The sequence below is a fragment of the Dromiciops gliroides genome, chromosome 2 (genome assembly GCF_019393635.1).
Source record: "Dromiciops gliroides isolate mDroGli1 chromosome 2, mDroGli1.pri, whole genome shotgun sequence".
NCBI lineage: Eukaryota > Metazoa > Chordata > Mammalia > Microbiotheria > Microbiotheriidae > Dromiciops > Dromiciops gliroides.
In genome coordinates this window covers 638,554,040-638,612,320 of record NC_057862.1, presented here as the reverse complement: position 1 = coordinate 638,612,320, position 58,281 = coordinate 638,554,040, and the positions used below count along the sequence as shown (strand labels likewise).

The window sequence follows — 58,281 nt, the reverse complement described above, 5'->3', positions numbered from 1 at the left end:
GGATTCAGGAGGACCTAAGTTCAAATCTAACCTCAGACACTTGACACTTACTAACACTTAACCTCATTGCCCTGCAAAAAAAAAAAAAAAAAAAAGAAAAAGAAAGAAAGAAAGAAAGAAAAAGAAAAAAAAATTTGCCATATCTACCTGATAGGGTTGTGTTGAGCAAAGTGCTTATAAAACCACAAGGTACAGAAAACATAAGTCCTCTCTTTTTTCTCAGACTTTGCTCCCTGGTGTCAGCCCATCCTGACCTCCCAGAGGTCTCCTACTTCAAACAATAGCCAGGACCTGATCCCCCTTCCCCCACTTACTTCAACCCTGATTTGGCCCAGGAAAAAGATGACAGGGATGGGGGAATGATCACTCCTTGAAGGTCATCTTACCTTGTTAAAAGGATTAGACTTGGTCTACTTGGTCTCAGAGGAACAATGGGTGGAAGTTGCAGGGAAGATTTTGGCTAGCTATAAGGAAAAAAATCTAACAATTAGAATTTCCTCAAAGTAGATAATGAGTTTCACATCTCTGGAGGTATTCAAGGGGTGAGTGAATCAGTCAAGAAACATTTATTAAGTATCTACTATGTGTCTGTCAGGCACTGTGCTAAGTCCTGGAGATCCAAAGAAAGGCAAAAGACAGTCCTGGAGGGGGCAACCAGATGGCGAAGTAGATAAAGCACCAACCCAGGATTCAGGAGGACCTGAGTTCAAATCCGGCCTCAGACACTTGACACTAGCTGTGTGACCCTGGGCAAGTCACTTAACCCCCATTGCCCTACAACCCCCCCCCCAAAAAAAAAGACAGTCGGAGCCCTGGGTGTAATTGATGAGCCAATATGTAAACAACTAGGTACAAACAAGCAATAGACAGGATAAATAGGTAATAATCAATAGAAGGAAGGCACTGGAATTAAGGATTGGGAAAGCTTTCCTGTAGGAGGCAGGATTTTCTCTGGACTTGGAAGGATGCCTAAGATCATGTATCTGTGGTGCGGTAGATGGATTTTTGTTCACTTGTGCCTTGAACTTTAAGTATTTCAAAGGTTCCTTCTAAGTAAGCCTTTGGAGTCTATGATTCTGATCTGAATCCTTTTGTATCTCAGCTCCTACAACCTCGACAACTCCCTTTAACCTCAGTACCACCCTGACTCACCCCATCACCTTAGTCCTTTGCTGAACCACCCCTCCCCCACAGCCTCAGCCCCAGGCTCCTCCCCCCCATCCCTATCCTTCACTGCCCTTTCCATGCTTCAGTTTACCCTGATCTACTCAGATTTCCAATCCTGCTACAGACCCTTACTAGTTGTGTGACCTTGGAGAAGTCACTTAACCTCTGTTTGCCTCAGTTTCCTCATCTGTAAAAATGTCATAACATTGTAGGGGGGTTTGCAAACCTTAATGCATTGTATAAATGTTACCTATTACCTTCTACCTTCTACCTTTACCTAAACCCAACCCCCTCTTAGCCATGATTCAGTCCCTGAACCTGAATGACACCTTAATTCAGGCATAACCCTGAACCCCTCCTTATGCCAATTTTCCAACATTCAGCCTTACTCTAACCCTCCCATGACGTAAACTTCTCTTATTTCATGCTGGTCCCCTTATCTCCACTTCCCCTTACTTCATCAAAGTCCTGGCTCTCACTTATCACCACTTCCTCTTCTTTCATCTTTGTCCTGCACGTCTCTTCCCTCCTTCCCTGACCCTCCCCCTCTTAATGCAGTCCCATCTCCCCATCTCGTCTTTGCTCAGCCTTGCCCTGCCTCTCTTTCCCCAGAAGCCCCCTTGCCTTAATGATATGACAACTCATTGGATCCTTAAATTTAGCCCTAACCTGACCCCCATTTAACCTCAGATCCTTCTTATTCCCAGTTCTTTCCTGATCACCTTCAGCACAGCTCTGACCCCGCCCCCTTACTAAACCCTAAGAATGGGGCCTAATCTTTAAAAAATGATTTAATATTTTATTTTACCCTGATTACATGTAAAAACAATTTTAAACCTTCATTTTTTAAAATGTTCAGTTCCAAATTCTCTCATTCTTTCCCTTCCCTGCCCTCATTGAGAAGGCAAGCAATTCGATATAGGTTATATGTGTATGTGTGTAGTCATGCAAAACATATTCCCATCTTAGTCATTTTATGAACAAAAACACAGACCAAAAAAACACACCTAGAAAAGTAAAAAATATGCTTCAATCTGCATTCAGACTATCAGTTCTTCCTCTGCAGGTGGATAGCATTTTTCATCATAAATTCTTCAGAACTGTCTTGGATCATTGTATTGCTAAGAAGAGTTAAGTGGATCACAGTTGATCATCATACAACATTGCTGTTAATGTGTACAATGTTCTCCTGGTTCTGCTCATTTAGTTCATGTAAGTCTTCCCAGGTTTTTCTGAGAACATCCCACTCATCATTTCTTATAGCACAATAGTATTCCATGACAATCTTATACCACAACTTGTTCAGTCATTTCCCAATTGATGAAGTGTCTAAATCATGTACCCATTTTTGATCTTATCTTGTTATATGGGCACAACCCTTATCTCAACCACTACTGTGACTCTCCACTTTATCTCAACTTCCTTTCACGTCAGTGGGTATCCTCTTTAGAGCTCAAACTTTGATCTTGAAAGAGGTTAAATGGGGTGAAGTTGGAATAGATATGGTCTGTACTCCAAAGAGATAAGAAACAAAAAGGAAAAGTATCTATATGTACAATAATATTTATACCAGCCCTTTCAGTGGCAGCAAATAATTGGAAATAGAGAAGACGTTCATCAATTGGGGAGTGACTAAACAATTGTGGCAAGTAATTGTGATGGTTTCTATCTGCTCTAGCCACCACAGAATATTTGGGAAGGAAGGATATAAGGTACACTGGGAAAGTTACATCCTGAGAGGGCATGGGGAAGATCCTGAGGGGAATCCACATCTCAATGAAGAGGAAAGCTTTTTGCCCTAGTTTTGTTCTTGGATCTCAAACAGTGAAAGAAGCCCCACTGTCAGTATCCATCCACCATTTTCCCCTCCAAAAGATAAATCCAAGCCTGGGGCTTCCAGTTCTAATTAGCTCTGGGAAAAGAGGGTCCCCTTATTAGAAGTTTTCTGATTCCAGTTATGTGAGGGCAGGACTCAATATGTCCCCTGCCACATCTCCATCCCTACTATTCCTTCTGTAAAAGGAGTTGGTCTTCTGGAAGGACTTATATGAACTGATGCTGAGTAAGATGAGTAGAACCAAGAGAACATTGTACACAGTATCAACAACATTATGTGTTGATCAACTGTGATAGACTTGACTCTTCTCAGCAATACAATGGTCCAAGACAGTTCCAAAGGACTCATGATGGAAAATGCTCTCCAAATCCAGAAAAAAAAACCCAAAACTATGGAATCTAGATGCAGATTGAACCATACTCTCTCTATTTTTTTTTTTTGTGGGGCAATGAGGGTTAAGTGACTTGCCTAGGGTCACACAGCTAGTAAGTATCAGGTATCTGAAGCCAAATTTGAACTCAGGTCTTCCTGAATCCAGGGCCGGTACTTTATCCACTGTGCCACCTAGCTGCCCTGTTTTTGTTTTTTGAGGTTTTTCCTTTTTGCTTTGATTCTTCTTGCACAGCATGACTAATGCAGAAATATGTTTAATGTGATTGTACATATATAACCTATATCCAATTGCTTGCTGTCTTGGGGAAGGGGGAGGGAGGGAGAAAAAATTAAAACTAGAAATCTTATAAAAACAAATATTGCAAACTATTTCTACATGTAACTGGAAAATAAGAAAATACTTTTATGGGGGGAAAAAGAAAAGAAAAACAAAAGGAGTTGGTCTTTCCCCAACTTAATCACAACAAAAAGGCAAAAAGGTCAGGAAAGACTTGTTAGAAAAACCGGGCCAGGGCAGGTGATCCCTTTAGGAGGAATGAATGAGTTTCCTGAGTAAAACAGAAAGGAAGAAACACTGGGGGATGAAGAATGAGAGGCCATGGGGCCTCTAGGTGGCTCAGTGGATAAAGCACCGGCCCTGGATTCAGGAGTACCTGACTTCAAACCCCACCTCAGACACTTAACACTTACTAGCTGTGTGACCCTGGGCAAGTCACTTAACCTCAATTGCCTTACCAAAAACCAAAACAAAACCAAAACAAACAAAAAAAAAAGAATGATAGGCCACACTTCCAGGTGCCTTTAGTAAATTCAGTGAGTGTAGAAGGCTGACTTAAAGAGGAACCCATCTCTAGAGGAGGGCTAGTAGCAGCAGCAAGGGACTAGAGAAAAGGAAGCTTTGCCAAACCGCATTGAGCAAGGAGGTGGAAAGATAGGCAGAGGCAACCACCACAAAGGGTACGACGAGGACCCTGGGAGCCAGACCACTTGAGCTCCAGGTATGTTGGGACAGTCACTGCCCCCTCAAGCGGAAATATGATAGCTTCATTCTCCCCTTGATCTCCTCATGGGATCCTGAAGTCTTTATACTCTGGGCACAGGGAAAAATCTATTTCTCTTTCTTTGTTTCAAAGGCTTACTTTTAAATGAACAGTATGAACTATAAAATTTGCTAGTTAGGGTGTACTTGATGATCAAATGAGATCATTTGTAAAGCATTTAGCACAGTGCCTCACCCCATAGCAAGCAGATATAAATGTTGGCTGTTTATTATTGTTATCATCGTTGTTGTTGTTGCACAAGTCAAAAGGGGAGGGAGTGGTTCAGATGAAGAGGGACAATACCATATGAGAATAGGAATTAACAAAGTGTTATCTCTATTTGTAGAGAAATGAGGACAGATGTCAGCTTGGCCTTCTGTTTCCCCACAATCTCATGGGTAGCACATGGATGGCGGTTCAGACTTCAGAGATGCAGCAGGATGTGCCTGGAACTATTCAGGGCTCAGATTTATAGCAGCTGTAGACAAAGCTGACTTGAGTGGGAGTGGGAGACTACCCTCTCACCCGTACTACAAGTGCTAGAGTGGTATAGCCCACAGGAATGAGGATATTCTTTGAATTGACTAATAAAGACTGAGCAAAGAGGGGCAGGGAGTTAGGGAGCTTAATTCTAACTATACCATAGTAAGCAAGAGGATGGGGGGGGGGGTGAGGAAAGGGGGAATGCCCAGTTTCTGGCCTGGATACATGCACCTTGGGGGTGGGGGCCTAGAGCTGGACCGATCAAACTGGGCTTCATTGGATCAAAAATTGGGAGGCAATTGAGAGAAAAATAGCAGCAGAGAAGAGATCGAAATCAGTCTAACACTGATGTGTTTTCTCAGAAGTACTGGCTGAGGGCTCAGAGCTGACAAAAGGTCAAGAACATTCTAGATCCCTTGATTATACTTCCCATACTGAAGGAGTGTTTATACTGAGAAACCCATCAAGAAATGAGGTCAATAGCAGGATGAGAGCCAAATAGAAGTGGTTGAACATCCCTCATCATTATACTACCACATTATTGTTATACCTATCATCTTGGGACAGTGCCAAGTTTAGAATCAACAGTCGGAGAAGATGGGTTTGAAGCACATTTCTGACATTAGCAGGGGCAGCTGGGTGATTTGGGTAATTCAGATCTGGCCTTGATACTTCCTAGCTGTGTGACCCTGTTAAGGTCATTTAACCCTCTTTGCCTCAGTTTCCTCATCTGTAAAATGTGTAGGAGAAGGAAATGGCAAACCACTCCAGTATCTTTGCCAAGAAAATGAAGAGTCAGACACAAGTGAACAACAAATCTGACATTACCTAACCATTTGACCATTGGTAGATCATTTCACCACTGTGAATCTATTTCCTCATCTATAAAATGGATTTGATCTCCTGGGCCCACCTACCTTTCCAGGCTTCTCATACATTCTCCCCTCTATGTATTCTACAATCGAGTGGCATTGCCTCCTCACCCCGCCTTACTTTTCCTTGCACAAGACACTCATCTCCTAATTCCATGTATTTTTTCACTGACTATTGTTTATGCTTTGAATCTTCTTCCTTCTCTTTTCCCTCTCTTGGCTTCTCTGACTTTGTTGACATCCGAACTAAAACCCTACCTTCTGCAAGAAGACTTTCCTGATCCCCCTTAATGCTGGTGTTTTCCCTCTGAGATTATTTCCAATTAATTCTGCCTATATCTTATTTGTACATAATTGTTCACATATTATCTACCCCATTAGTCTGTGAGCTCCATGAAAGCAAGGGCTGCTTTTTGCCATTTTTGCTTTGAATCCCCAGCATTTGGCATAATGCCTGGCACATAGTAGGTACTCAATAACCATTTGTTGGCTTGAGTTGTACTAACTACCTCACAAGGCTGATGTGGGCAAGTTGATTTGTAAACCTCAAAGTGTTATAAAATGCAACAGGAAGAGAAGAGTAATGCATAATAAATCTGGAAAGGTAAGATGGGGTCCAGTTGTGAAGTACTTTAAATGCCAAATAGTTTGTATTTTATCTTACAGACAGTAGGGAGCCAAGGGCGGTCATTGAGTAGGGGAGTAGTGAGTTACACAGTCTAGGAAAATCACTTTAGTAGGTGCATGGAGTATGGATTAGAGAGGGAAGAAATAAGGCAGGGAAACCAATCAAGAGGTGACAGTGGCATGAGCTAGAGTTGTGGTCATGTGAGAAGAGAAGGGGATAGTTGTAAGACATTTTGTGGATGGAGGAACAACAGAAGTTGGGAACTGACTGGACGTGTGGGGTGAGGGAACATGGGGAGTCTAGGCTAATGTCAAGGTTTTAAATCTGATGCTTTTTTTTTTTGGTCAAGGTTTTAAATCTGAGAGACTAGAAAGATGAGGTGACCTCAACAGATATAAGCAGGTTTAAAAGAGGCATGGGTTTAGGGGTAAAGACAATAAATTATGTTTTGGACATGTTGAGTCTGAGATGTCTCTAGAACATCCAATTTGTTTTTTTAAATAGTATTTTATTTTTTCCCCAATTACATGTAAAGATAGTTTTCACCATTCTTTTCTGTAAGATTTTGAGTTTCAAATTTTTCTCCCTCCCTTCTCTCCCCTCTCCTGAAGCCAACAAGCAATCTGATATAGGTTATACAGTATAATCATGTTAAACATGTTTCCACATTAGTCTTGTTGTAAGAGAAGAATCAGAACAAAAAGGAAAACCCACAAGAAGGAAACAACAACAAAAGTGAAAATAGTATGCTTCCATCTGCATTCAGACTCCATAGTTCTTTTTCTGGATGTGGAACATTTCCCATCATGAGTCTTTTGGAATTGATCATTACACAATGTTGCTGTTACTGCGTAAAATGTTCTCTTGGTAGAACATCCAATTTGGTGTGTTTTTTTGTTGTTTTTTTTGGTGAGGCAATTGGGGTTAAGTGACTTGCCCAGGGTCACACAGCTAGTAAGTGTCAAGTGTCTGAGGCTGGATTTGAACTAAGGTCCTCCTGACTCCAGGGCCAGTGCTCTAGCCACTATATCACCTAGTTGCCCCTAGAACATCCAGTTTGAAATGTCCAATAGGCAATTGGTGATTTGGGTCTAGAGCTCAGGAAAGAGAAGAGAGCTAGATAAAAAAATCTGGGGATCATTTGCATAGACATAAGCCTTTGAGAGCTGAAGAGGTCACCAAGGGAGAAAATATAGAAAGAAAAGAGCCCAGGACAGATACTTAGGGTACTCTCATAGGTGGGGGCAGCAAAGGAGACTGTTGTTCGGTCATTTTTTTTTCAATTGTCTGCCTCTTCATGACCCCATTTGAAGTTTTCTTGGCAAAGATACCAGAGTGGTTTGCCATTTCCTTCTCCAGCTCAAATGAGGAAACTGAGGCAAACAGAGTTAAATGACTTTTCTAGCTAGTAAGTGTCTGAGGCTGGATTTGAACTCAGGAAGATGGCTCTTCCTGCCTCCAGGCCTGAAGCTCTATCCACCTCCTCAAATAGAAGAGAACCAATAGAGATTGATGTCATGGGAGGACTTCCAATATTTATTTGCTTTCAATCCAATTCTTTGAATTAGCTGAGCTGGAAGCAAGTTTGGGGATTGTGTCGGCCTTTGCTATAGCCAGGGAATTTATCTGTTTTCCTCTTTCCCTATTCCCTTGTCCTTGGTTTAATTAATTTCACCTTTGCTGTACATTTTATTCCCATTAATGAAACCTGATTTGTTTGTGGAAAAGAGGCTGTCAATCCCCTTTCTTATTGGCCTGGGAGAAATAACTAAAAAAGACAGTTCAGAGGGGAGGAAACTTGGGACCTAGAGATCCCTCATTATTTTCTGAACCCCAATATTACGGCGAGCCACCCAATTAACTCTCCCCATATTAAATTTGGCCCCTACACATGAAAACCCAGAAAAGGGAGTGTATACAGTAGGAGAGAGTGATCAGTGATGTCAGATGATATACAAAAGTCCAGAAGGATTAAGGATTCAGAAAGTACCACCAGATTTGTCAATTAAGAGATTGTCAGTAACTGGAAAGAACTGCTTCAGTTGAGTGATGAGGTCGGAGACCACATTACAAAGGGTAGACAGCTTTGTCTCAGTTTCAGCCGTGAAAGGGAAGAGAGATGTAGGATGACAACTTGAGGGGGCCTTCTTTTGAGAAGGGTTCATGGAAAAGGAATGACTTTGTCAAGAAGGGCCAAAGGAGAAGGGGGGAGGCAGTGATGTTGGGTTTGAAGTGAGAAGAGGAAGTTCATAGTTAATGGCCTCTGTCTTCTGTTTTGTTTTGTTGGGGGTTTTTTGCAGGCAATGGGGGTTAAGTGACTTGCCCAGGGTCACACAGCTAGTAAGTGTCAAGTGTGTGAGGCCGGATTTGAACTCAGGTCCTCCTGAATCCAGGGCCTGTGCTTTAACCACTGCGCCATCTAGCTGCCCCGCCTCTGTCTTCTTAGGAAAGAATGAGGCAAGGTCAGCTGATAATGTGGGGTGAGGGGGAGTGCTAAAAGGCTTGAGGATAGAAAGAAGGTTTGGCATATCTCCTATAGGAAATAGTAAACAGATCTCCTTGCTTTAACAGGTACTCAGGTGAGATGAGACAATTTTTAGTGAAATCTGGTCAGCTCAATTTTATGACTTCCTCTAGCTCCATTCAGAAACAAATGAGCAACAGGGCACTTACTAGCTGTGTGACCCTGGGCAAGTCACTTAACCCTCATTGACCCGCAAAAACAACAACAACAACAAAAAAGAACAGAAACAAATGAGCAGATTAAGCCAAGGCTAGAGCTTGGCAAGGGATAATAGGATAAGGGATCAAGGGAGGTAAGAGCAGGTATCCTCTTTCTCCTTCAATCTTCCCTTGAGCTTGATTCTCTGAGAAAAGGGGAGTTTTCCTCTAAGGACCAGCCCCTTTATAACGGAAAGTAGAAAAGGTTTCTGGGGTAAGGGTGGAAAACTAGTTTCCCCCGTCTCCTGCTGAGGTTGTGGGCAGGGAGGATTAAAGGCAGTGTCCCCTGCACCAAGTCAAAGTGTCTGAGTCTGCTGAGAAAGAAATAGGTGGTTCGTTGTGTTTTTGCCCATCTCCTCCCAGTGGGAAAGGACCCAGCTCTTCTGTCACCACTGTGCACTTTGCTTGGGTTCTCACCATCTGGCAACTTGAAAGAAGAGAAATCCAACCAACTTATGAAAGGGTCCAAGGGATCTCAGGATGTCCAGGTACTACCCAAACTGGACTTTACCAATTATGGATGGAATCAGCCGTTCTTTGACCCTGGCCTCTTGTTGGGATCTGGAAGAACTACCCAGAGATCTGGAAGAATCTCTCTCCATATCTCCCTCTATTCTCTGTCTCTGTCTCTGCCTCTGTCTCATTCTGTCTCTCCCCATAGGCTGCCAGGTTGGTAAAGTCACATTCTTTCACCATCTACTCCCTTATAAGTTCAGTGTCATTCAGTGAAGCCATCCTCAACCACTCAAGCCCCCAGAAATTTCTCTTCCTTTTCGATGCCTATTGATTATCTTGTCTATTATCATCCACGGCACTTTCAGGAAAAGAAATATAAATGGTTCAAGAGAGGGAGAGAGAGTATCAGTGAGGTCTAGTGGCATCGGGTATTGTACTCATTTCTTTACTGCCTGTGTGACTTAGGGCATAACCCTTTTTCTGCCTATGCCTCAGTTTTCTTATTTGTAAAATGACAAGGCTAGACTAGATGATTTTTAAGGTCCTTTTCATCTCCAAGTCCTATTATCCCAGAATCTGAAGGGACCTCAGAGGCCAGCTAGTGTTCAGCCTGGACAACAGCCCTGACAAGTGGGCATTCAGTCTCTGAAAGAAGACCTTTGGTGACTGTGATGTTCAAAAAGTTTGAGAGGCATAGTTTCTGTGTAGTTAATCCTTTTACTAATAATGCTAGTATATTCTTTGTTTGTTGGTTTTGTTTTTTGTGGGGCAATGAGGGTTAAGTGACTTGCCCAGGGTCACACAGCTAGTAAGTGTCAAGCGTCTGAGGCTGGATTTGAACTAAGGTCCTCCTGAATCCAGGGCTGGTGCTTTATCCACTGTGCCACCTAGCTGTCCAATGCTAGTATATTATTAATAAAAGAGATGGTCATTTGGCCACATCTCTTGGACCCAGGTCAAATCAGGATGGTGGGTTCGGAATTTATATGCTCTTGGAAGAGTGGATGTCCTGAGGGTGGCAACCAACTCTGATTGGTTAATGATTAATGAGAGATGATGAATATTATAATGAGAGGTGGGTCTATTCTAATGAGGAGCTAGGGGTCATGACTTTGAACCTGTCCTTCACTTCCAAATCACCCCCCCCACCCCTGCCAAATCTACACAAAGGATCTATATCTCCTACTGAAGCCTAACTAGAACACAGTGGGCCAGACTTTCACTTTAAATTCCTTGTAAATTTGGATGGAGTAGCAATACCCAGACTGAGGAGAATATTAATCTTATCTATCATTGATAGTTCTGTACTTCAGAGGCTGAACCTTGAAACGAGGACTTTAGAAAAAAGGGGAAAATCATTGGTTTTTAATAATCATTTCTCTCATGATGGAAAACTCCCTTCTCTTCTCTTGTTTTGTTTTGTTTTGTTTTTCTCTTCTCAATGAAGAAGCCCATCCCTTTGGGACCTCTTTCATTGTTAGAAAGTTCTTTCTAAATATATATACACACTTGTGGTTTTTATTTATATATATATATATATATATGTATGTATATGTATATAGGTACATACACATTGTGAGAATATTATTAATATTACAGGGCCCCCCTGCTGTGTGATCATGAGACAGTGTGTGAGAATAGGCCCCCTGTTGTGTGAGCATGTGACCACCCTCAACCAATCAGCTTGAAGTAGTGTGAGTCAGTGGGTTTTGTCAGTTGCTTTTGGGAGTTGGTGGGGGGAACCTCGTGGGGTTGGCAGCTGAGCTAGGAGTGGTTGAAGTAGTTAGGGGTTTTCCTATCCTTTCAGAGATACTTGTTGTCTCTTTAACCTCTAATATATTTTAATAAATGTTTAATACCTAACCTGTTAAACTGTTGTCCTAGTTAGCTCTCCCCACAAGGGGACAGGTAAGGTGACCACACACACTGAGTTTGACCCGGCACAGTTTTGTCGAGGCAGCCAGGAGCTGAACCTGTCATCTTCTGATCCTCACGTTGGGTAAGGAATCTTCATGTGCCCTCCCTTTCAGTTTTCAAATGGATCTCTTCAACCCCTAAGTACTTTAGTCTGGTTCATCAGACAAGCTGAGGTGTTTAAACTTGGTTGGTTTGAATTCGAATATTCTATTCCTATTCTTATTTTTATTTTACTTTTTTTGTTTTGTGGTGAGGAACGTTTTGAATATCAAGGAGAAAGTTAGAAATAGGGTAACCCAGGACTCTCCATTAGGAAAGCTACTCATGGATTGGGATGAAGGAAAACTTACAGTGAAATCAACCATAACCAGAGGAAAGCTTATCAGACTGTGTTTTATATGGCATAGCTTATTAGAGGAAGAATGGCCTGGACATGGGTCATTTAATCCTCTGCCACTGGCCACCTAAATATTTACTTTATTGGAAAGTCTGGAGTAAATCAAGCAGAAAACTGATACAAGGGGATAGAAGAGAAGGGGGATCCATGCCTGAGTTTGAAACTGAGCCTGTACATATATGTACACACATACATACATAAACATGTTATCTATACCATGATATTTGCTATATACATATATCAAATATGTGTGTACATTTATTAAAATGGGGATTAAAAATAGCACCTACCTTACAGGCTTATTGTGAAGATCAAATGAGGTAAGCTATGTAAATTGCTTTGCCAACCTTAAACCACTAAATGAGTATTAGCTATTTCATATCACATAAAATATTTTATATTTAGTATTAATATCTCATTTTATCTTTATTGATAGGTTTCAGATAGAAGTGGTTCTGGGACAAGTTGCTATCCCACTATTATTCTTTTTTTTTTTTAGTGATGCAATTGGGGTTAAGTGACTTGCCCAGGGTCACACAGCTAGTAAGTGTTAAGTGTCTGAGGCCAGATTTGAACTCAGGTCCTCCTGAATCCAGGGCCAGTGCTCTATCCACTGCGCCATCTAGCTGCCCCTATATTGAATATTCTAAAGACGATTGTGCAGGTGGAAAAAATAATTGCATTTTGTAGTTGAATATAAGCATTAGGATATAAGCTCATCCTCTGCAGGCTCATTGAATGCATTCTTAGTCCAACTCCAGAAGTAGAAAGGACAACAGAGATGATCCACATCTCATCCTGTTCCCAAGTTGGTTGGTCAATAAGCATTTTTTTTTTGACTGGGCAATGAGGGGTAAGTGACTTGTCCAGGGTCACACAGCTAGTAAGTATCAATTGTCTAATTCTGGATTTGAATTCAGGTCCTCCTGAATCCAGGGCCAGTGCTTTATCCACTGCACCACCTAGTTGCCCCTCTATAAGCATTTATTAAACACCTGCTAGGTACCAGGCAATGTGCTAAGGGCTAGAGATCTAAAAAAGGGCAAAAGACAGTGCCTTCCCTCAAGGAGCTTGCAATCTAATGGAACAGTGATTTTCATTCCTTTAGCTGGGTTTTTATAGTTTGAAAGCTTTTCATTCTATGTAACCTGGAGATTATTAATATTTTGTATGGTGACATCTATTAAAAATACTTCTTAAGTTTGAATAAATCAGTGTTATATCCCAGTGATTGTGGATAACGTGACAATGATCTGCCTCCACACAATTTATTGGTTGAGTTGTTGTTGTTCTTGTTCATCTTTTGTTGCTAAAGAGGACCATGACATCAGGGTGATGACATGACTTGCACTGAATTGGATTTAAGTGAGGGAGGGCTGTGCAAAGTCATCAACTTCACTCTGCTCCAGAGTCCAGTGGCAAGCTATAGATCAAGATGACTAGAATCTGAATACAGATTGAACCACATACTATTTCTACTTTTTTGCTGTTTTGGTTTTTTGAGGTTTTTCCCTTTTGTTCTGATTCTTCTTTCACAACATGACTAAAGCAGAAATATGTTTAATGTTACTGTACAAATATAACCTATATCAGATTGCTTTCTGTCTTGGGGAGGGGAGAGGAAAGGGAGAAAGGAAGAAAAATTTGGAACTAAAAATCATATGAAATCAACTGTTGAAAACTATCTTTACTTGTAACTGGAAAATAATAAAATACTTTTATGATTTAAAAAGATGAACAATTTAAAAAATATAATGACCGAGAATTGTTAATAGGAAATGTAATGTTACTTGACCCTCCCTTAATGATGTTAGGGTTGTCAGAATTTCAGAAATGTCTTTAACATTCCTACTCTTAAAATTCCTACTCTGGATTAGGTTGAGCTGAACCACACCCTAGGTTCCTCCCATTCAGGGATTTTATCTTGTAAAGGAACCTAGCATAAATTGGATCTCAGCTTCTCACGTCCTTGCCCCCTTCTCTTCATTACAGGAAGAGCAAAACAGCTAGAATTGTTGTGGGCAGAATCTGGGGTCAAATTGATCTTGAGTTGTCCCAAAAGAATTATAAGACTCAGTGACTCAATTTTCCAAGTTTCATTGCAATACTGTGAGTGATCACAGGGAGAGAACCAGAATAGTGGATAGGTATCTCTCGAATAGTGAAAGAAAAGGCAGTTATATTTATAGTATGGATAAATTGATTATCAGTCATTATAATATTCTGCACCTTTGGGAGGTACAAGGGAGGGCTCATCCTAATTTGGAGTTCCTGGGGTCCTAAGCCAACCCCCAGGGTGGGTACCTTTTTTCTTTTTTTTTCTTTTAATTTTTTTGTGGGGCAATGGGGGTTAAGTGACTTGCCCAAGGTCACACAGCTAGTAAGTATCTGAGGCCAGATTTGAACTCGGGTACTCCTGAATCCAGGGCCGGTACTTTATCCACTGTGCCACCTAGCCACCCCATGGGTACCTTTTTTCAGTGGAGGTGTGTTTTGGGGGTTTACACGTCATAAGGTGAATCTGGGGACAAATTTGGCCTTTTCTGTGCATGTCTTTCTGTTTCCCATGACTAATTTCAAAATATCTTCATTTTTCTTTTATTTCTAGTCTAAGTTTCTATAGCCTGTCAATTTTATCACTGTTATATTCTTAGGCCTTCACAGCCTAGTTTCCTCTGTTCCCATTTATGGGTATGATTACTGTGGGTAAGAGAACCTAGCATCCTGACCTGTAAGTTATCCATTAACTGGTGTCTAACTCCCTTTTGGAGCTAATATCTGAATTAAAGCTTGGGTCTAAGGTTTTTCTATTAACCCTTTTTTCACCTCCTATATCAGAATGAAGGGATTTTTCTTGCCAAAGGTCAGTAGGGTCACATGATCAGGCCTTGCTACCTCATACAATCTCCTTCCTCTCCCCTCCTAAAAGTATAAAAAGTCATGGGTCTCTGCCTGGGAGATCCACTGTGCTCTGTATTTATGGGACATCTCTCTTGCTACTCTGTTGTCTCAATTAAAGATGCTTTATTTCTCAACTCATGAATTTGAATTATTTCAGGTTTTGACAGAGATAATTTCCTACTTCCATGGGCTGGGGTGTCCTGAACCCACCTAGGGAGAGGCAGCTGTTATATTTTCAGTGTGTGAATTATACCTAGGGAATGGGCAAACCACAGATTGGGACCTGATTTATTGCTTTGCCATGTATTGACTTAGAAAACCACAAATTAATATTATCTATGTTGTATTGAATTAATTTTTTTTTAAACATTTACATTTTGTTAAACAATTACCTTTTAATCCGGTTTGGTCTAGGAGTTTTGCTATCTGGCCCATGGCCTGTGAGTTTGACACTTCTGGGTAAGAAAGTGATAAAGAAAATCTTAATGCAGATTAAATTTAAAAGTACAGGGGGGGCAGCTAGGTAGTGCAGTGGATAGAGCACCCGCCCTGGAGTCAGGAGTACCTGAGTTCAAATCTGGCCTCAGACACTTAACACACACTTACTAGCTGTGTGACCCTGGGCAAGTCACTTAACCCCAATTGCCTCACTAAAAACAAACAAACAAATTTAAAAGTACATAGTGTGTGTAATTTTTTTCTAGAGAACTGATTGTTAAACATTTACCAGCACACTCCTATGCTAGAGTCTTCCTGTCTCCTGTGAAGTGTGACTTGGATCCCTGTAGGCATTCTGGGTTGAGCTCCAGAACCAAGTTTGGGCTTATTGTTCTTGTCTTGACATATGTATCCATGTGTCTGACTTATCTTGCAGGGCAGCTAGGTGGCGCCATAGTGCATATAGCACTGCACCTGGAGTTAGGAAGACTCATCTTCCCGAGTTCAAATCCAGCCTCAGACACTTACTAGCTATGTGACCCCTGGGCAAGTCACTTTACCTTGTTTGCCTCAGTTTCCTTATCTGGAAAATGAGCTGGAGAAGGAAATAGCAAATCACTCTAGTATCTTTTCCAAGAAAACCCAAGAAACCTAGAATGTGTTTCATCTATTAAGAGCACTGGGAGGGGGCAGCTAGGTGGTGCAGTGGATAAAGCAGTGGCCCTGAATTCAGGAGAACCTGAGTTCAAATCTGATCTCAGACACTCGACATTTACTAGCTGTATGACCCTGGGAAAGTCATTTAACCCTCATTGCCCTGCCCCCTCCCCCCAAACAAAAGAGCACTGGGAGACTGGAGTCTAGCTAGTTACTAAGACTGTTATATCTGGATCAAGCTGCCAGGTAACACTGCAGGTGGACTCCGGCTGCCCCTTCTCTCTCACTAGATACCGTGGCTACCTCTTAGAGCCAAAGTCCAAATTCAGGTTTATCTAGTTTGGAGCATAAAATATAAATCCTTGTGATAATTTGTACCTTATGATTCACTTGGCTCATGCCCTCATTTTAAGTCTAATCTCCTCCCTTCCTTTGTGTGACCTAAAAGGACTAATGATTCACATGTAGATTAAATGTACAGTTTAGTGCTGTACAGATGGGTGAGAACAGTAAATTCTGAGAAGTGGCCACACGTATTCAGATTTACTCTATTTGAAGTTCTAATGATGTTGTAAAAATTTTTCTATAGCTCAGGCTAGTTGGCTAGGCATCTGAAAGCTGCTAGCTGTCTGCCTATCTATAGGCCATTAGTTGTCTAAGCCAGTCTGCTTCTCCCAGACTGATAAGAAAAAGCCTCTTTCAGTTTAATTATAAAAACAGGGTTTATTGATAAGAATAAATTTAGTGCTAAGGATAGAGTAAGTAAAATATACAACCCGTATGTAACCTCAGCTGCATCCCCCTGCATCTCTCTCCTGTGGGTGTGACATCTCCTCCCTCATCTCTCACCTCCTTTCTCTGTAGTGTCTCCTCCCCCCAGGTTATCAAACTCTTCTCTCTCACATGAACCTCAAGGCTGGCCACCCACGCACACCAAGCTAATTTGCTGGCACCCCCAGGAGGAGCCCAAGGCTGGCACAGAGCACTGAGCAGCTGGGCCTGGAGCCAGGGGCTGGGCAGAGGGAGCTGGGGATTTCCAGGGCATATCCCCTCAGGGTGGAGGGAGCTGGGGCTTTCTGCAGCTGTCCAGCCTGACAGGCCACCCCCAAAGGCTCTGAGGCTGACAGGGCCTCTTAGCTCTGCTGCTGAAGCTGAGGGGGAGGGGCACTAGCCCAGCTCACACAGAAAAACCCTGAGGGCCTAAGGCTTTCTAATCTTAGCCAAAGGCAGGGTCCCCAAATGACAATAAATTCTTACAATGTTAATGTGCTCATTGGTTCCAAACCTAATAAAATAAGTAATGTGAATTCAAATCTTACAAACATTTTACAATGCAACTGTTGTTTGCATGAATCAGGATCTAGATGCATATCTACTGAAAGAAAAAAATGGAACAGTTGGGTTTGGACTCAAGTCTCTTCCCTCCTAGTAAAATCCCAAGTCTCAATCCCCCTGCCTGTGCCTCTGTCCCTGGTGTTTCTTCAGATGTTCCCATAGACCATATTGGGGGAGGGATCCCACCTGAAGCATTCTCAGACTTAAAGGTGTAAAGAATTAATTGTTATTTGGGGTTTTTATGACCCCATCTTTTGGATGGAATTTTTAAAAAAACCTGCACTGGCCTCTGGGCTCTACAAACGGTGTGGTGCTCCACCCACTGGTTGTAGCTGTCGCCATGGTGCTGGCACCTCACGTCATCACCACTCACCAACACCTACATGGGCCTGGCAAAATTATAATGATTGGAAGCCCAGTGAGGGCAATCATGTGACTGTCAGAGTGGCCAGCCAATTGGCTCAGGGCTGTGTGTGGTCAGCCTGGGGTCTGCTGGGAAGAAGAGAGGGTTTTTTTAGCCATTCTGGCTTGAAGCTGGAAGGCAACAGGATGCTGCTGTGTGTTCTCAGCTGATTCCTGGGCAGTGGTGTTCAGGTTGTATAATTTCCCTTTCCCTATTTTATTTCCTTTCCCTTGATCCTACTGATCCTGTTTGTGGTTTTTAAAGTTTGTTCTTGTTAAATAAATCCTGCTCTGTTTTGAGGGAGGCTGTCTGTCTCCTTCCTTGCCCCAATATTGCGGCGAGCCACTTAGCTAACACTCCCCAATTAAAAATTGGTCACCACAAAGGGAAGAAGTTTGTATAACTCTTGGCTCACCACAATTCCCTCACTGCATGTCAGGTGCAAACATCCATTCCTAGTCCTTTAGGAATCATTCATGTCCTGGCTCACATGAGTCAGCAGGTTGGCCAACCGAGGTTCCATTATTAGGAGAAGTTGTCACTTAGTGTTTTGCTCCCAGAGGGCTCCCCACCACCCCAATCATCTAAATTAAGGAACCATGTGATGAGTTCGTGCTGCAACTTCACTTTCCATAAAGCATTTCCTTCTGGCACATTCCGTAAACCAAGTGGAAATTGCATCAAAGCTACCGTCTTCCCCTATAAGGCAAGCTCAGACCTCAGGTTCATTCCTCCTGCTCATTAATCCTCTTTCTTAAAACTATAACACAACATTATATAGTCATAAGCATTTACCTTATGCTCAAAGTGTCAGGCAATTCATCACCCAGCTCTGCATTTCCTATCTTTGTCTTATACTTAATAGAGCCAGAAAAAAAATTGCAGAGGTAGTGGGGGAAACAAGCTATTTCAAACAGGGTTTTCATTTATAAAATGAGGAGGTTGAATTTCACAGCCTCTAAGGTAGAAAGAGTAGAGAGCCTAGGACAGAACCTTGGAGAGCACTCACAGGAGGAGTGAGGTGGATGGAGAGTCAGCAAATGAGACTGAGGAAGAGTGGGCAGAGAGGTAGGAGAAGAACCCAGAGACAGTAAGTTCATGGAAACCCAAAGAGGAGAGAGAAGAGAAGGTAGTCAAAGATGTCAAATGCAAGTAGCTAAGTTGAGTAGGATTTGTTGTCGAGTAGTTTCAGTCGTGTCTGACTCTCTGTGACCCCATTTGGGGTTTTCTTGGCAAAGATACTAGATTGATTTGCCATTTCCTTCTCCAGCTCATTTTACAGATGAGGAAACTGAGGCAAACAAGCTTTCAGTGACTTGCCCAGGGTCAGACAGCTCGTAAGTGTCTGGGGCTGGATTTGAACTCGGGAAGAGGAATCCTGACTCCAGGCCTGGCATTCTATCTATTCTGTCGCCTAGCTGCCCTGAACAGGGTTAGGACTGAAAAAAAAAAGATTAACTTTGGAGAGAGTAATTTTGGTTGAGTAATAATGTCAGAAACCAGACTACAGAGGCCTGCATGAGGAGAGAGAAAGTTGTGATTGCCTTTTACCTACTTGCTTGTTTTGCTCTTTGGTCTTCCTTCTAATGAGATAACATTTATAAAGTGCTTAGCACAGTGGCTGGAACATAGTAGGTGCTCCCTCCTCCTTCTCTTCCCTACTATTCCCTACCTCACCTGTCCCTCCTCCCAACTGGGTTCAGGACGGTTCCCTTGTCCTTGGTCTGTACCAGGAACCCTTGCTGAGAAGTGTCTGTATCTGCTATTCCACTCTGTGACAGGCAGGCTGTAAGAGGGGGAAGGACAGAGGTAACTTAGTGGGGAGGATGGAGGAAGGAAGGGAGGGGGCAGGCGAGAGCCAAAGGGGACTGTATTTTGCCAAGTGGTTTGTGAGTCACTCTCCGGGCTTTAGTTCCGCCCCCTGGTCAGACTACCCAAAGAAGAGGTCGGAGCTCTTAAGGACAGAGGGGAAATATCTGCAAGCCTAGACCAGCTTCTCCGAGTTAGGGAAGAGGGAAGAGACAGTAAGGGTCCCCGTGCCAGCTCGGGACAGCTGGGAGTGGGCAAAGTTTAGGAGAGAGGAACACAAGGTAAGGTCTGCCTCACCTAAATTCCTTCAGGCTGGGGGCATGCATGAAAGCTCGGGTGACAGAGAGAATACTCCAGGTCCATCCATTGGAGACCAGGGTATCTGGGAGCCATGGGTTGTCCTTTAGGTCCAGGAGAGGCTGAGCATTAAGACCGAGAAGTGGACTCCATCTCAGAAGAAGGGTAGTACTCTATGGGATCGCTTGTGGCTCTGGCATAGGGTGGGTCTGATGAGGTATAGTGACAGCTTAGGACCGTATTGCCAAGAACACAATGGACCTGAGCCTGGGAGTCTCTAGCCAGTTAAGAGATGATTGCACCTTGGGAAGGTAACCAGAGCCTTTGTACACACCCAGTTACCAACCTGCCTGGGCACACCACCCCATGGCCCTCCTCAGTCTCTAGCACCAAGGATACTAGCAGTGTTCACAGAGAGTTTGGGCTGGGACAGGCTTTAGTATAACAGGACCCAGGCTGAGTAACCACAGAACTAGAGAAGGCACAAAAAAGGGCTACAAGAGGAGGAGAAAATCTTTCTGAAAGAGAGGGAACAAGAGCCCCAGTGGGGTTTTGTGAGGAAGATCACAAAATCTCCACAACAGAGAAAGCATTGGATTTTAGGTCAGAGGACCTGAGTTCAAATCTTGGCACTGCTGATTACTCACTGGCTGTGTAATCTTGGAGACTGGGCCTCAGTCTCCTCTGTACAATAAGGCTGTTGGGCTAGAAGATTGCCAAGTCTTATGATCTCTCCTTGGAAGCCTTTACAAGAAGGATTGAATGCTCACCTGTGGGTCTGAGGTTAGATCCAGTCCTGTCTACAGGTAAGGGTTAGGTAACCTTTGGAGAACTTTACTAGCTCAAATAACCCGTGGAAGATGGAGAATAGTGGTAAGCATTAGATGGGGAAGGCTATCATAGTTGGGAATTCCTGTTGTAAGGAAACTAGAGAAAGCCATTAGCCCAAAGTCTATTGTCTATGCATCTAGGTCTATCATCTATGTCTATGGTCTCTATGAAGCTGTTCTTTGTTCCCTGAAATTAGAGGCCAAGGATAGTGGGAGCCCTTCCTTCCAGCCCTGCCCCATCCTAGCACCAGCCCTGGTTAGATTCCCCTTCAACAGGGAAAGGAACCAACAAGGAGAAATTCTATTCTCACTAACAAGGAGGAACTAGGTGCTGGGGTGGCATGATGATAATCTTGGGGCATGCAGAGGAATTTGTTGTAGTGAAGGAGAGGAAATCTGGGCATACACACAGTAGATGAGGAAAGCAGATTGTAAAGGATTCAGAGTGTGATGATTAAAATCTAATGTGTGGGGGGCAGCTAGGTGGTACAGTGGATAGAGCACCGGCCCTGGAGTCAGGAGGACTTGAGTTCAAATCCAGACTCAGACACTTGACACTTACTAGCTGTGTGACCCTGGGCAAGTCACTTAACCCCCCCATTGCCCAGCAAAAAGAAAAGTATATTAGAAGTTAGTAAAGAGAGAGTGAGAGAACATATGTCTCTGAAAGAATGAAAAAAACCCTATCTCTGATCTATGCCTAGAAAGAGAGAAAAACCAATGTGTTAGACTGATCAGGTGTCCTCACCAAGTCCTGCACCAAAATGGTGCACTCCTGGGCAGGAAGGAAGGTGGGGCTAAGGGTGGGTGAACCAGCCCAAGTCAGAAAGGCAACAGTCAAGGCTCCTTTGCAGATCAATAGTGGGATCAATGTGGTGAATGGCTGCTGCCCTTCCATCCTGGGCAAGAGAGGGAGAGAAGATCTTAAATAAATAGATAAATAGATAAACAGATAAATAAATAAACAGATAAATAAATAATAAAAGAAATAAACAAACAATAAAATAAATTTAAAAAGTAAGTAAGTAGATTCTGGAACAGATCATTAAAGAGTTGTTTTGCAAGCATCCAGAACAGGGCATGCCAGATTACTCTCCTTCCTTCCTGTCTTCCTTCCTTTTGGATTACTAAACTAGCAAATGAAAGCAATGCTGTAGATAGAATTTACCTAGATCTTTAACAAAGCTTTTGATAAATGTCTTACACTATTTTTTTGGAGAAGATAGAAAGACAGGGAGTTGAAGACAACCTGTAACTTGATAAATTCAGAGCTCCTTGGAGGACTGTACTGAATGGAAGTTTCAGTGTCAGTGGGCAGAGTACAATTGGGACCATCATCTCCCTATTTCTGGAAGCTTTGTTGTTGTTAATTCATTTCATTAGTGTCTTACTCTTATTGATTCCATTTGGGATTTTCTTGGCAGAGATACTGCAGTGGTTTGCCATTTCCTTCTCTAGCTCATTTGACAAATGAGGAAACTGAGGCAAACAGGGTGAAGTTACTTGCCCAGGGTCACACAGCTAGTAAGTGTCTGAGGCTAGATTTGAACTCAGGAAGATGAGTCTTTCAGACTTTAGTCCCAGCACTCTCTGCACTATGGCGCCACCTAATTACCACGTTTGTGGCAACTATGCCTCTTTTTTTTTTTTTTTAGTGAGGCAATTGGGGTTAAGTGACTTGCCCAGGGTCACACAACTAGTAAGTGTTAAGTGTCTGAGGTCGGATTTGAACTCAGGTACTCCTGACTCCAGGGCCGGTGCTCTATCCACTGTGCCATCTAGCTGCCCCAACCATGCCTCTCTTAATGAAGTCTGAGATTGTGTTAGCCCATCTGGCTTCCCCCAAACCTTTCTGTTAAGAGGAGTCCCCCGGGGGTCTGTGCTTGACTCCAGGCTGTTTAGCATTTTCATCAATGACCTGGATAAAGGCCATCAAATATGCAGCTGACACAAAACTGGGAGAAACACCCTCATGACAGCATCAGGCACCACAAGGATCACAACAGGCTAGAGCACTGGGGCTGAATCCAATGAAATGAAATTCAATAAGGGCAAATAAATGTAAAGTCTTATACTTGGGTATAAAAAGTTAATCTCCCAAGTACAAGGTGAGGCAGCCATGTTTAGATGGCAGCTTATCAGAAGAAGATTTGGGGACTTTAGTGAACTACAAGCTAGAATGAGTCAGGAATATGATGTAGCAGTGAAAAAAAGCCATATAATCTTGGACTACATTGAGAGGCATTGCTTCCAGGAATAGGGAGCGGGAAATAGTCTCACTATACTCTGCCCTCAGACTTCATCTGGACTCCAGAAACTTACCAACTGTGTGACTCCCCAAACAAGTCACTCTACCTCTGCCTGACTCAGATTCCTTATCTGTAAAATTGGGATAATAACAAAAAGCATCTACCTCCCAGGATTGTTGTGAGGATAAAAATGAGAATAACTGTAAAAAGCACTTAGCAAAATTAGGGGGAAAAAAAAGCACTTAGCAGAAAGTGGCATCTAGTTGTTGTTTTGTCCTTCATTCTTTTTTTTTTTTTTGGTGAGGTAATTGGGGTTAAGTGACTTGCCTAGGGTCACACAGCTAGTAAGTGTTAAGTGTCTGAGGCCGGATTTGAACTCAGGTCAGCCTGACTCCAGGGCCAGTGCTCTATCCACTGCGCCACCTAGCTGCCCCATTGTCCCTCATTCTTGAAGAGGAACAAGACAGATGTCATGACTTGTAATGAATTGAATTTCAGTGAGGAAGGGCTGTGCAAAGTCACCAGCCTCACTTTCTCCTCCAGAGCCATCTGGGTCCAGTGACAAGATATATTATCAGAACTGAAGATGTCCCTGGATGTTTTAAGTCATTTGGAGTTAAGTGACTTGCCCAGGGTCACACAGCTAGTAAGTGTCTGAAGTGAGATTTGAACTCAGAGCCAGGGCTCTATCTACTGTACTACTTGGCTGCTCCCCCAGCATCTAGTAGGTGCTTTGTAAAAGCTATTATGCTTTGTAAAAGCTATTACTATATTGTAGGGGTGCTAGGTGATACCATAGTGCACAGAGTGCTGGGTCTAGATTCAGGAAGACTCATTTTCTTAAATTCTAAAATCTGGCTTCAGACACTTACTAGTTGTGTGACCCCAGGCAGGCAAGTCACTTTACCCTGTTTGCCTCAGTTTCCTTATGTGTAAAATGAGCTGGAGAAGAAAATGGAAAACTACTCCAGCATCTTGGCCAAAAAAATGCCAAATGGGGTCACGAAGAGTTGGAAACAACTGAAATACCTGAGCAACAACAACAATAATGATTACTGTATCATGTTCATTTCTGGTCACCACTGATAAGCTGGGATGTGCAGAGGAAACGGGATAGGGCTTTGAGTCCGTGTCACATGAGGATCATTGGAAAGAACTGGGCTTGCTTAGGCCGGGTAAGAGAAGGCCCTTGGGCACAAGTATTGGAAGGCCTATGGTACATGGAGAAAGGAATCAACTTGTGCCATTCATCAGAGCCAGGAACAATGCCAGGAAGCTGCCCAGAGGACTCAGGGCCGATGCCAGGAGAGCCCCCTAACAACTAGAGCTTTCTAACAGTGGAAGGTGGTGGAGACTCCCTGCTTGGAGGTCTTCACAAAGAGGCTCAATGACCACTGGTTGTATATCATCATGGGCATTCCTTCTGTATGACTCCTGAGGTCTGTTCTAACTCCTAAATTCTGTGATTCTCTGAATCCATTCATTTGCCTGGAACTGGGTAAGCAGTGCTCTGTTTTAACCTAAACTCTCTTTTCTTCTGGCCCGGGTACTATGAGGAAGGGGGAATGAGGGTCATAGGATCTCGACCTGGAAGGAGTCTTTGACATTCCCTACTGGCCCATTAGTGTCTTTAATATGAACCAGCAGTAACTCAAATGTCTTATTGTCCACCTGCTCTGACAGAGAAACTTGCTATGAAAGGAAAAAAGGAGGGACATTTTGGCAGCAGGATAAAAATACTCCACTAGCTCTGGTTTGACTTCAAGCACCAGTTACTTGACATCTAATAATGTAGGAGAACATCATGTTATTTACAGAGTATGGAAAATAGACTTATAATTGACTAGGTAGGAAAATTTCTTTACCTTAGCCCAAGTAAAGTTGGCTCCCCTCAACCTTTGCCAAGGACAGATTGTAGCAGTTGCCAGATTGCAGCAGATGGCATTTCCTTGAACATGATCAGTGGTTATTGATGTTATTAGCTATTTTAGATTTTCAAACCTGGAATCCAAATTCAGAGCAATGTCAAGTTACATTCCAATGTGTTTTTATCTCAACTAGCAAAATCTCAGAGTGAGTCTCACGATGACTGACTTTACATTAACTTAATACATTAACAGATACCATTTCATAAAGGGTGTGTGTTGGTCTGAGAAAAGAAATACTCTAAGTTTCCTTACTCTGGCTGGGTGCTAGTTTAGCCATTTCACAACTTGCGATCAGTAAGGCTGTGGTAAACAGAGTTGACCATTTCTGCAGCAAAGGCAACCTAGAGAAAGGCATGGGACATAATTTTAACAAGGTATTACTTCTGTTCAAGTGTCAGACATCTCAAAGACACAATAGGAACACAATAACCATAAGAGCAAGACACAAATCCTATAACAAGTTTAGATGATAGCAGTGTAGAGAAATATCTTTCCAAATCATACTTCACAGAAAACCATTCATTCTATCACAAATGGCTTTTAAGCTCACAATCTTTATAATGAAACACATTTGTTTCTCACTCTATTATTCTAGGTAGAGAGCTGGTAGGGTATTATGATTTACTTACTGTGTGACCCTGGGCAAGTCACTTAACTCTGCCTCAGTTTCCTCATCTGTAAAATGAGCTGGAGAAGGAAATGGCAAACCACTCCAGTAACTTTGCCAAGAAAACCCCAAATGGGGTTACAGAGAGTCCAGTAAGACTGAACAACTACAGATATAATTATCTAAAATGGAGCACTGAGAATACTATAATCACAATAGCCAGCATGTATATAATGACTGATACACAGTATGGGGCCGAATTTAATATATGTAGAGTTAATTGGGTGGCTCACCTAAATATTGGGGTCCCGGAGATAATGAGGACCTCTAGGTTTAAAGCTCCCTCCCCTAAGAAACTGCCCTTTTAGATATTTCTCCCAGGCCAATAAGAAAGGAGCCTCACAGCCTCTGTTCCACAGATGTTTTATTAGGGAGAATAAAGTAAACAGCAAAGGTAAAATTAACAAAATCAAAGACAAGGAAATAGGGAAAAGGAAATACAGTTAATCCTCCTAGCTCTAACCTAAGTCTATTCAAAAGAGCAGAGTCACTCACCACCTGGAGCTTGTAGCTTCAATGGAAAGCACAACTTACAACCAAGCTTGAATGACTTGGCTGCTGCTCCTGCTCGTGCCACCACCAGGGAGGAAGAGGGAAGAAGAATGAGAGCTCCCCAGGAGAGACTCAGCCTCCCCTCAGCGAGCATCTCATTTTCCTCCCCCAAAAGAGGAGGTCCTTCAAAAACTGCCTATGGAGAGAGGTTTTCTCCTTCTGACCTCAGTAACATACGTAACTTCAAGGTGGGCCAGGTGTGGCCCCTCCCAAATGAGTCAGCTGAATCCTAATAATTTTACCACAATAGTATGGGGAAGGCATTGTGCCAAGGTCTTCACAATCATTGTATCATTTGGTCCTCCCAACCACTTTACAGGTGAACAAACTGAGATAAAAAGAGTTGAAATAAGGTGTTGAAGATTACCAATGAATCATTTTTTGGCTGCCAAATTGCAATTGCAGTTTGTATTATTATAATCTACCATGATTACTCAAATAGGGGAACTCATCTCACCTGAAATTACTTTTAAAAAAACTCTTAATCAAGGTTCCCCTCTAATTTTACAATCATGAATGATACCATTTAAAAACTCAGGGCTAACTGTTTACTTCTGGGGCAGAGCCAAGATGGTGGAGGAAAGACAGTGAGCTCTCAAACTCATGACAGGATCACTCCAAAAAACATCCAAATAATGCCATAGGACAATTCCTGGAGCAGCAAAATCAACAGAAGAATGTGCTGAAATCATCTTCCAACCAAGGATAGCTTGGAAGGTCAGAAGGAGGGAGCTGCTGTGCTAAGACAGGAGTGGGGCCCAACCCCACAGTCACCCTGACGCATATCCAGTCCCAGGAAGGCCCTGCCAAAGAAAGAGACCCCCAGAACTTCTGAATCAGCTGCAGCACCAGTGTCATCTGGAACTAAGCTCACAGTCTGGTGAGAGGGCTGAGCCCTTGGAAGGGAAGAGACTACAGGGGTTTACGCTGGTGCTGAGATAGAACTTGGGTTTTTCACCCCTGCTGGGAACCAGGAGGCAGGCTTGAGTAGCAGTGGCCCAGGTGGGGGAGGGGCACAGGCTCATCAGAACTGACAGCCACAACACACAAAGCTGGTTGATTAGCAACATCTACAGACCAGGGAACAGGCCAGGCAAGTGAAGAACCTGATCCTCCTTAAATCATACCACCTGGGACCTTCTGAAGCTTGGAATAGTGCAGCCGAGAAACAGTGCCCCACTTTAAGGAGCTAAAAGTCAAGTAAAAGAAAGGCAAGATGAGCATACCATAGAAAGTTTCTTCAGTAACAAGGAAGATTGAGGTGCACACTCAGAGGAAAATGTCAATGTCAGGGCCCCTATATCTAAAGCTTCCAAGAAAAAATATGAATTGGTCTCAAGCCATAGAAACACTCTAAAAGGACTTTGAAGATAAAGTTAGAGAGGTAGAGGAAAAAATGGAAAGAGAAATGAGGGAGATGCAGGAAAGACATGAGAAAAAAGTCAACAGCTTGAAAAGCCAAATTAACCAAATGGAAAAGGAGGTACAAAAGCTCTCTGACAAAAATAATTGCCTAAGAATTAGGACCGAACAAATGGAAGCTAGTGACATTATGAGAAACCAAGACACAATAAAGCAAATCCAAATGAATACAAAAATAGAGAGCAATGTGAAATATCTTCTGGGAAAAACTGCTGACCTGGAAAATAGGTCCAGGAGAGATAATTTGAAAATTATTGGTCTACCTGAAAACCATGATCAAGGAAAGAGCTTAGACATCATCTTCCAAGATATTCTCAGGGAAAATTGCCCTGAAATTCTAGAAGCAGAAGGTAAAATAGAAATTGAAAGAATCCACTGATCACCTTCTGAAACAGATCCCAAAAGGAAAACTCCTAGGACCATTATAACCAAATTCCAGAGCTCTCAGGTCAAGGAGAAAATATTGCAAGCTGCCAAAAAGAAAGAATTCAAGTACTGTGGAGCCCCAGTCAGGATAGCACAAGATCTAGCAGCTTCTACATTAAAGGATCAGAGGGCATGGAATATGATATTGCAGAGGGCAAAGGAAATAGGATTAAAACCAAGAATCACCTACACAGCAAAACTCGGCATAATCTTTCAGTGGAAAAAAATGGAACTTTAATGAAAAAGAAGACTTTCAGATATTTGTGATGAAAAGACCTGAACTGAATGGCAAATTTGACTTTCAAATACAAGATCCTAGAGAACCATAAAAAATTGGATCTGGGGGACATACCTGGGGTCATGCAGTGGGTAATTGTCTTGTGTTTGAGGCCAGGTTTTGGCTGGGATCCCCCTGGATTCAGGGTGGATGCTTTGTCCACTGTGTCACCTAGCTGCCCCATGATGACATCTTTAGGTTAAAATTGAGGGGTGAGGGGAATGCACTGGGGGAGGGGGAAGGGCAGAGGTAGCATGGGGTGAAATCCCACATGAAAGAAACAGGAAAGGGTTTATGGAGTGGGGGAAGAAATGGGGGAGGAGCAGGGCAGTAAATGAATTTTATACTCAAAGACCTTAATCTCATCTGAGTTGCTTCAAGGAGGGATTAACACATACACACTCAATTGGGTGGAGTAATCTAAACTAACCCTGCAGGAAAATAGGAGGGGAAGGGGATAAAGAGAGGGGGGCAAAAGAAGGGAAGGCAGATAGGGGGAGGGGACAGATAGAAGCAAATCCCTTTTAAAGAGGGATAGGGTGAAAGATAATAGAATAAATATCATGGGGAAGGGAATAGGATGGAGGGAAACAATAGTAAAAAAAACTGAGTTTTTACTGAGTTAACAATAGTAATCGTGAAAAAGAGGAAAGGGGGGGAATTGTACAAAAAAATCTTTATAGCAACTCTTTGTGGTGGCTAAGAATTGAGAATCAAGGGAATGTCCATCAACTGAGGAATGACTGAAAGAATTGGAAAAAAGAGCACTTGTGGATTGTACATATATAACCTACATCAGATTGGCTGATGTCTTGTGGAGTGGGGGAGGAAAGGGAGGGAGGGAGAAAAATTTGGAACTCTAAATCTTATGAAAATGAATGTTGAAAACTACCTGTACATGTAATTGGAAAAAATAAAATAAATGTTTGTTGCACTGAGAAAAAAATAAAATAAAAAACAAAAACTCAGGGCTATTAGACACCAGCATTTTAAAACCTAAAGCCTATTATTATCAAGGTGACTTATTTTCAAAGATTCCTGGAGGCATTTTCACATTCCTATAAACCTTTTCTTTATTCTCACTTAAATCACTCAAAGAGCTGAATCTATTCCTTCATGTTCTTAATTTCCTTTTTTTTTTTTTTTTTTTTTTAGTGAGGCAATTGAGGTTAAGTGACTTGCCCAGGGTCACACAGCTAGTAAGTGTTAAGTGTCTGAGGCTGGATTTGAACTCAGGTACTCCTGAATCCAGGGCCGGTGCTCTATCCACTGTGCCACCTAGCTGCCCCCTTCATGTTCTTAATGTAGCATTAGTGTGTTATTTAAGAGGGTGGCCTCACACCACCTGGAGGCTCCTGCCATTTTCTGAGGTAATAACCTTGGGAAGGGGGTTTTTAAGGACTGAGTATTGTCCCTAAAATTGCTAACAGGAAAAGTTCTCAATTCCCTTCTAATTTCCCAATCGTAGCCTAGATTATCCATCTATTTTTCCTGAACTTTTCCTTTGCATTTTCAGAACTTCTCAATTCATTGTTTTTGAAATCAATCTCTTGATCAATAACATTCAATGTCAACTGGCTCATATGGTTAATAAAACAATATTGTGTTTCAGATCTGAGTTATATAATTTTGTCCTAGTTAAATCAGTTGACTGATAAAATTCTGACATAACAGGCCTTTATAGGTTGAAGGAAAATTTGATCAAAAGTGCAAAGTGCTACTACAACCAACAATGCTAGCGAGGCTAACGCTGCATACTAGCTTTTACAACAGACCAACCCCCTTTGGTCTAACATATTCAGCACCTTCCAAATTTAAGTAAAATATTTTATTCAAATAAATTTTTTAAAATATTCATTGTGGCTTCAACAATATGTTAAGTGGCTAGTTTACGGACAACCAGAAAAGGCATTGTTTGCTTGAGTAAAGCACATGATGTAACTTCTGTTTAATAAAAGTTATTCCCCTTGGTTGTTATTACATTTAAAATGATTTTATTACATTAAAAATTGTTTAATATGATTTTAAAATACTTTGCTTTCACACACAAATGTATATAAAATCCCTCTATTTTAAATGTCTACATCTTTAGCTCTTTGTCTCTGGTTTACTTAAGCAACTAAGTGCACAAAACATTCTTGCATTACTTTTTTTTAAAGTATAATAAACACTTTTATTTAAAGTTTTGAGTTCCAAATTCTATCCCTTCCTGAGCAATCAGATTATAGGTTATACATGTGCAATTTTGCAAAACATTTTCAAAAGAAAAAAGAAAGTGAAAAATAGCATACTTCAGTCTGTATTCAATCAGTTCTTTCTTTGGAGGTGGATAGTATGCATCATTATTAGTCCTTTGGGATTGTCTTGGGATCACTGTATTGCTGAGAATAGTTAAGTCATTCACAGTTCTTCATCAAACAATATTGTTGTCATCGTGCACAACGTTCACCTGGTTCAGCTCATACAAGTTCATACAAGTCTTTCCGGGTCTTTCTGAAATCATCCTACTTGCATTACTTTTTTTTCGGTGGGGGGGGGGGGCGGAACGAGGCAATGAGTGTTAAGTGACTTGCCCAGGGTCACACAGCTAGTAAATGTTAAGTGTCTGAGGCTGGATTTGAACTCAGGTCCTCCTGAATCCAGGGCTGGTGCTCTATCTACTGCACAACCTAGCTGCCCCTGCATTACTTAAAAAAAAAAAGTAATAAACATTTTATTTATAGTTTTTGGTTCCAATTTTTATCCCTCCTTCCCTTCCCTCCCCCCTTTCTGAGGCAGTAAGCAATCAGATATAGGTTACACATGTATGATTATGTAAAACATTACCATATTAGTCATTTTGTATAAGAAAACTTGAATAAAGAAAAAAAAAAGAGTGTAAAATAGCATGCTTCAGTCTGTGTTCCATCAATATCAGTTCTTCTTTGGAGGTGGATAGTATGTTTCATCCATACTTTGGGATTATCTTAGATCATTATATTGTTGAGAATAGTTAAGTCTTTCACAGTTCTTCATCAAATAATATTGCTGTCTCTGTGCACAATGTTCTCTTGGTTCTACTCACTTCACTATACATCAGTTCATACAAGTTCCAGGCCTTTCTGAAATCATCCTACTTGCATTACATTTTTTTTTTTGGGGGGGGGGGGCGGGAAATGAGGCAGTGAGGATTGGGTGACTTGCCCAGGGTCACACAGCTGGTAAGTGTGAGGTGTCTGAGGTTGGATTTGAACTCAGGTCCTCCTGAATCCAGGGCCAGTGCCATATAGCTTCCCCCACTTGCATTACTTTTAAATAAGTCCCATGTCTTCCTCTTTAGTTTTTAAGAGCCAGATAAATGTAAGCCACCAACTGTTCCTAAAAATTCACTGATACTCTACTTGTTGGCAGTTTCAATCTCTGATGCTTACGAATAGGCTCAATTCCCCTTTTTTCTCTTCCCTCTTTAAAACAATAAAGAGAGATTAAAAGCTGGTCCACTTTTCATTTTTTAGAATCCAGATAGTTTTCTCTGTAGATTCAATATTCCTCTCATTTCTTTAAAATAATAAATAAAATAAGATAATATTCTGTAATTTTCAAATCAAGAGAGTTGCATTTTTCAGTTCTTAACATTTCTTATACTATGGTTTTACAATAGTAGCACAATTTAAAAAATATTCATTTTTGAACTTCTAAATTGATTGTGTTCAAGGCCAATATAGAGAAATCTTGATCAAAGTATACTTTAAAGGAACAAACAAACAAACTTGTTTTTGAACACAATGTCCTGAGGTTAAATATTGGGTGGAGATGGACTGTATTACTAGGACATGGAATGAAGCTTTTTTTTTTTTTTAGTGAGGCAATTGGGGTTAAGTGACTTGCCCAGAGTCACACAGCTAGTAAGTGTTAAGTGTCTGAGGCCGGATTTGAACCCAGGTACTCCTGACTCCAGGGCCGGTGCTCTATCCACTGCGCCAGCTAGCTGCCTCCGGAATGAAGCTTTCTAACTATACAAGTGCGGATAGACACACACACACACATACACACCCATCCACATGCCCAAAATATGGAATAGATTACTATTTAGAAGAAGGTTGTGAATGTAGCATTTTCTCCTTTTTATGAGCACCCACCTCTTCTTTTTACAATTCTTACCAACAAGACTTTCTTTCAGACTGTAGAAACATCCAATCTGGGTCCTAGGCTGAGATTTTTCTTTTTCCTTATCTTTTCCTTAGACACACTGAGTTGTATCTTTTAACTCATCAATTCCTTTCTCATGCCATCCTGGGCAATTCTTTCTAAACACACACGCATACACACACACAAACACACACATACACACACACAAAACCACAACACTTCCTAATTTCTGGTTCAGACTAGTTAAAAAAGCTAAATAAATAATTGGAGCTTCTGGTGGATCATTTGAATTGAGACCTGCTTAATGCTTAGCATTTTTGTAAAATCTATTTTTTTAAAAGGTAGTTAGCAGGGCAGCTAGGTGGTGCAGTGGATATAGCACATGTCCTGGATTCAGGAGGACCTGAGTTCAAATTCGGCCCCAGACACTAGACATTTACTAGCTGTGTGATCCTGGGCAAGTCATTTAACCCTCATTGCACCCCCCCCCCAAAAAAAAGGTATTTAGGAAGTTCTTCTGGAAATTAAAAAAAAATACTCCTATTTCTGGGATAAACAGCAAAGCCAAAATCTACAAAGTTGAGTTTTAGAACCCAATTAAATATGAATATACGATTTCTAATATTTAAAATCAATTTCACTTAAGCTACTTACACATAAAGATTAAGTTTCACTCACCCTCAAGTCACTCTCCTTGATTTAAATAAACTTCTCTCCTTGGAATCAAGAAGAAAGTTCACAGGGCAGCTAGGTGGCTCAGTGGATAGAGCACCAGCCCTGGAGTCAGGAGGACCTGAGTTCAAATCTGACCTCAGACATTTAACATTTACTAGCTGTGTGACCCTGGGCAAGTCACTTAACCCCAATTGCCTCGCCACCCCCCCCCAAAAAAAAAAAAGAAGAAGAAGAAAGTTCACATTGTCGACTATCTTTGAACCCTTATGGAAGCTGACTTCTAGAGTAAAAAGAACTCCCCAAAACTATAAATAAAATGTTTATTACTTTTTAAAAAAGTAATGCAAGTACCTTTGATCCATTTATCTATTTATATACAGTCTATATATAATCTTTCCTGTACATAATACAGTCTATCTGTAAGCTTTTCTTTTCCTAATACAAATTCTAGTTTTGAGGCATAACATTCACAAACAATCAATTCCTGGCCAGTTGAAGCAGAAGGATGATTATGTTCTATCCTTATGCCTATACTTGTCATGGCCAGAAGAAAAATTGGTTTACTCTATCCCAACACAAAAACACAAAAAATTACAGACCCAGAGATACTGAAGCACAAATAATTAGGCATGAGACTGATAGAGATGTGTAGGTTGTCGCCATGAGTCACTGCTAAGGCAATGAATGTGAGTATTCCTCAATTTAATAGAAGTCTTTGCTTTTTCCTTTATGAATTTTTCCTCTCCTTCTCAGGGAAGGTACCGTTTCAGTTTGGAGAAGTTAAGAATCTTTGATTGGTTCAGTTTCCAACTAAGATATTTGAGTGACTAATAGAAGTGTGGTCTCTGAGAATGCCCTTCTAAGGTTTTTCAGGAGTCCCTCCCGAGGGGCCACATGGTTCACACGCCCTGTCATGGACCTGGTCCACAGTTCATGGATCTGATAAAGGTTCAGGAGCACCTAACAGGAATCCTCTGATGGTTCACAGCATTCAAACCAGTGGCCAGTTTTAGTGCCAGAATGGATAGTCAGTTGATGCTAAGGAAAAATTCATGGGTTGCCCAGAGATGTTGGTACTTTTGTTTTGTTTTGTTTTGTTTTTTTTGCAGGGCAGTGGGGGTTAAGTGACTTGCCCAGGGTCACATAGCTAGTAAGTGTCAAGTGTTCGAGGCCAGATTTGAACTCAGGTCCTCCTGAATCCAGGGCCGGTGCTTATCCACTGCGCCACCTAGCGGCCCCGATGTTGGTGCTTTTGGGACAAGTGAGTTCCTCCTGAGGGGATAAAGGATTCCCCTATCGACCCTTGCTTGCTTTCTGTGCCTGGGTCCGGAGTACCACACTCCCCCATTGTAGGTGCGGCCGTCAATAGGTGGAGCTCTTTGTCCTGGGACTGGGCTTATGAACTAATGGAGGATAGGACTTGGGGCAAAACCCGGAGACCGTCTCTTTTTTATCAGTAATTTAAATATAACGAAGTAAGAATCCCAAGACAAATACCCACATATAAAACACTGGTGATGAAGCTTCAAAAAGAAATTAGTACACACACACACACACACACACACACACACACACACAATCCCTTTTTGGGCCAATTTTGGAACTTCTGTATCTCAGGCTGATTTTGTCCTACGTGTTTTGATAATTCCCTCTTTCTTTTTTTTTTTTTTTTGGTGAGGCAATTAGGGTAAAGTGACTTGCTCAGGGTCACACAGCTAGTGAGTATATTTTCTCTTTCTTAAAAGGGAAGTATGCATTCCCCCTAGCTTGAAAACAGATTCATCTTTGAATAAAGAAGAATTCTTCAAAGTTTAAGAGCCACTCCCCCCTGAGCCTAAGCTGAGGGGCAGCTAGGTGGTGCAGTGGATAATAAAGCACTGGCCCTGGAGTCAAGAGGACTTGAGTTCAAATCTCACCTCAGACACTTACTAACTGTGTGACCCTGGGCAAGTCACCTAACCCCAATTGCTTTAAACATCCAGGGCCATCTCCAGTCATCCTGATAAATATCTTGCCACTGGACTCAGATACCTCTATAGGAGAGAGTGAGGTGGGTGACTCACGTGCACAGCCTTTCCTTTCTTAAATCGAATTCAGTGCAAGTCATGACATCACCCCAATGTCATGGGCCTCTATAATTTTTCTAAGGCTTGACTTCCCTGAAAGGGGATTATCCCTCTTGTCCTAAGCAGAGAGATCCACCCCCTTGAAGAAAAAAAAAAAGATTTCTCAAGGATTTAAGCTCCCAAGAGGAAAGGAAGGAAGAAAGGAAGGAAGAAGGGAGGGAGAGAAGGAAGGAAGGAGAGAAGGAGGGAGGAAGGGAAGGAAGGAGAGAAGGAGGGAGGGAAGGAAGGAAAGAAGGAAGGAAGGAAGGAAGAAAAGGAGGGAAGGAAGGAAGAAGAGGAGGGAAGGAAAGAAGAAAAGGAAGGAAGGTGGGAGAGAGGGAGGGAGGGAAGGAAGGTGGGAGAGAGGGAGGGAAGGAAGGAAGGAAAGAAAATCGCTTCCTATGTGCAAAACACTGGGAATAGAAACAGAAAATTAAGGCAATCCCTTCTCCCAGGGAGCTCACATTCTAACGAGGGAAACAGCACATATAGTTTCAGTTGTACTTCAGATGGGGTAGTCCTTAGGATCCAACAGCAAAGCAGATGGCAATGCTTTGTCATTAGTGTTATTTCCGCTGATACTATCTTAGTGGTTTCTAAGGTTGAGCCACTCAGCAGTGCCAAGGACTCGGGTGGCCAGAACTTCTTTTCTGGGTCTGCAGCACCTAGAGAAGCAGTTGCTGGCTACATTTCCACAAAGATAATGGCTTTGAGGGTTGGACTGGGAGCAGGAATTGTGGTTCAGGGCTCTTAGGGCTTACCTGCCCATTCTGGAGCAGTTGGTCAGCAGTCATTGTTGGCGGTAGCGAGAAAGGTTCCTCCTCTCAGGAATTTCTCCCTTCAATGATGGCTGTGGAGGCTAGACCAGAAGTGGTCTGGACCAGGGATCTGGAAGGTACTGTCATTCCCAAGGCTATTGGATTCAAGGTCCTGGGCTTTTTGGATGCTTTTTAATCTAATTGATGCTTTTTGTTGTTGTTAACATTACAGTTATTTTCCAATATTTCTTCCTAGTAAGCCATTCCCTTGTAACAAAGAAAAAAAGTTAATTAAAGAAAGAACTGATATGGATGGAACAGACTGAAGCATGCTATTTTTCACTTTCATTTTTTTCTTTTAATCAAGTTTTCTTGTACAAAATGACAAATATGGTAAAGCTTTACGTAATCGTACATGTATAACCGTATCTGCTTGCTGCCTCAGGGATGGGGGAAGAGAGGGAGGGAAAGAGGGATAAAAATGGAAACCCCAAACTATAAATAAAAAATGTTTATTACAAAAAATTAAAAAAGACTTCAAAACCAGAGGGGAAAGTGTTGACGATGCTGGATTAGAATTCTGAAGAAAGATTAGGTCCAGATATATACAGATTTGGGAATCATCTGTGTAGAGATAATACTTGAACCTATGGAAACAGATTAGATCATTGAGGGGAGACAAGAAATTCTTAACATTTTTCTGGTGATGGACTCCTTTGGCAATCTGTTGAAATCTATAGGCCCCTTTGGCAGCTAGGTGGTACAGTGGATAAAGCACCGGCACTGGATTCAGGAGGACCTGAGTTCAAATCCAGCCTCTGACACTTGACACTTAGCTGTGTGACCCTGGGCAAGTCACTTAACCCCAATTGACTCACCCCCCCCAAATAAATCTATAGCCCCCTTCTCAGTATGATATTTTAAAATGTGCAGAATAAAATATGTAGAAGTACAAAAGAAACCAATCAAAAACAATTTAAAAAAAATTTCACAGACTCCAGGTTAAGAATCCTTACTTGAGGGAGGCGAGAAGAGGGTCTAGGACAGAAGCCAGGGAAATAGATGCCCATGCTAAGGAAGCAGGAGGTATGTGGTGCTGCAGCAAAGGAGTCAGATAAGTAGGAGAAGAATGAGGAGAGGGCAGTGTCACAGAAATTGATCTTTTAGGATGAACAGATGGATTCAGTCAACTTCTTTTTAATATTTTCAGCTCTCAAAATAGAGCCTGAGGGGCAGCTAGGTGGCGCAGGGGATAGAGCACCGGCCCTGGAGTCAGGAGGACCTGAGTTCAAATCCGGCCTCAGACACTTAACACTTACTAGCTGTGTGACCCTGGGCAAGTCACTTAACCCCAATCGCCTCACCCCCCCCCCAAAAAATAGAGCCTGAAAGTTAAGCTCATTTTTATTGTTGCTGTTCAGCTGTTTCTGACTCTTCATGACCCTATTTGGGGTTTTCTTGGCAAAGACCCTGGAGAGGTTTGCCATTTCCTTCTCCAGCTCATTTTACAGACGAGGAAACTGAGGCAAACTAGGGGAAGTGACTTGCCCAGGGTCACACAGCTAGCAAGTGTTTGAGGTCAGATTTGAACTTAGGCCTTCCTGACTCTAGGCTGGCACTCCATCCACTGGGCCACCCTAGCTGCTCTAGGGGGAACTTGCGGGCAGTCAATCAGTAAGTCATCTTCACTGAGACCTCTCTCATCAGCATTGTGCCTAGTGAAGTTTACTAACCTTGTATACTTGATGTTTGCTAAACTGATTATGATTAATAGTCTTGTATTCCTTACCTAAATGTAGCTGACTCAACCACTGGTGTGTACTTGGAACTTCCTTGTAAGTAGGTGGGTCAGTCAATGGTCAAACATGGAGTCACTTCTGTCTTTTAGGGCCAAGAAATAGATGGGGGGGGGCAGGGAGGGAATAAGTATTTCTATAACACTATGTTCCTGGTACAAATGTCTCATTTGATCCTCACGGCAACCCATGAGGTGGGTGCTATTATTATTCTCATTTTGTAGTTGAAGAAACTGAGGCAGAGGTTAAGTGACTTGCCCAGGAAGTGTCTAAAGCTGGATTTGAACTCAGATCTTCCTGATTCCAGTCCCAGTGTTCTATCCACCTCCCCCGCCCCCCCCCCCACACCTGCCTGCCTCTAAGAGACAATAGGTCAGTCCTCCTAGCTGGGTTTTTGGGAGCCCAATTCATTGATATCCGTTCTTTCTCTCTTTTGTGGATCCAAGTGCTTAGAGATCTAAAATTTCCTTAAGAGGCGCTTTGGCTACATCCTTTTGGTACACTAGCTCATTGTTGTCAATTTCTTTTATGAAATTAACCTATTGTTTCTAGAATTTGACATTTGACCCTTAGCTCCTTTGGTTTTATCACTTAGTCAAGCAACCGCCTTCACAATGTCAATTCACCTCCAGATTTCCTACTTTTTCTCTAGAGTCTAGGAATAGCAGGGAAATAATCCCAGTTAAGCAGTGGCCATGCATACAGCATCCCTGAGAGGCAAGCAATGAAAGCATGACTTCCCATTTTACAGATGTGAAAACTGAGGCAAAGGTGAAGTGAACTGTCCAAGGTCACACAGCTAGTAAATGTCAGAACCGGGATGTGTACCTAGGTCTCCTGACTCCAAATCCAGTACCCTTTTCTAGCCCAGAGCCTTTCTCCACAGTTTCTAGGGTTCTAATAACAGTGGGAGGCTGGGTGGGCTTTGTATACTTCTTGGTCCCATATATTCACCTGGTGAATAGTCAGGCAGCTAAGTGGTGCAGTAGATAGAGAGCTGAACCTGGAGTCAGGAAGACTCATCTTCCTGAGTTCAAATCTGGTCTTAGACACTTACTAGCTGTGTGACTCTGGGCAAGGCATTTTACCTTGTTTGCCTCAGTTTCCTCATCTATAAAATGAGTTGGGGAAGGAAATGGCAAACCGCTCTGGTATCACAGAGAATCAGACGACCTAAAAATGACTCAATATCAAAAATGTTTTTTATATTTATTTCCTGCCAGTTCCCTCCTCCACCCTCCCCTACTCTCAATTTTCTAATGAGTAGCTGGAAGTTGGAAGGACTTATTGTTTGTCTGCCTCCCCATCCCTGACTCATCAACCTCATTGTGTTTCTGGGAACAACTACTTTATGAGAAACCACTCTCATTAAGGTGGTTTCCCAACATGTGTATATTTACAAATAACTCTCTTCCATGATCTTTTCCTGAGTCTCTACCACCCTGTTAGATTTCTGGCAGGTGCCTTGCTGTATTTCCCCAGATGTTTGCTCAACATCTGCCCCCCCTTCCTTTTCCTAAACACAATTGAGGTTCAATTGAACTGTTCCTGACTTTTTACTAAACACTTCATTCTCGTAAGTTCTCCACCTCTCTACCAAGTGAAGGAAAATCACACTTCATCCTCTGTTCTCTGGGACCAAGATTGGCTGTTATATAAATATTATGACCTTGACCACCTTGTAGCATTATTTTCACTTAGATTCTGTTGAGGTCATCCTAAAGATAGGTGTCTTCCTCTCCTTCTCTGAATTCCTAATGTATGTTCCTTTTTATAGTTCAATATGTTTCAGATGGAGAAATTTGAACGGAGGGAAAATGAAATGACTTACCCAAGGTCACACAGATGGAGAAATTTGAACTGAGAAAAAATGAAATGACTTACCCAAGGTCACACAACTAGCTAGTGTGAAAGATGGGATTTGAGGTCTTTTAATTTCAGTTTCAGTGTCCTAATCACATAGCACATTGATGCTGCTGGAAGGAGCAATCGCTACATAGCTAAAAGAGGACATTTTTTTTGTCACATATATTCTTCCCTTTTCTGACATTCTCCTTAATGGATGCTTAATATAATTAAAGGGTTAATTCAAGGACTCACTCTTTTTGTGTCTCAGTGTCCTTCTCTCTGCCTGGCAGGGAGTATGCACCTTAATGAAGTGCTTTTTCATTATTCATTCATTCATTCAATCAATCATTGAAGATACTGTGATAACAAAGGTAAGTCCTCTTCAGAGATTGGCAGAACATAGAGCCAGAAAAGACCCTAGAGATCATCTTGTTCAAACTCCCCCATTTTACAGATGAGGAAACTGAAGTCTCCAAAGGGGAAGTGACTTACCCAAAGTTAACAGTAAGTTAATGGGGGCAACTAGGTGGTGCAGTGGATAAAGCACCAGCCCTGGATTCAGGAGGACCTGAGTTCAAATCGGGCCTCAGACACTTGACACTTACTAGCTGTGTGACCCTGGGCAAGTCACTTAAACCCCATTGCCCCCCCAAAACCTCCCCCAAAACAAAAACAAAACAGTAAGTTAATGGTAGAACTAAGACTCAGACATAAAGTATGAGGAAAGGGGAAGGTATGTGACCCCCCAAAATTTCTTCTTTATCTACATAGAGTTGAAGGATGCTCATTTTATACATGAACTGAGAAATGGCCCATTTTACAGAACTTTATTTTATCTATGAAAACATGGTGGCCGTCTAGTAGGATATAAACTCCTTGAGGGTAGGAACTATTTTCCATTTTGTCTTTGTATTTCCAGCACCTAGCACTGTGCTTTGTCCATGGGATCATAGATTTCTGAGCTGAAAAAAGACACCATAAGCAATTAGCAAATGATGTTGACTTGAATCTAAGGTTTACAAAGTACCTTCCCCACAACCTGACCTCGTGGAACTTGGTAGTGCTTGCATTCATTACTAGCCCCATTTTGCAGAAAAGCTTGAGAAAACCGAGGCTCAGATGAATAAAGTGATTTGCCCTCAACAGTTTCAAGTGCCAGGGATAGGATTCTAGCCCAGGTCTATCCTAATCTCAAGGTTACTGTTTTTGCCCCTATGCCACCTTACCGTTATCTTGTCTGAAACTGACAAACTGGACTTGTTATCTTGCCCCCCCACCCCAAACCTTCCCCTCTTCCTAATTTTCCTACTACAGTCACTGAGATTCATAGCCTAGGTGTCCTCTTCATATCTTACACTCGCTCTACACATTGAATCAGTCACCAAGTCCTGTTGATTCGACCTTCAAGGGTTTGTTACTGTTGTTTGTCCTTGGTTATCAAAGAGGACCATGACATCAGGGTGATATCATGACTTGCAGTGAGTTGGATTGAAGTGAGGGAGGGCTGTGCAAGGCCACCAGCCTCATTCTCTTCTCCAGAGCCACCTGGGTTCAGTGGCCAGCTATATATCAGGACGACTGGCGATGGCCTTGTATGTTTAAGGCAGTTGGGGTTAAGTGACTTGCTCAGGGTCACACAGCTAAGAAGTATCTAAGAATGTATTTGAACTCAGGTCTTCCTGACTCCAGGCCCAACGCTCTAACCACTGCACTGCCTAGTCACCCTTTTGTACACCTTACGAACCACAAATTACTCTGAACCTGACTCCATGCTTTTCACTGGCTCTCCCCCAGGCCTGGAAAATTCTCTCCTCACCTCTGCCTCATGGCTTCCCTGGATTCCTTCAGGTCCCCCCTAAAATCTCACTTCCTGCAAAAGGCCCCTCCTAGTCCTGCTTAATGCTCATGCCTCCTTCCGTCTGAGATAAATTTCAATCTATCTTGTTTATATCTTGTTTGTACATGAGTCTTTATATGTTGTCTTCCCATTAAACTGGAAGATCCTTGGTTTTTACCTTTTTTTTTTTTTTTTGTGGTATCCCCAGTGCTTAGCCTGGCTTAATGTACTTGTTAGCATAGCAGTTGTTAGAATGTGACTCTTGGGAAATACTACTGTACTATAAGAAATGATGGGCTCAGTGGTCTTAGCTCAACAACTTTGAAACACTAAGTCATTTTGACTATTATAAATGCACAAATTAGAAATAAAAATAACATGAAGAAAGATGTTATCTTCATCCAGATAAAGAGCTGAGAAATAGAAGTATGTATAGAATAATTTTGCATCTATCTATCTGTATCTAATGGCAGCCATCTCTAGAGGGGAGGGGGGGAAGGAAGAAAAAAAGGAAAAAAAAGACATTTCCATGATAGCTTTGTTATATATTTGGAGGGAATAGTTGTACATGGTAGATTTGCAGTTTCAATTTCAGTCATCTTTTTTATCATCTGGTGTTATGTAAATGCTTGTTTTGTTCTGTGAACTGAAAATAAAACAATTTTGGGGGCAGCTAGGTGGCACCATGGATAAAGAAGCACCAGCCCTGGATTCAGGAGGACCTGAGTTCAAATCCAGCCTCAGACACTTGACACTTACTAGCTGTGTGACCCTGGGCAAGTCACTTAACCCTCATTGCCCTGCAAAAAAAAAGAAAAAGAAAAAGAAAAGAAAACAATTTTTTTTTTTGGTGAGGCAATTGGGGTTAAGTGACTTGCCCAGGGTCACACTGCCCAATAATTTTTTTTTAATGGGGGAAAAAATCCATGAAAACAAATGTTGAAAATTATCCTTACATGTAACTGGAAGGGCAGCTAGGTGGCATAGTGGATAAAGCACGGGTCCTGGATTCAGGAAGACCTGAGTTCAAATCTGGCCTCAGACACTTGACACTTACTAGCTGTGTGACCCTGGGCAAGTCACTTAACCCTCATTGCCCTGGAAAAAAAGAAACAAAAACATGTAACTGAAAAATAATAAAATACTTTTGTTAAAAATAAAATAAAATGGGGGAAAAATGTGATTCCTGGCTTTCAGAGATCTGGTTGTTAAATATTGATCCACTCTGGGGACAAGGATCAAATTTGATGTACAAGATCTGCCTACCCCTCTGAATCCTCTGTTTCTCAGTGTCTTAATAGGAAAATGAGGGAAATGGCTTGGCCTCTAAATTCCCTTTCTGTGATCCAGAATGAGGGACACAGGTGGCACAATGGATAGGGGAGTAGACCCAGAGTCGGGAAAATTTGCCTTCAAATTCTGCCTCCGCTACTTCCTAGCTGTCTGACCTTGTCAAAAGTGATTGGACCAGACTGCCTCAGTTTCCCCATCTGTAAAATAATAGCACCTAGCTTCTGGGATTTTTGTGAGGATAAAAAGATATTTGGAAAGTGCTTTGCCAAACTTAACACACTATTTAAGTACTTGTTATTATTAATCCACCTTGGGGTTGTGTTTCAGATACTCATGACTTAAGTGGGATATGATAGATGTCTTTAAGTATTTACAGGGCTGTCACCTGGAAAATGGATTCCATTTGCTCTTGTTAGCCTCAGAGGGTGGAGCACCACATGGGAATTAGGGTGAAGCAGATCGAAGCCTGCTGTAGCAAAAAGTTTCCTAATAATTGAGGTCATACAGAGTGGGCTACCTAAGAAGGTGATTAATAATGATAATAATAATTAACAATCACTAGCATTTACATAGTACTTAAGGTTTGTGATCTCATTTGGTCTTCACAACCACCCTGGGAGGGAGGTGCTATTATTTATCCTCATTTTATAGATGATGAAACTGAGGCAGAGCTAGGTGAAGCCACACAGTGAAGAAGTAGCTGAAGTATGATTTGAACAGACATTTCCACTCTAGCCACTATACTACCCAGCTGCCTAAGAGAAAAAATGGGTTTTCCCTCACCAGAGGTCTTTAGGCAGAAGTTAGATGATCATTTGTCTAGAATATTAGAGAGGTCATTCTTTTCCAGGCATGGACTGGGCCAGATTACTCCTGAGATCCTGCACAGAGCTAAAGTTCTCCCAGGCTCTTAGTTAGCTGTACGGAACACTGTTTTAGCACACCCCGCCCCCACCTCCAACCGCTCCCCATGCCTAGAACCAGAGGTCACAGGCTCAAGAGGGGCCTGGACTTCCATCCAAAGCCATCTGACTCCCAGGGGCCTCGCCCTTCAGCACCAGGGGGTAGAGGTACAGGACACTGGTGAAACACACAGGACAGGATGTAACTGTGGTACCCAGGGTGACCTTCTGAGAGAGTAGCCCTCTGACCTTTGAGTCTCAGACCAGACTCTTAGAGGGTGAGCAGGGCCGGCAGGATGGATGGTAGGGATCCGGCAGGCCCAGAGGGGAGATAGGTACTAGGAAACATTGGCATGGGGGCAGGGGGGAGAAAAGGAAGGAACTGACGTGGAGGAAGGGTAAGACTCAGCTTGTGACTTTGGTGATTGGTCATTGTGGGTGGACCTCAGAGGTGGTGATGATGAGCAAGTACATTGATCTGGGGAGAGCTCAGTGGACACAGAGCAGCCTGATGTGAGGTGAGCTGCATTCCCACAAAAACATCTGGGGTGGGGTGGAAGGCTTTCTACTGGGGCTGCCTTAACTCACCTGGGTCTGCATATGAAAGGGGCAGAGGCTGCATTGTCTGTGTCTTCGGGTATTTTAGGCAGGTTCTCACCTCTTGCAGAATAGAATCAAGACTCAAGGACCAGCTGGGGAATGCGCAGTGGGGAGCTAGGTTACTGGAACTGAATAGATGAACTACCAAGAGTATATATGAGGTCCAGTGCTGGACTTGGAGTCAGAAAGAATCTGTATACAAATCCCACTTTAGACACAAGCTGTGTGATGCTGGGCGAATCTTAACTTCTCTAAGCCTCCCTCACTTCCTCATCTGTCAAATGAGAGGGCTTGGTTCAGTGACCCCTCCCCCCCAAACCTCCTATCTCATGGCCTCTCCAGCAGGATGGGACTTCGGGGGTCATGTTCTTCAGCCCCATCATTACATCCACTCCAACCCTCTGTCACTCATTGAGAAGGGCTTCCCTCACCTCCCACTCACCCCCAGAAGCATCAGCACTAGAACCCTGGGCCCTTACAGTTTGTTTATTTCCTCCTCTCTCATTTTGAAAAGATGGAAACTGGGGGGGGGGGGCTAGGTAGCACAGTGGATAAAGCAGCAGCTCTGATTCAGGAGGACCTGAGTTCAAATCCAGCCTCAGACTCTTGACACTTACTAGCTGTGTGACCTTGGGCAAGTCACTTAACCCTCACTGCCCCACCCAAAAAAAAAAAAAGGAAAGAAAAGATGGAAACTGAGGCTGACTCACCTAAGGTGAGTCTACCCTCCCCCCTTCGAGAGGTGCCTGGGTTTGGGCTCCTCGGTGGTGGGGCCCATTTGAGATGAGGGTCCAGGGGCCCAGGAAGTCATGGAACCACAGAACCGGGTGGGGCCATCCCATGCGACTCCCTTGCTTTTTCAGGCAAGGAAGCTGAGACGCAGCTGAGGGAGTCGGGGGCTGGAAGCTGAGCCCAGGCCTCCCCACTGTCTCCTTGTGGTCTCTGCTACGCCTCCACTTTCTGGTAAGTTTCACGCGAGATACAGAGGAGTTAGCTGCAGAGGAGACAGGACTCCACCACAGGGAGGCGGGCAGGACCTGGAAGGCAGCTTCCTCTGTGCCCAGGCAGAGCTGCCCCCTGCCTGCCCCGCCCACCTCCCCCAGGCCCCAGGAAGTCACCAGAGTGCTGTGTGACTCCGCCCCAGGGCCTGCTGGGAAGTTATTGCCTTTTGGTTTTGTGTGTGTTTCCAGCATCTCCTGCACCTCCCACCCTCAGGCTAGGACCTCTGGATCGATCCCTCTGCACAACATGCGGCTGATGCCTCCCCTGGCTTTAGAGGGCACCTTTCTGGGCACAGAGAAGGCATGGAGGCTGCTGCTGCTGCTGCTTCTCCTCAGGGTGGGCATGGCCCCCAGCCATGACTCTGAGCTAAGAGAGAGGGCCCAGGCCCTCATGAGAGCCTACCCGCTCATCGATGGGTGCGTACCTTTCCAGCCTGGACCCTCCTGGGCACCAAGGGCAAAGCAATGCTGAGATCTGGTCTCCCTGACAACGGGTGGGTCTTTATTCTGCCCCTTGCCCCCTGCCCCTGCCCCACCAAGGGCTGGACTGGGACAAAGAGCTCAGAGTGACCCAAGGTCAGGGTGCTGTTCCTTCTCCAACAAGAGCTCACATTTCTGTAGCAAGTCGAAGGAAGCGAGTTGAGGAGGCCTGGCCTCATTTTGGAGCTAGCTAGATGAGCTGTAGCATTGGACTTGGGGGGGTCAGGAAGACCTGAGTTCAAATGTGGCCTCAGATGCTTACTGGCTGTGTAACCCTGGGCAAGTCACTGACCCTCTGCTTGCCTCAGTTTCCTCATCTCTGAAATGGACCCCATACAGTTGTTTTGAGGGTCACATGAGATAACAAGTATTGAGCGCTTTGCAAAACTTCTAGCAATTAATAGATGCTAGCTGTTATTATTTTCATTATCCTTGTTTTATGGATGAGAAAACCAAAGATCGGAGACATAAAGTGACTTCTTCCATCTTGGAAATGTCAGTGCCAGGATTTGAACCCCTTTTCCTAATCGCCCACACTGCTTCTCTAAGGGCAAAGCTTCTTAAACTGGGTGGGGGGTCTCAACCCCATATAGGGTCGGTAACTGAATATGGGGGGCAGTGTGAAAAATTTGGCAACAGTAAAAGGTTATGTATACCTATTTTATATGCCTAGATACCAAGTATAGTCTCAGGTGAAAAGGGGTCATGAGTGGAAAAAGTTTAAGAAACCCTGCTCCAGGGCACCTTATCAATCACTGCATTCAAGCAACTCTGGGTCTTCCTGCCAGAGGATCCTTCATCTCTCTCCTCAGCCCTCCCTGACCTTGATCCTTGACCTCTCTCCCTCCCCAGCTCTCCCTTCTCCCAGGTCCCTGACCTTTGACCCTGACTCCTGCCTTCAGTTCTCCTCCTTCCCTTGACCCCGCGGGTCTCCTGCCCTGAGCGCTCTCTCTGACCTTGGCTCTTGCCCTTTATGCCCTGCCCCTGATCCTAACTCTCTCCTACAGCCACAATGACTTACCGGGAATTCTGAGATGGTTTCATCAGAATAAACTCAAGTACCTCGACTTGAGAACTTTCAACAAGAGCCAAACCAACATCCAGAAGCTTCAGGCAGGGATGGTGGGAGCCCAGGTATCACCTCCATCCCCCATCCCTCCTCACTCACTATCCAGCACACAATAGCTGTTTAATATACGCCTGTTCATGGAATTCTCATGGCTGTTTTAATTTGCATTTCTCTAATTATTACTGGTTTAGAGCGCTATTGATTACGGCTATTGATAACTTGGATTTCTTCCCCTGAAAACTGCCTATTCATGTCCTTTGACAATATATCACTTGGAAAATGGCCTTTTTTGTGTGTGTAATTTTGACTCAGTTCCCCACGTATCTTAGAAATGAGATTTTTATCAGAGAAACTTGCTAAAAAGACCCTCCCCAATTTCCCACTTCTCTTCTAATTTTAGTTGCATTTATTTTATCTGTGCAAAAACTTTTAAATTTTATGTAATCAAAATTGGGGCTAGGTTGTGAAGCTAAACAGGGAGATTTCTATTTCATCCTAGAAACAAAAGAGCGTCACTGGATTTAAAAATTTTTTTTAGTAGAGGGGTGACATGGCCAGATCTGAGCTTTGACAGCTTTGTGGGGGACGGATGGGAGTAGGTAGAAATTTGAGGCAGGGATGTCAGGCCACAGCAATAGTGACAAGCAAGGACTAGAACCAAAGTGCTGCCCATGTGAGTTGCGATGAGGAAATGGTTACTGACCCCATAAAGAGAGGAGAATCATAGATTTAATTTTGGAGTTGGAAGGAATCAGAATTCAAGGGGTTTCGAACCCTGAGAGTTTGAACTCCCAGCCAGCCCTATAGTCTTGACTTATCCTTCCGCATCCCCTCATTCCCCAAACTAGTTTCTAGATTGAAGGCCAGGCGCTGAATGGGAGAAAGGAGATGAGGCTCAGGGAGGGTTCTCTAGGTCTCATCCCAGGCTCTGAGTGTGCTGTCTCATGCCTCCCCTAGTTCTGGTCGGCCTACGTCCCCTGCCAAACTCAGGACAAAGATGCCTTGCGCCTAACCCTGGAGCAGATCGATGTCATCAAGCGGATGTGCAATGCTTATGAGGAACTGGAGTTCGTGACCTCAGCCCAAGGTTACTCCTCTTGGGCGTGGGAGGCAGGGGCAAAGGGTTGGGACCCAAACCCTTTGAGCAGCCTCTGCTCAAAGTTCTGAACAATCCCCAGCCATCCAGACCTTTAACCCCTTTGCCTCTTACTCTGACTGAGCAATGCCACCAGCCAGTTCCTGACATGAGAGTCCTGTGGGCAGAGGGATCCCCAGGATACATGCACATTGACTCAAAAGTGTCGGGGTAGGGGGACACCTTGGAGCCGGAGCATAACCTAAGAATCAATTCAAGCAGGCATGATCTTGGGGCAGCTAGGTGGCGCAGTGGATAAAGCACTGGCCCTGGATTCAGGAGGACCTGAGTTCAAATCCAGCCTCAGACACTTGACACTTACTAGCTTTGTGACCTTGGGCAAGTCACTTAACCCTCATTGCCCCCCCTCCAAAAAAAAAGAGGGCATGATTTCTCTGAAGGCTCCAAGAGCAAACCCTAGTGTCCCTGATCTTGCCCAAGAGGAGGGTCAGCTCCCCTGGGGTGGGTGAAGGTGGAGGGAGGGCTTTTTACAGCCACTGGCTGCAGCAGCCTGAAGTAGCCTGAGAAGAAGGTCAAGGAATCTTTCCCCTTCCCTCCCCTCCCCTCTCCTCTCTTTTCATCTCCGCTCCCCTCCCCGCCAAAAGAGCAACCCCCTGCTGTGGGACCCACTGCTCCTTCTCCTTTCCACAGAGCTGAAGGAGAGCCAGAAGCTGGCTTGCCTGATTGGGGTGGAGGGTGGTCACTCTATTGATGGAAGCCTGGCCGTCTTGAGAGCATTTTATGAACTAGGCGTGCGCTATATGACTCTGACACACTTCTGTAACACCCCCTGGTAAGGATGATAAAGGTTGGGGTGTTTTGTTTTGTTTTGTTTTGTTTTTGCAGGGGGGTTCCTACTAAATTCCATTTTTCAATGAGCAGACTTCCACTTTCTCTCCTTCCCACCCTCTATCCCCAATTTATTTTATTTTATTTTTTTATCCCCAATTTAAACACACACACACACACACACACACACACACACACACACGCCCTGTAACAAACATACGTAATTGAGCAAAACAAATTTCCACATTGGCCATGCCCGACACTGTGCCCGGTTCAGTATTTTGAGTCCATCCCTTCTCTGTCTGTGGGTAACCCAGATTATCATTCAGCCTCCAGAATCACAGTCACTCACTGCACGGACCATTGTTCTTGATCCCTTTGCCATTTTCTATTTTTACAATGTGGTTGTTATGCTATCAACTGTTCTCCTGCTTCTAGAGCCTGGATATTCTAAAGAACGTGAGGGGGCAAAAATGGGCCTCCTTCCAGGGCTTAGGGCTGCCGAGGTGGAGAGTGTGCTGGGTCCAGTCCAACACGAGGGTGGTGGGGGAAGACCAGGCAAGGCAGAGAGTCCTGGGGCTCAATGCTTCTTCCCCCAGACCCTGCCCACACTGGCCCTGGGTTCTAGGAAGATTTTCAAAATCTTAGTCTACTTCCTTCCTCTTTTAGAGGAATTGGTTGGATGTTCAAAGTTGGGAGATGCTCACTTTGCATCTAATTTTAGCTTGTTTGTTCTTCTGCTGTATCTTGCAGGGCCCAGAGCTCCACCATGGGCCTGCATCACTCTTATGAACATGTGAGAGGACTAAGTGGCTTTGGTGAGGTAAGAGATCTCAGGAAGGGAGTGGGAAGCTGGGCCCACCGAGTCTCAGAGTTAGAAGAGACCTCAAGTCCAACCAATACCAGAGCCTAGCTCCTTTCTACGATATCCCCCACCAATGGGTGTATAACTTCTTCCTGAAGATCTTTAGGGATGGGGAACTCACAACTTCTAGAGGCATCTCATTCTACTTTTAGGTAGATAAGCCTGTTTGGAAGTTTTTTAATAAGAAAAATCTGAGGGGCACCTAGGTGGCGCAGTGGATAGAGCACTGACCCTGGAGTCAGAAGGATCTGAGTTCAAATGTGGCCTCAGACACTTGGCACTTACTCGCTGTGTGACCCTGGGAAAGTCACTTAAGCCCAATTGCCTCACAAAAAAAAAAAAGAAAGAAAGAAAAATATGAAATCTTCCTCACTGCCCTTTCTACCCTTATTTTTTTTTTTTTTTGTGGGACAATGAGGATTAAGTGATTTGCCCAGGGTCACACAGCTAGTAAGTGTCAAGTGTCTGAGGTTGGATTTGAACTCAGGTCCTCCTGAATCCAGGGCTGGTGCTTTATCCACTATGCCACCTAGCTGCCCTCTCTACCCATCACTTCTAATGCTGCCCTGTGGGCCAAGCAGAATAAAGTTAGCTCCTCTTCCCACAGACAGTCCTTGAAGATAGCCATCATGTTGCCTTCCCTCCTCGCAAGTCTTTCCTTCATGCTAAATGCCCTCAGTTCCTTCCCTGATCTTTGCTTGGCCTGGTCTCCAGGTCCCACCATCCTCCTGGTTACCATCTCCCAGTGGGCACCACAACCCACTCGTGGGGGCATTCCCTAGCTCCTTGGCCCCAAACTAACTCCATCTTGCTCTCTCCAACCCCACCTGCTTCCTTCCCGATGCCTCAGAAAGTGATAAAAGAAATGAACCGTCTGGGCATGATGGTGGACCTCTCCCACACGTCTGATGCCACGGCCAGAGAAGCAATGATTTTCTCTCAGGCTCCGGTGATCTTCTCTCACTCATCTGCCTTCTCCATTTGCAATGACTCAAGGAATGTTCCAGACAGCCTCCTGAAGCAGTTGGTGAGCCATCATAACCTGCCAAACGCGGGGCCCGGGACACTTTAGACCGTGTCCTCCCATCCCCAGAGTTCCCTCAGACCCCAAAGCCCTGGTTATCCTTACCGGGGCAGGTTACACAAGTGCCTCAGGGTCATATGGCACACTCTGAGTTCATAGCAGGCCGGCCTGCAAGATGACCAGGCTTCCGTCCATGGAGTGGCCAGCCTCCAGCTCTCCTGGAGCTCTGGGGATAGGAGAGGAGGGAGATGTGGCACAGACTTCTGCCTGAGTTTGTAGGTTTTCTCCCCTCATCACAATCCATCATGGGACTTAAAGTTAGGAGGCTTCTTAGAGGCCAGCGGAATGCCAACCCTTCATTTTACAGATGAGGAAAGGGAGGTGCAGAGGGTTAAGTGAAGGGAGCGGGTTGGATGGACAGTGCCAAAGAGCATCCCCCCCAGCTGCCTGCAGACTCTTCCCCTCCTCTGGTCTCTGGCCTGCTTCAGGCTTCAGTTTCCATCCCTTGGAGAGAGAAGGGTGACGGGGATGGGTGGGGAGTGGGGCATGGGAAGCTTGGCTCTTTGCAAGCATTTATAGGAGAATAGGAGGCTAGAATAATGAGGAAGCATGAGTGGCAACCTCATGGCTGCTCTGAGGGGCTGTGTCTGTTTCTGCAGAAAAGAAATGGAGGCATTGTGATGGTGACCTTGTCTGTAGGCGTGATTCAGTGTAACCTGCTGGCCAATATCTCCACAGTAGCAGGTGAGGCCCCCCCCCACCCCGCCATGGACATTATTCCTTAGGGGTGAGGGAGTGGGTGGGAGGAGAGAAAAACAAAGGAAATGAGTGTGTCCTGGAGGAAGGGAGGGTGGTGAACCTCCCTCTTCCCTCTTTCTTCCTTAGATCACTTTGATTATATAAAGAAGATTATAGGAGCTGAATTCATGGGGATTGGAGGAGACTATGATGGTGTCGGCAAGTGAGTGTCAGACAAGGGAAGGGACATATTGGTAATTAAATCCTGGGGGGCTGATGAGATCACCAAGTGAAATAGGACAGGGGGATGTAGAAGACCCAGAATAGAACCCTGAGGGACACCTGTTGTTAGATGGCTTGATCTGGAGGAGGATCTAGCAAAGGAGACTGAGAAGGAGCGGTCAGAGAGGTAGGAGGGAACCAGCAGAAAGTGATGCCCCAGTACCATTGAGCACCAAGCTCCCATCCCATCTGACCCACTTGTTTTAGTTTCACACTCTACAGAAGACTAGGCTGTGCCCACTGTCAGCCCTTCCCTCCTCAACTCAGACACCTAGGAATTAAGGGTCGGGAGGGACCAGCCAGGGCTCATCTGGACTTGTCATCTGGCCTCTCCCCCCACCACTCCACCACGACATCTCTCTCCAAGGTCATGTGTCACTTTCCAAATTCAATTCAACCGCGTGTTACTTCTGGGCTCGTGGTCAGCCAGTGCCTCCCAGACGTCATCATCCAGTGATCGGGATCCTCTGAGACCCCTTCCTTTGCCTCTCTCTGCACAAGGTCACACTGTTGCCCTCGCTTTCCTCCTAGACATTTTTCTTCTCCTCTTTGCCTTTTTGACACTGTCCTATCTTGGTTCTCCTCCCATCTTGATTTTCTCCCACACCCTCAGATCACCCAAAGTTCAGGCCTTAGCCTTCCCCTCTCCTTTTTCTACACTCTATCTTTTGCCAGTCTGATCCATTCCCACCGTTTCAATGATCCCCTTTACACTCATGATTCTCCAAAAAGGTAACTTCTTCCTCAATTTCAGTTGCTCTCCCTCCTCCAGTTTGCTTACTGAATGCCAGGCACTGTGCTAAATGCAGGGGAAGCAGAAAGAGAGAAAAGATAATCCCTGCCCTCAAGGAGTTTATAATCTAATGGGAGAGGCAATTGGCAAACAAATATATATAAAGCAAGTTATATGCAGGACAAATATTAAATGAGAATTAAATAAATAACCACGTGATAAGATTTAACTTATTATTATATAATTATATAGTATACACAGCATATGATACCACATCATTATATTGTATATAGCACATATAACACTTTATGTGCTATATAATGATATAGTATATAATATATACTATATCATTATATCACATGTAGTATATATAATACATATATGCTAATATATAATTATTCTATAATACGTTATACCTTATATATAAAATAATATGTTATCATGTAATTATATGTTATTATATAATTAATGTTAAATAAATAACTAGCAGCTCGGTGGCTCAGTGGATAGAGCCCTGGGCTTAGAATCAGGAACACTCACTCATCTTCCTGAGTTTAAATCTGGCCTCAGACACTTACTAGCTGTGTGACTCTGGGCAAATCATTTAACCCTGTTTGCTTCAGTTCCCTCATCTGTAAAATGAGCTGGAGAAGGAAATGGCAAACCATTCCAGTGTCCTTGTCAAGAAAACCCCAAATGGGGTCACAGAGAGCTGGACACAACTGAAATGACTGACCAACAAAAACAAATAACTAGCAGAAGGAAGGCACTGGAATTAAGAGGGGTTAGGGAAGGTTTCCTAGAGATGTCCCATTGTGGCTTCAAGTTCCACATATGCCAAACCAAACTCATCATCTTTTCTCTAAAACCAGCTCCCTTTTGATCTTCCCTGTTTCTGTCAACAATATCTCACCTTAAGGTATACCTGATGGGGGCAGCTAGGTGGTGCAGTTGATAAAGCACTGGCCCTGGAGTCTGGAGGACCTCAGTTCAAATCCAGCCTCAGACACTTAACACTTACTAGCTGTGTGACCCTGGGCAAGTCGCTTAACCCTAATTGCCTCACCAAAAAAAAAAAAAGTTATACCTGATGACTCCCCCTTCCCCTATCCAGTCATTCATCAACCCTGTTGGTTTTTCTTTTTTGTTATCCCTCATTTCTCTTCATAGCAATGTCACTCTAGTGCAGGGTCTCATTCATTCATGCCTAACTAGTCTCCCTGCCAATAGCCACTCCCTCCTTTAATCCAGCCTACTAGAGCCCCAACTAGGGCAGGGCAATCAGGGCTATGGCTCAGGGAACTAAATTTAGAGGGCATTGAATTTACAAGACACTGTCAATATTTGGACTCCATCAACAATCAGAAACAATAGAGTTTAGCATCTGATTGTCAGGGATGATGACTCAAATGAGAAAACTACCAGAGGACAGGTTGGAGCAAACTCTTCTCCCACCCATCCTGCTTCTTTCACTTGCCCAACTGAGGCTACTCTATGCTCCGTACCCTACATCTGGTTTGTTATATGTGTTCTAGACATAAACTTTCCTGGTTATAGATCTATGTGCCATTCTGTGCCTCCATATCACCTTCAGAGTCATTAAAAAGCCCAACTCTGTCCATCTGTTCACATACTCAAGAACCTGTCATGATTCCCCATTGCCTAATATGCAAAGTCTAAACTCCTCATTAGATATTAAGAGATTCCACAGTTTGGCTCCAACCATGTCTCTGTCTACTTCCCTATGTACCCACTCCTCTCTACTCAAATATGGGACTGCTGTGATGAAAACATGAAGGATGGCATCTTTGTGAGTCATGACTATTGTTGTTTCCAAACACCTTTATTCACACTCCTTGTCCTACCCTTTTTGAATCCTCACTTCTTCTACCAGCCTTCCCTAATCACTGCAGCTCACAGGGGCCTCTCCTGGCTCTGATCTCCTTTAAGTAGGTATTAGCTGTACCAATAATCCAGCTATGATCCAATACTGCCTTATATTCTGGTTATCTTTTCATGTCTATGTCTCTCCAGCTAAATTATAGCTTTCTTTTTAAAAATTTAGGTGGTTTATTTTCTCTAAAAAATAAGCACTTTTTTTTTCTACCTTTCATACCTATTTGGACAAAAAAAAAGAAAAAACTCATGATAAATATGCATTGTCAATTAAAACTTATCCCTACGTTCATTGTTGTTCAGTCTTTTCAGTGATGTCTGACTCTTCAAGACTACATTTGGGGTTTTTTGGCAAATGGGTTTGCCATTTCCTTCTCCAGCTCATTTTTACAGATGAGGAAACTGAGGCAAACAGGGTTAAGTGATTTGCCCTGGTTCATGCAGCTAGTAAGTATCTGAGGCCATATTTGAACTCATGAAGAAGAGTTTTCCTGACTCCAATCTTGGCACTCTATCCATTGTGGTACCTAGCTGCCCAATTTTCCATTGGCCATGCACAGAAATATGTTTAATTTTGGGTCTTCCAGAATCATGGCTGGCCGTTGTGTTGATCAGAGTTCTTGAGCCTCTTAAAATTGTTTGTCTTTATCCCATTTTTGCCATTATATAAATTGACCTCCAGGTTCTTCTTACTTCACTCTGCATCAGTTTCTAGATGTTTTCGCAGATTTCTCTGAAACCAGCCCCTTCATCATTTCTTTCAGCTCAATACAATCCCATTACATTTATAAACCATAGGGCAGCTAGGTGGCGCAGTGGATAAAGCATTGGTCCTGGATTCAGGAGGACCTGAGTTCAAATCCAGCCTCAGACACTTGACGCTTACTAGCTGTGTGACCCTGGGCAAGTCACTTAATCCCCATTGCCCCACAAACAAAAACAAAACAAAACAAAACATTTATAAACCATAGCTTGTTCAGCCATTCCCTTATAGATGGGCATACCTCCCCCTTAGTGTCCAGTTTATCGCTATCACAGAACAGATGTAAAGCATAAACTTCTTGCTGGATAAGGTGACACCTTTAATTCTCTGCATCCCTCCCAAGCTCAGCACAAGGCCCCAAGGAAGGGAAGGAGAAGGGAATAATCATTTATCCAGTGCTTGTTATGGGCCAGGCACTAGGCTAAATGCTTTTTACAAATATTATCAGGGCAGCTAGGTAGTGCAGTGGATAAAGCACCAGCCCTGGATTCAGGATGATCTGAGTTCAAATCCGGCCTCAGACATTTGACACTTACTAACTGTGTGACCCTGGGCAAGTCACTTAACCCTCATTGCCCTGAAAAAACAAAAACAAAAATTATCTCATTTGATCCACACAACAACTCTTTGATGTAGGTTATCACCCCCATTTTACAGTTGAGGAAACTGAGGCAAACAGGATAAGTGACTTTGCCCAGGCTCACAGAGCTAGTAAGTGACTGAGGCTGGAGTTGAACTCAAGTCTTCCTGACCCCAGGTCCATCACTCCAACTACTGTACCATCAATTACCTCACCTAATCAGCCTCAATAACAGTTTATTGATTATGATGATGGTGCATATAGGCAATGTAGACGTGAGCGGCCACTCTGGAGAATGGTCTGTCCTCTGCTTCACACGACAGGTCTGACCCTGGAGAGAATGGGAAGGTCAAAGGTCAGACTTCCCCAATCCTGCTCTCGGTACCCAGGTCCTGGAAAAGGATTGCTCCTTATCTGGGAAATGTGAGAAGTGGCTGGGTCACCCTGGAGAGAAGGGAATTTTGGGAATGAGGCAAGAGGGGGGTGAAACCTGGGTCTACCCAGGCTTCATCCACCTGCCTCAATGGTTTCTACCAGGAAAGGTGTAATGAGCCCTAAGGTGGCCACTGCTCAGAAAGGCTTCTGTTATAGGAAAGGCCAATCAGTAGCAAGCATCTGTTAAACTGTAGGAATCCAGAGAAAGGTAGGAGCACGTGGGCTAACAGTGAACGCCCTTTTCATCTTGGGCGAAAGTCAGATAGAGATGTTGGTGAAAGTTGGTCACTCGCAGGTTTCCACAAGGCCTCGAAGATGTCTCCAAATATCCTGCTTTGATTGAAGAGTTGCTGAGGCGGGGCTGGAGTGAGAAGGAACTGCAGGGCCTGCTTCGAGACAACCTCCTGAGGGTCTTTCAGAAAGTGGAACAGGTGATGTTTGAATGCCAAGGCCGCCATCTTGGCTTTCCATGGGTTTAGGGGGACCCTCCCCATTACGTCCCCACAAAGGGCTCCCCTAAAGCTGGATTACTCCCTCATGTCTTTGGATGGAGGAACAGGGAAAGGTGCCGGCTTCATACTCACTTCCAGGGACTAGAACCTAGGTAACAGCCTGTCTTATCCTATGTCGCAATGCGGCAAACTATAGCATTGCATGTAGGTCATAGGTTACTTCTCTGGGCTGGGTGTACCTGCTCTTGTTGGGGGAAGAAGAGCTTGTGTCTAATGTTATTCCCTCCCCAAACCCTACTTGAGATGTTGGGGGCTGCCACCTCTTAATGATGCCACTCCTCAGGTGCGGCAAGAGAGCAAGAACCAGAGTCCCAACGAAGACATGCTCTCTGAAGTAACAATAGATAATCAGTGCCGTTCAACTTTCCAGCAGCTGGCATCGCTGAAGCCACTTTGGAATGGGCAGCCCCTCCTGAGCCCAGCCCTGCACCTCGCCACCTTTGCCCTTGTCCTCATGTCCTCAGTGGGGCAGCTCTTCCCCTGAGATGAAAGGTTGGGTAGATCAGTGCCTATCTCAGAACTGAGCTGGAGCCCTCAGTTTTGGCCTTTGGGAGATGGACCCCAGCCTGGTCCAGGGGGACAGCTATATCCTCTTCTCCCACTCTGGTGTCCCTCTCTCCATGGTTAGGTTACTGGCCCCCTTTAGGCAGCAGAGAAGGTTGTGAGGCATTGACTCCCCCCACCCCCAAGCCTTCCTTTCCAATGGTCACTTACATTCCCAGTGGTTTTTCATGAGAACCAGACTCATCTGCTGGGAATCAGCAATGGAGACCTCAGGGGGGCCAGCCCAGCAGCACGTCTGATGAGGGGAAACCAGACCTTGTCTGCCCTCTCTGCTTCTTACCCCCCAACTTGGAAAGGATGTCTCAAGGCCAGTAATTCAGACAGGAGATCCAGCTCTTGATGGGTCCATGCTGGACTGTGGAGACTCAAGTCCTTGTCACCTTCACCCCTGAAACTGACCTTCTCTGACCTGACTCAGATGCCTCTGGATCCCTGGAACTTCCATCTTCAGTTTAGGGTTCAATGGAGTCTTGTCCCATTCACATTCACTTTCTGCTTTGAAAGTAAAGGGTGGTTTCTTTTTTAGCCCCAAATTTAGCATCGTAGCATCTTCTTAGTAGTCTATCTTTTGGCTTGCTGTGTCCTCTCTCCCTCCTTTTTCCCTTCTCAGGTTTCTAGCCCCTTGTTCTGAATTTCAATGAGAAAATTTCTAAATTTTCCCCTGGAAAGGCTGCTGGTATTAGGTAGGGCACTGACTTCTACCCAACAACCCTTATCCACTGACCTAGGTCAAATGAATAAGAATAAACTTATTGGAAATAATTTGAAAATGTGTCTTTTCTATTTCCTAGCTTGTACGTGGTGGGGTGCTGAGGTTTAATCTACAGACTGACCTTGGGTCTCTTTGGCTAGGGATGGGGGTAATGAGGATGACTTGTGGGAGGGTCTCTCAAAGGGACAGAATCAGGGCTTGACCCAAGGTCCTGAGGGGAGCACAGGGCACTGGATTTCCTTATGTAATATGCTAGATATTACATAAGGAATATAGCAAGATCAGCCTGGCATCTGGGAGGGAGAAGAAGAATATTCTACTGTGAGTCCCCCTACCTTTTCTGTAGGAATTCTTGTTCCTCTAGACTGACTGTGGTGGGAAAGAAAAGCCCAGCCCCCCCCACCCCCTCATGGGGAGGAAAAAGAGAACCTCCCAATCTGTGTCAGAGTCCTTTCTCAGTGCCAGGCTGGGTTTGGGGTATTGACTGATCCCCCATCTCTATTCCTGTACACAAGTCACTGAGCTCACTCATGTCCAATCACCTGGATAATCAATCATCCAAGGGCTTCCTTTGGGAACAATTGAGAGAAGGAACTCTGGTGCCCCTTGGGGTATGGTTTGTTGGGGGTACCTTCCAGGGTTAGGACTAATGGCAATCT

The 58,281-nt window shown here is 43.6% G+C and overlaps 1 protein-coding gene across 3 annotated transcripts; it reads left to right on the top strand.

Moving 5' to 3' along the window:
- The first annotated feature begins 18,643 nt into the window (after positions 1 to 18,643).
- LOC122742163 (dipeptidase 2-like) lies at positions 18,644 to 57,649 on the top strand. 3 transcript variants are annotated; one of them, XM_043986210.1, is made up of 12 exons: positions 18,644 to 18,713; positions 44,908 to 45,007; positions 45,235 to 45,462; positions 46,533 to 46,659; positions 47,552 to 47,681; positions 48,381 to 48,522; positions 49,272 to 49,341; positions 50,234 to 50,410; positions 51,067 to 51,151; positions 51,293 to 51,368; positions 56,130 to 56,265; positions 56,630 to 57,649. In XM_043986210.1, the coding sequence occupies exons 3-12, from the start codon at positions 45,293 to 45,295 to the stop codon at positions 56,828 to 56,830; spliced, it is 1,314 nt and encodes a 437-aa protein (XP_043842145.1). In that variant the 5' UTR covers positions 18,644 to 18,713; positions 44,908 to 45,007; positions 45,235 to 45,292; the 3' UTR covers positions 56,831 to 57,649. The 3 variants fall into 3 exon arrangements, with proteins under 3 accessions (XP_043842145.1, XP_043842146.1, XP_043842147.1); XM_043986211.1 differs by lacking the exon at positions 18,644 to 18,713 and adding an exon at positions 19,604 to 19,735; XM_043986212.1 differs by lacking the exon at positions 18,644 to 18,713 and adding an exon at positions 20,479 to 20,557.
- The last annotated feature ends 632 nt before the right edge of the window (positions 57,650 to 58,281 follow it).

Bases quoted from the DNA above. Each gene is read 5' to 3' on its own strand.
- LOC122742163 (XM_043986210.1), top strand. From the start codon at position 45,293: ATGCGGCTGATGCCTCCCCTGGCTTTAGAGGGCACCTTTCTGGGCACA. The intron at 47,682-48,380 runs GTTACTCCTCTT...TCCTTTCCACAG, and splicing joins GTTCGTGACCTCAGCCCAAG to AGCTGAAGGAGAGCCAGAAG. The intron at 56,266-56,629 runs GTGATGTTTGAA...GCCACTCCTCAG, and splicing joins TCTTTCAGAAAGTGGAACAG to GTGCGGCAAGAGAGCAAGAA.